Consider the following 72,089-nt stretch of genomic DNA (forward strand, 5'->3'; position numbering starts at 1 on the left):
TTATTATAGCTAGAATCATTATTCGTACTGTTGCTAAAACATAACCATAAATCACTGAAACCAGCCTAGATAAGCAGAAATATCCATCGTAAAATGCCTTCACTGTTTAGATAGATGGCCACCAAGACGATCAGAACCATGAAAACTCTATCACTGAGCATGAGTTTATTCACTGAACAACTTCTTTCAGTTAGTATCACAGAAAAATAAGTACAGGCATTCACAGATTTAATCGAAAATGTTTCTAAAAATCTCCAGACATGTTTAGAAACATTTCAGAATTATGAGCGATTTTAAATACTGCCCAGAAGTAAATTCTTGTAAATTTGAAACTGCGATTCTTCTTTCTGTGATTACGGATAAAGCGAAAAAAAATATCTGGCGCTGAAATGTTTCAATATAAAATAACGTTAAACAATAAAGAGGATTCTCTTGTAATTTTAGGATCATAGATTTCGAATTATCTTTTTAAATTAATAATGTACAAATAAGGTATTTATAATTTTATAAGACGAGGTAGCTATAATGAAAACTTAAATACTTACATATTTAAAGATATTACATTATATGTTAACTTTAATAGAATTATTTTTAATTCATCATTGTCTATTTGGACAGAAAGTACATTTATTATATTCGAAAATATGAATAAGTTTCTTTCAACAAGTTCTTCGAAATTTTTATCAGACGATGGGAGAATATGTTGAAACAAGAATTTTTAAAGTTTAAAATTATGGAAAACTAGCTCTAAAGGCACCAAAGAACTCTATGCCTAATTGAAGAAAGCTGAAGAATATTGCGTTAAAGTAGAAACAAATCGTTAGTAGATCTCATTATGTATATTACAAAAGCATTTTAACCAACAGCAACCATGCTCAAAACATGTTTGATTATTTGGTGTAAACACTCATCAAATGTCTTTATAATTGTGAACTTTTTCTGAAAAAATTATCATATTTATAAAATTGTTTACAACTCTATTTGTTTGGATGTATTTAGTTATTATTTTATAGGTTCAACTATATTATTATGCATGATTTTAATTTTCTATTTAGATGCTACAATTATTTGCATTGTAAAAAAGAAGTTTGTTATATTTTCTTTATTTATAAAGAAAACCGTTTTTTGGTAATCATAAATATAAGAGCTATTTATAAAAAATTAATATTCTTTTAGTTTAAACTTTAAAAAATTGGAGTTATTTGAACATAATTCTCCTTCTATACAGCTTTAGTAATAACCAAAACAAACGCTTTATTTTATTGAATTGGCTACTTGAGTTATTTTGACATTAAAATTTGAAATTTTAATGGTTATTTTAAGTAGGTAAGAAGTTCAAGATTTTATTTTGACCCTAGTAGTTCTCAGACTCATTATTATATTATTTTTCTTTTTAACGTAATATTGGTTTACACTGTATATTTTAAATTACTTGTATGTTTCTCATAAGTATTATTTTTTTCTCTGTTGTTGTTTCAAGACTTAGAACTACCAGTAATACCAGAACAGTACCTGAAAGGTTCAAAAGTGTACGATGTAGAAAACGTAATTATATTTTTAATAAAGTAACGCTTCATGTAGAATACGTATTCAAGGCATTTTGTACATTTATTCGATGCGTACTAGATTTTTTATATTCCCCACCAAAGAAATTAACAATCATTTTAAATATTATAGAATTATATATTTTTTTAAATTTAAACTACTAAAAGGATAAAGTTTGACAAGAAAAATAATTTCCTAATTGAAACGAATGTTAATAAGAGAAAAACAGAACATCTGTTTCAGAGATGTTGTCATTTTGGGAACAAAATGTTTGTAACCAAATATTTGGGTACAAACTTTTGTTTGCTTGTTTTTTGTTTTATTTTCCGCAAAGCTACACGAGGGCTATCTACACTAGCCGTCCCTAATTTAACAGTGTAAGACAAGAAGGAAGGCAGCTAGTCATCACTACCCACCGCCAACTCTTGGGCTACTCTTTTACCAACGTCTAATGGGATGTACCGTCACATTATAACGCCATGAACATTTTTGAAGCCAAATTTGAAACTGTTACTATCTTTCATTAGAAGAGTAGTTGAAATAATATGAGTTTCTTAAATATCGCTTAACATTCTGCACTTGGAATGTTTTAGGTAACTTGTTTGTTTTTTCACAGCAAAATGTAACATTCGTATTTTAATCTACTACTTTATAATACGTAAATCTTCTAACTCGTTTTAAATACTTAGGTAAAGACACCAAGCTGTTAAATATCAAGCAATATAATTTTCAGCTCTCAAAAAGCAGCAAAATCACAGCGGAATTTCACTGGTCATATAAAAGCAACATTATTCAGCATTATGAAATCAGAGGTATTTAAAACATTATTTTTTATTTTACTACAAAATAATTCAAATAGCTTTGAAAGTGATAACTGCTGTGATTTTTAAATCCTGGAACATCACAGACAAGATGATAAATCAGTCAACTGTGCAAATTATCAAAGAATGTAGAAGGGTATAAAATTATCCTTTAATAACTTCTACGCTCCCTAACGTTATTTGATATATGTTCTGTTACGCGTGCAAAATAATTAATTTTTACTATAGATAAGCCACACACTTTACACCAACAGGTGTTAGAATATAAAAATTAGTGCTTCTGTACTAAACAATGATTGTAGTCTAACGCTTTTACCAGCATTTATCCTGATCACATAAGAAGGGGAATCCCCAGTGTCACAATACTCTTCAGTTTAAAATTATCACTTTGTTTATAGTCAAGATGTTGTGTATTAAACAGTGAGTTAATTTTAAGAATTAGTGCTAATACAACTTTCCATTAAACTGGTTTTTTGGTCAAGGTAGATAGTGTGGCAGTATAGAGTTGCTTAAACCTGTATCTAGTTGTTTTTTAAATTACTTAATGAGTGCTTTTACTTGTGAATGTAACAATGTAGCATATTTTTTGTTTGGACATATGAAAACTGAAAAGTGTGGAGCAAAATTAAATAATTTTAAGCTTTTTGAAATGTAGAGTAAACTGTTTTGGATCCTGAAACACAAGTTAGTTAATAATTGATGAACATAATTTTAAATCACAAATTTCTTTTAAAGCATGCATTTTCTTTTCTCCTAATGACGTTTCTGAGATATATACTTGAAGTCTGGTTAGTGTGAAAAGAAGGGCGTCTACCGGAAACGTCGCTAAGCAAACTTTTTAAATTTAGGCTTATCTTTATATGATCTTACAAAAGCAGGATGTCTTATGTGCTTTTATTGTGTTCAATATATTTTCTTCATAATCGTAAGTGTTTCCACTACATGAGATATTTTTACTGAAACAAAATTTCAAGAATTATTATCATTTCGATTCAAATAGAAATTTAAAACGCCTCATTTACAGTGCCTATTGCTATTGGTACTAACAGTAGAATAATTTTGTTAGGTTAAGATTATTTCACATTTGTCGAAAGTAAACACGTGGAATGAAATTCAAATTCATTTGACGTTTGATCTTATTACTCTGGCTTATGAAGATTTACCCATGTCAGATTTGAAATCATCATTTACTGTTGAAAGAATATCGAATTCATAAACGTTTCACAATACTCTTTATTTCGAGTGTTTGAGGCAGCCCACTATTTTAGCAAATCGTATGGTATAATTTTTTCATTATTTCTTTATAATATACAATGTTCACTTCTACTATAAAGCACAATAATTGGTACATAGAGATTTTAAGACTAGCTGATTTCAAAGTTGTCGTCGCAAGAGTGACTGTAAAAATTAGTGCTAATATTTAATTCATATAGGTTCAGATGAACGAAATAAACTACAGGGAGTTTAATGATTTACTTGTAATCCGAGGGTCCCGGGTTCGAATCCCCGTCCCACCAAATATGCTCGTTCTTTCAGCCGTGAATGCGTTATAATGTTACGGTCAATCCCACTATTCATTGACAGAATGTAGCCTAAGAGTTGGTGGTGGTTGGTGATGACTTGCTACTTTCCCTCTAGTCTTACACTGCTAAATTAGGGACAACTAATGTTGATAGTCCTCGTGCAGCTTCGTCCAAAATTCAAGAAAACAAACGAGTTGGCTTTTTATGTGCAGTAGCTGAGTGGGTAAACTTGAGAGCTTCCAACTCCAAAAGTGACACCAGATTTTTTGTTTTGTTGGGATGTTTTTCTCATACTACACGCTCCTAATTAATACATTCTATAAAAATAATATTTTAATATTAGGTTTCTTCGACTCTTTCTTAGTTATGATCGATGTAGTCAGCTTGTTTTCATCAGCATTTATTGATATCTAAAAGCACAGACGTTCGGGGGATTTTTGATGGGGGTAGAATAGGCTGTACAGTATTTTACTGAATGAAGTAATGATTGAGAAACCTCTGCTACTAGTTTTCCTGAATGAATATTAAAAGTGCCCAATAACCATATTTTATTTTTTCTGATTTTGCCCAAAAGAAAACTGAAGGTTTGCCCGGGTACCTATGTGTATTGCAAGCTTGGGGAAGGAGGTTGGGCTGCTATAACATTATTGAAGATCAACATGATAAATATTGTTTAATTGAGATTCATAACCACTTTACTGTGGATTGTGTGATTCTGTTATCAGACATAATGAAAACCATTAAAGTATTTCCATTCTTCTGAGCAGAGAAAAACAAACAAAATAAAAATAACGTAAGAAACATTGTTGCGGTTTGAGCTTCATCTAATTACATTCGTATGCTTTCTCATTTATGTATTTAATAACATGAGCTTTTAAAATCCTATTTCAATAAAAATGATAGCTCTCTTAAGTAGTAATTTATGAAAATAATATTGCAATAAACATTTGCGAGAAAAACGGAGCCTTATCTTACTACAACATGTTCATTAAATTTAACAAAGTAGTGGCTCCACCTATCGGTTTGAAGTACATAATGCGGATACTGCCACACCTATCTTTAAGTAAGTTTATGGTTTTGTCCTTGTGAGTCTTTGAGAATATGGTTAGAGCAGAAACTGCAATCAGTGTTATTCTATTAGCATCACTAGTTAGCGCAAACTACCATGACCCCAAAACAGCAGATGGTCGGTCAAGTATCGTCCATTTATTTGAATGGAGGTGGGCAGACATAGCTGAAGAATGCGAAGTGTTTTTAGGCCCATACGGGTACGGAGGGGTTCAGGTATGATATAAAATGCAGAAGAAGACTGTGCTTAAACACAATACTACTGGTGATGTAGAAATATATGAGTTAAGTTAATCACGTGTTCAATTATTTAAACGTTTAATTTAAATGGACATATTTGATTTATGAGCGAAATTCATTTTATGTAAAAAAAATGTTTTTTTTTAGTAAAACAACTTTTAGAACAACCACAACTCTGTTATTATGTTACAAACATGCCTGAAATGTAAAAACAACAACAAGAAACAATAGTGCTTATGATACGATTCTTATCGAATTAAATAATAAAAGAGATACTCTTAAATAGCTTTCTTAAAGGTAAATTTTTAAGATTTTTCTTTTTTAAGTTGGTAATAAACCAAATCTCGTGATTAAGCTAAAAATATCCAGTTAATATGCGTAGAGAAAATTGTTTATTAATATAAACATTGGGCAAGTTTAACACATTCTACGTTTATTCAAATACTTATGTCGCATGTATTAAATTTTGTGTTGTCGGTTAGTCGGGGCCGGCAATGACCAGATAGTTAAGGCACTGGACTCCTCATCTGAGTGGTGGTGACTAGCTGCCTTCACATTGCTAAATTAGGGACGGCTAGCGCAGATAGCTCTCGTGTAGCTTTATGTGAAATAAAAAAAAAACAAACAAACAGTCAAACAAGTTAGTTAGTAAATATCCAGTGATTTGTTGCTGGTTAAATCGAGAGTGTAATTTCATTGGAAGAAATAGTTATTACTTTACTTCTAAAATAACGGTTTCTGGATCAAGTGTAATATTTAGTCAAAATCTGACTCGGGCAATTTCATGCGTATTTCTAATCACACATTTGAAACATTACAATAAAAATGCATCAAAATAGGATTACCATAGTTAACAATTTATTATACATACGTATATATTTTTTATGTAAACTCAAATTTTATAATAAAACACAATTCGGAAGACTTTTCGTTATATAAAGTAAATCATGACTTTTGTAGTGAAAACAGTCTTGTGTCAAAAACTAACCAAAAGAAAGGTGCGTATAAATAAACCATAGTCAAAAAGCATGTGTGTGTCTGTGTATATAATACACACAGTTATTATTTGTAATATTTCCGCAGTCTGGGACTTATAGAAAAATAACAAATAACGAATTCCATTACAAGTCACAAAATTCGAGTTATGTTTCTCACAAAGATATTTTTGAGAACGTTTTGAAACTGTTAACAAGAAACGAAAATCACTGTAAATTCCATTTGAAAATAACAAAGGCTTGAAATATGTAATACTGTTATGTTAGAGAAATCACTAACACTAATAGGAAACCAGATACTAATTAAATTTAACTGCGTTTATGTATCAGTTCCTTGCTTTACAAAAATGATCTGTTTTGACTTTATGTATAATTGTGACAGGCAAAACTTTTATTACATCTAATAACGTCGGATATCCGGTTCTAAAACTAACTCGTAGGTGTAAATATATTCAATGAAAAAAGTTTCAATTATAAGCTCATGAAGAATAATAGAAAGTTGGGAAACTTAAGAACAGTAGAGCACAACATGAGACAAAAATTGTCACTAGAAAAGTGCTATAACAAAGTTGTGTTATGTTCCAAAAAGCGGGTCAAAGGAAGACATAAAAGGGGCCAAACTAAGCCAACTATTAGTCAACATAAATTTGGTTAGTTGTATAATAACTCATACTGATTGTGAACCATTGACTGATTGTTTTGACGAGTAAGCTTTAAGAGAAAAACTAAGACATCAAATTGGTCTGTATGATGTCCAGTTTTAGTAACCAACGTAGTAGCAAGCACAGCAATTAAGAGAGCAAGAAGATGATATAAAAACGTTTTATCTGAACAGGATGTAAACATGAAGCTTTACCGATAAGAACAGATGTTCTTCGACATGATATAATTATCTGAAAATGAAGTCAGCCACCTGTACCATAAACAACCTTCACCACTTATAACTTGGTCACATAATAAAGATAAATAGTTCAGTCAGTTAACGTGTCAGGGAAGATTGAAGCCTATCAAAAAAACAAAGAACAACAAAGTACACATTAAAATTTAAATTATTATTTATGGGTGCATATCTGTCACGAACACTTCCTTATATATGGGCCCGGCATGGCCAGGCGTTCGACTCATAATCCGAGGGTCGCGGGTTCGAATCCCCTTCACACCAAACATGTTCACCTTTTCAGCCGTGGGAGCATTATAATGTGACGGTGAATCCCACTATTCTTTGGTAAAAGAGTAGCCCAAGAGTTGGCGGTGGGTGGTGATGAGTAGCTGCCTTCCTTCTAGTCTTACACTGCTAACTTAGGGACGGCAAGCACAGATTGTCCTCGTGTAGCTTTGCGCGAAATTCAAAACAAACCAAACCCTCATACATGTAATATAAGGGAAAAATACAATATTCCTTCCATTAAACGTCTTTGTGTGTAATTTTGAAACATGCTAAACTTCATACAAGTGTTATATTTTAGCTTTTTTTTCTTGACAATTGATTTTGATTCATAAAAAAATCTTAAGTTTTGTTTCCTTGCGGGCTTGGTGGGCCCCAATGATTAGATAGCGCGACTTTCAATATGGAGGTCTGTGGATTGAAATTCATTCCCAAAAATGTTCAACCTTTCAACAATGCAAATATTACAATCTAAGATCTCACTATTAATTGTTCAAATGTACATCAGGATTTGCGGCTGGTTCTGTTAACTAGCTACTTTATTTCTAGTTCACTACTTAAAAACAAAAGACGACTAGATAGCCTTCAAGTATCTTTGTTCGAAATTAAACTAACAAAAAACTTATTCAACACATGTACACTCTGATATATTGCTTTAAGCTTAAGCAAGGTTAAGATAATTTAAACTTGGGTCTATAAAACATTCTCTGGTGAATCTGTTGTTACTCTTTGTCTACTGTTTATTGGAAATAAAATTAGTAAACTTGTGAATCTGAGAGTTCCATATGATTATTAATTAGAAAAATTTGTGTGTGTGTTTTCTTATAGTAATGCCACGTCATCTGCTGAGCCCACCGAGGGAAATCAAATTTTAGTGTTGCAAATTTATAGACTTACCGCTGTACTACCAGGGGCCGTGACAATAATACGAAAACCTCTAACCCAAATGTTTTCGATAGCCGGACGTTTCTTCATTGAGGTAAACAGTTTCTTCCTAATGAAGAAAGACCTGTCTTCCAAAGTATCTGGGTTATAGAGTTTCGTACTTTTGTTTAACTGATTTTTTTGATATAATCTTCATGTTTTCTCGTCATCATGACAAAACTATAAATTTTATTTTCATAGCACTGATAAAGGCTCAACTACTTACCAATGACCACAGTTAAAAATACAACTTATTTCAGCTAGTTTTTTTTTTTTTAATTTCGTGCAAAGCTACACGAGAGCAGTCTGCGCTAGCCTTCTCTAATTTAGCAGTGTAAGACTAAAGGGAAGGAAGTTAGTCTTCTCCACTCACCGCCAACTCTTAGGCTACTCTTTAACCAACAAATAGTGGTATTTACCGTCACATTATAACGCCCACATGGCTGAAAAGGGCAAGCATGTTTGGGGCGACGGGGATTTCAACCTGTCACCCACAGATTACGATACTAGTACCTTAATGACTTGGCTATACCAGGCCTTTTAGCTGTTTAAATGTTCTTTATGTTGCTGAACCATAAACACTCTGTATGGGGAAAAGGTGCCCCCCGCTAGTACAGCGGTATGTCTCCGGATTTACCACGCTAAAATCAGGGGTTCGATTCCCCTCGGTGGGCTGAGCAGATAGCTCGATGTGGTTTTGCTATAAGAAAAACACACACACACACACTGGGAAAAAGTGCCTTGTAGTTTATGCTTCGAACATCCTATTGTGGGTAAGTGTCTTTTACTTGTAAGTTAAAATGTCTTCTCTTGTGATTTATCAGTTACGAGCTGGTTTTCTAATCCTTTGAGTTTTAAAAGCTATTTATTAAGATCAAAATGTAATAATAATACTTAAATTCTTTAACATTAAAATACTTTTATATATACATTAGAAAACGTTTCTATATAACCAATTATATTACTATACTTAAATAGAATAAGGATTTACCTAATCTATTATATTAGTATACTTAAAAGCGTAAGAGTATAGTTCCACACGACCTAAATTTATGTTTGAAATACCTTTACTATTTCTTTAGGCTATTCTTATATTAACAAATTTATTTATTTTTTATAATTCTTCAAACTGTCTTACACTTTAAACCGAAAATTATAGTTAGAATTAAAAGGAAATAAACAACAACAGTTAATTTGCATAAATTTTGCAATATTTCGAACGCATATAAATGACTTAATATCAATACATTTAGTACGCTCAGTTTTATAAATTTTTTTACGCATGTATGTAAGTATGAAGTAAAATTACTAGCTCTCTTAAAGTAATGTGTAAAACGTATTTCTAGTAACATCATTGTAGACAATTAATCAACTACTAGTTACAAATATTGAATTCCCAGTGGATCCCTTATTTGACTATATATATAGTTATAGCATTTATGAATGTGTAAACATTGATTTCATAGATTCTACTCATAGGCATTATTACTCCCAATCTGGAAATTGTATAAGACTCGCACATAGAAAAATATTCTTAGATCACTTAAATACAGAGTAAGAAAACTTAACAGAAATTACCTCAAAATTCATTTGGTCTTTTTATCCAACACTGGACATCATGAAGTAAACGGCGCACACATAAGGTTTTCAAATAATATACTCAATATGCGATTCATTTAATATATAAATAAAATCGACAATGAGCCAATAATGACCATATGTACGAAGCGCTGTGAGGGTTATTTGGTATATTAACATAAATGTTACTACTATGAAGTACTAATTAAATATTGTAATTATACTAATTAACAAAGATACTGTGGTTTCAATTTTAGGATCAAATATTTATTATTTTCAGGTGTCTCCGCCAAATGAAAACGGAATTGTATGGGCTCCAGACTGGAAGCTTGAGGTCAAACGCCCGTGGTTCGAGCGTTACCAACCAGTAAGCTATAAACTGAATTTCACTCGAAGTGGTGGAGAAAATGAGTTTCGAGATATGGTGCGACGATGTAACGATGTTGGTGTCAGGTAGGATTATTAAATCTTACGCATTACACAAACACAACTCAAAGTACTTTCTTACTTGTTGCATTAGCACTTCCTGTGATGTTTTATGATCACTAGTCTAATTGGTTCACCGATAACCAATCGTTTTTGTACCTTCAGTACAAAAATTTACGCTTCACTTGTGTTAAAGAGAACTTGGAAATTCGAAGGCTAATGCATTCTTTTAAAACAGAAAAAAAACATTTTATTTTAAAGTAATCGTTTCTTGAATGGCTGGGCATTGTTAGGTGGTTAAGGCACTCGATTCGTTATCCGAGGGTCGTGGCTTCAATTCCCTCTCACACCAAACATGCTCACCCTTTCAGCCATGGGGACGTTATAATGTGACAGTCAATCCAACTATTCGTTGGTAAAAGAGTAACCCAAGAATTGGCGATGGGTGGTGATGACCAGCTGCCTTCCCTCTTGGCTTACACTACTAAATTAGGGATGGCTAAAGCAGATAACTCTCAAGTAGCTTTGCGCGAAATTCAAAACAAACCAATCGTTTCTTGAAATTATATTTAAAAAATATTCAAGGATATTACAATAAAGATGGCGCATTATGTCTGTAATTTAGAAATAACTACTTCGATTACCACACATTTGTACGGTAATTATAAACTGGATGACAATATACACGGGTTATATTCTTTTAGTATTTTTGACCGAAAATGTAAATAAAAAAATCTAATATGAGGGCACATTTTTTTAATTCCGTTTGTTTTAGCTGCCCTAATAGTGTACGACTTTTTATCAGCTTTGTGACTTTACTTGTTTTTATAGACAACTATATTTGTTCTTGGTTTTTGATTTTCCAATTTGAAAGTCGCTACTTTTGTTTCCCGTAAATTTTCCACAAAATAAATCAAAGTGGGAACACCGTATGTGAATCATTACGACTGAAGGAAATTCTCTATAATGAATATATTACAGAAGGAATATGACATGTAGGTTTTCTGAAGTACAATACTAAAATAAGCTGTCATATATGGTACAAAGTAATATCATCAGAATAATTAACAAATAGATATGACATTAATAAAACGTGTTATGAACTTTATAGATTATGTTTTAGAAGTTAAAAATAAATGTGAGATGGATAGCAAACACTTTCTTACATACACGTTGGATCAATAGCAAATACTTTATTGGGAAGAGGTATTAATGTATTTTTAATGTGGAATCATTTTAACGTTGAATAAAATGGGTATACACATTGAATTATGACTATCGTTCTGTAGTTGGTATTGCTTGTTGTTACATTACTCACTGTGCAAGGAAATAAGGGATGGCGAAATCTTCAGCTAGATTTCTTTCTGGCAACATCAATTTGTTTGTGTGAACATACTAGCAGCAATTTTTAATAATAATTTATTCGAGACTTGTGTCGCTTAATTTATGTTTTCAGTTATGGTTATCACTAATTATGAAATCCAATTATTTCAATTGGAATTATTAAAATTATTTCAATCCAATAACGAGATTCACTAACAGCTTTATAGTGCACCCGTTGTTGAAATAACAGATGGTGTTAAACGATAAACATTGTACCTTATGAACTCTAGCTCGGTAAATTGCTTCAAGACAAAGCTACAGAATGGGTTGTTCCCACTCTCTCAACAGCTGGGAAAATCAAACAAAAGGGATTTTGGCGTTGCAAGACAAGACACTTACCGCTGGCCCATCATAGGGCGCAACCCCACATATTTACCACTGAACTGGAAATGAACGATTTTTGATTGTATAGTAAAATACTTTTAAGATATTTGGTATTCAGTTATATATTAAAGGGTGGTATTTGTTGTATTGTTCGTTTTGGCGCAAAGCTGCATAATGTGCAATATGCGCTCACAAGCCGCGGGGAATCAAACCACGGATATTAATTTTGTGAATTCGATAACACAACTCTGACTCAACATGGATCTTTAAAAAGGATACAATCAACATTTCACTTCTAAGAAACAGGAGAGTGTGATAACATTGCATTTCATGCACAAAAACAGCTTAATCAAAAAGAAAAAAAATTCAAAATCACCAAAGGTAATTTTTTGTTAATCATCTATTTTCCAATGTTGTTATTCAACTGCCTGTATATATTATGTAAAAAATTTCACTATAATTATAAGGTAATTTTGTGGAAATGTTCAAGTATACTTTTTATTTTGTAAATTATATTACTGTTGTAAAAGAAGTTATGATAAATTCAAAAATATTATGTACTTATTAAGAAGACATATGATTAAAAGATCAACCATAAGTAAACTGTCAGTTTTCCACTTAGCACGTCTTTTTTTTATCTGTGAGTATAATGAGTCAAATATGTATTTTTTCGATTAATTTGAAGTTATATAATATATATTTTGCTTATTTGTTCTTCACTGCAAACTTTATGCTGCACTACGTTAGTTGGAAAGCTAGATCAAATAAAATAGCAAATATAACAGTAATATACTATAATGTACATCAGAGAACTTGTATGTAGATACGTATATAATTGTTTCCTGTTTTTTCTCAGGATTTACGTTGATGCAGTGATCAATCATATGACTGGAAATATTGGCGCTGGTCATGGAACTGGAGGAAGCTACTTCGACCCTGTTGCTCTTAAGTATGATGGCGTTCCTTATAGTCATTGGGACTTCAATACTAATGAGAAGTGTGGGACGCCTAGTGGAAATATCGAGAACTACAATGATGCCTATCAGGTAAGGAATATAAAGATTTTCATTTGCTAAGCATATTAACTTCTGTATGTTTGAGCACATCAGTTTATTCTGCTCTTTAAAGTCAATTCAGTAAAATGTTTTTGTTTCATTTTTTAATGTCAGTGCAACTAAACAAAATCTGAAGTCTATACTTAATACATATTTACATTTGTGTAGTATAATATTTTAGTTTGTTTATTTTTGAATTTCACACAAAGCTACTCGAGGGCTATCTGAGCTAGCCGTCCCTAATTTAGCAGTGTAAGACTAGAGGGAAGGCAGCTAGTCATCACCACCCACTGCCCACTCTTTGGCTACTCTTTTACTAACGAATAGTGGGATTGATTGTAACTTATAACGCCTCCACGGCTGAAAGGGCGAGCATGTTTGGTGCGATAGGAATTCGAACCCGCGACCCTCGGATTACGAATCGAATTCTTAGCGGTAAGAATACGGATTTACAACGCTAAAATCATGGGTTCGATTTACCTCGGTGAAGTCAGCAGATAGCCGGAAGTGGCTTTGCTAAATAAACACACACACACACATAATACTTCTGTGCAGTGGTATGCATTTTTATTCCTAACTATTAGTTACCTGCCCTACCTATTCGGCTCCCCAATAAGTCTAATGACTTAGAACCCTAAATTTCAGGTTTGATACCCGCAATAAGTACATAACAGATGGCTCATTCTGTAGCTTTGCGCTTGACAACAAATTGAAATTATTTTAAATGCTTTTAATATCATGAAATATTTTTTGAGTGACTGACATAAACTAAGTAATAATTTCCTGTATGATCTTAGAAAGTTCTTCCTTTGGATGTTTCATTCCTAGGAATTCATTTTCCATTGAGTCAATATCGGAATTAGTTTTTGACACCTGTATTTTCCAAATCCTTTAAGTTTTTTGTTTACTGCTACGGCTTAATAAATGTTCAAATAAAGATTATTTATTTATAGGTACGAAACTGTAGGTTAAGTGGTCTTAATGACTTGGATCTCGGTAAAGATTACGTTCGAGAAAAAATCATCCAGTATTTAAACTACTTAATTGATATTGGTGTCGCTGGATTCAGAGTCGACGCTGCTAAACACATGTGGCCTGAGGATTTAAAAGCATTATTTGAAAACCTTCACGATCTTTCAGCGAAATGGTTCGAACCTGGAACTAGGCCGTTTATTTTCATGGAGGTAATTGATCTTGGAGGCCAAGCAATCGGTGTGCGAGAATATATTCACTTAGGTCGAGTGACAGAGTTTAGATACGGCTACAAGCTTGGTAAGGATATAATTACAAGGTTTTTATTGTTATGATAACGAATAAGGAATTTTTCCACAACGGTGTATTTTAAAAAATCATTGCTAAGGTAACATCCTTTAATCGAAAAATCGATAAAAGAAATCCTTCAGAAAAGTGTTTGTAGATGTTGGTAATAACAAAAGCTATCCAAAATTACTTATTTAGGTTGTTCACGGTTGAGCTGATAATTTTATTTTATTACATAGCTAGTAAAGCATTTCATTAAGTAGCTTTACACATAGCTTATAAAATGTTTTGTTCTAATTTCATTTCTGCTTTACAATAAACTTAACTCAAATACAGAGTGGTAAAAAATTTCCCTGTTATAAAATTTAATAAGTAGATAAATACAGTTTTTCAATATATTGTAGCCCAACCCAAACAACGTTTACTGACATGCCATTATTCTTCTATGTGTGTATCGTTACTGGCTCCCAGTACTTATAAACGCTATTCGATTTCAATCCATGTTTATTGTAGCATGTCTAAGACCAGCTACAGTGGCGATGACATTCGGTATCTTCGTCCTTAGCTGCTAAGTGAGTGCGATACACGATGTTCCTAACATACTTCCAAAAAACAAATTCTAGTAAAGTGATGTCTTGCGAACATGGAGGCCATATAACACTGCACAGCAATTTTTTAAAAAGTTTTTGCTGATTGTGACAGGTACCTGGTGGGTATGCACAAATATAGTTTTGGTTTTGCTTCATCACGTAGGAACTCTGAGAAATAAACAGCTAACTGTTTAGCGGCAAAAACGTATATAATTGCGTTTATGTTTCTAATACGCTATTAAGTTCAACATAATTAAAAGTGTTTTGCTCCTGATTTTCGTTTGTATTTAATGTCCGGTGCATCAGGTTGCAGTGTCCAACAATAGTCAGTAGGCATTGACGGATTCCAGTTGCAATGATATCGTTTCTCCATTGTAGCAATGTCCTGGTGAACATGACAAAACTGTAGATTTCGATGAAATGGTACGAGATGGGCAAATTTGGATGTGATTTTTCGTGATCAGCAGCCAAAAATCTATAAGGAACACCCAACAGTGTTCAAGAAGTGTTGTGAAGTGATAATTAGTCTATCATACAAGCTATACCACATAATAAATTTTTTCTTTGTAATTTGTCATTTTACGTACAAATGTTACTCACTGGAATAAAAAGGAACAAAAACATGAGAGCAAAAACCGTGAGTTGGGCTTTTTGAAGCATGTAATGCTAAACTAGAGGTATAATTAGATATTTTATTTTGGTGAATACATATTCTTTTGGCCTAGTGTTTGTAAAAACGTTCATATTTTTCTATGAACCTAAGCCTGATAATAAGCAGAATTCACTTTTATACCCCTTGTTCAGTATCATTGATCTCCTTAAATTTTTCGCGATGTGCAGTTTACAACTTGCTCCCTGCTAGTACAGCGGTAAGTCTACAGATTTACACCGCTACAATCAGGGGTTCAATTCCCCTCGGTGGGCTTTGCTGTAAGAAAAACATACACACACACAGTTTACAACTTCTCAATTTTTTTCACTTATTGAATGGTAGAAAAAGACACGAGACATGTTACATATACCAAGGTACACATGTTTGTCTAACCTCATCGTGTACTGCCACTTTTACCAGATAGCTTTCTTTCATAAAGTTTCCGATACTTGGTATTTCTTTTCAGAATATGTCGTAGAAGCAAACTGTTAGTTTTTCACACACACACACACACACGTAGACTGCGTACTGTTTTTTGGAACACCTGGACACTTTTCCACTGGTGTTCGTGTCCGTTAATTCTCATCTATTAAGACTTCACACTTTTACTATAGTTAGGATACAACTAGCTTTAGGTATATTTACTGGTGGTCCTGGACCCTCGAGCTGTCGCATATTCCTTTGTTTTCATTGTTATTAAGTATAAGAGATATAACTATCTTTTCAAAAGCGATGAATTTTCGGTGGCACCACACTTATCACGAAAGCCAGAGTATGCCAAAATGACACTGTTCATCAGGTGTCGTTGGCAAAGCTCTTGTTGATTTGTATCAGGTCGTCCCATAAGTAATGTCCAATTTTAGGTTCAGAAGAAAAGAAAGGATTTCAAACACTTTTAATGTTATTTAAACAATAATGTATGTTCCATTATTATTAATTACTTCTTGCCAACGATTCACAAGCTTCTGAATGTCACTTCTATAAAATTCTTGGGGTTTGGAGGAAGATAATGTAAAGAGGGTAGTTTTGACATCTTCATGTGTTCCAAGCTCTTTTTAATCAAGATAGTTCTGCAAACCTCGGAGTAGATTACATTCGGATGGGGAAAGGTCTAGAGAATAAGGATGATACAGAAGTTTTTTCCAGTCTAGCTCTTCAATCTTTACAGATGTGATCCTTGCTGTATGGGGCCGTGCATTATCCATAACACCTTTATATTTGTTAAAAGCAGACCTCTTTTCTTTCAATGCAACATTCAAGCGCTCTAACTGTTGACAATAGAAGTCTGATGTAATCGTTAAATTGAGTGACAGCAACTCAAAGTGGATCACACCAACAATATCCCACCAAACGCTCAACAAGATTTTCCTAGTGTGGAGTTCCATTTTGGTCTGTGCTTTAGCCAGTTTACCTGCACTAAACTATTGTCTGCGACGCTTAACATTTTTGTAAATATCCATTTTTCATCTCCAGTTACTAACCTGTCCAAAAAAAAAAAAGAGCTACATTCATTATAGTGCAGAAAAGTGCAAAAGCCCACTCTTGCTCTAAGGTTGGCTTCTGTCAAATCATGGTGGACACATTTTTCAAGTTTTGACACTCTTCCAGGCTATTGCTGGTGACGGTTAAGTATTCAATGGGTTTAATTAAGCTTCTGTGCTAGTTATTTAACTGTTACATACAATCTTCATCAAATGCAACCAATAACAAGTCATCATTAAACTCAATAGAACGACCTTAACGTGGCGTATCACTTAAGCTGGAGTGACCTGATCTGAACTTCCGAAACCACCTTCGATATTTTCTTTCATTGAGAGACTCCGCACCATCAACACCTTGAATGTTTTGTGTTGTTTCCGCTACACTATTGTCTTTTTAAAACTTATTAAGCATTATATGCCTAATGTGCTCCTCAAACACATCCGTCTTCATTAAGGTTTATTTGATTAATGATCAGAAAAAGTGCAGTTGGGTTAGTCTCTTTTATTTATCTAGACATTTTATACGCGTTTCTCTACATATTTTAGTAATTAAGGCCTTCTAGAAAGACATTAATGATGATGCACTTTCTGTATTAAATTTTCAGACATTGCTTATGAGATGACCTGATATATTCAAAGGTGTTTTAATATAACGTACGCATTCCTCTGTAGCTTTTACTTCTGTCATACAAAAATAACTTTGTGGAAATGTGTAGTAGAGCTTTCATAACTATTCAATTGAACAGTTTACTATTGGATTCATCTTCAAATAATTTTTCACATACATAAAAAGTTTTTGAAAAGTCGGTTCATTTTCTAGTTTTGAAAGATAATATTAAAGATATTTTAACTTAACTGTTAAAGAGTAATAAATATGTTTTACCTTTTAAAAATGTAAACTAGCATACAATTTTAATCTGATTTTCGTGAATTTTAATCATTGATCTTAATCACTTGTGTTAAATTTCCATAACAAAATCATTTTATTAATACATTTGTTGTATTTGTAATTAAATTATATTTTAGAGCTGGTTTGCGACTTTATATTAAATATCAATGGGGATTGAGACTTTTTTATTGACGTTTTATTCGGTGGATTTAAATGATTAACATGAAATAATTTAAATAACTATTCTCTCGTTCCACTTGAATCTCATCGTACCTTAATTTTACACAAGAACATGTAACCGATTTTATAAAGTGCATTGGGATTTTGTTTCTGTTAGTTATTAATTAATTATTTAGTCAACTGGTGAGAATAGTTAATGTTTCCTGAATTAAATAATTATGGTAATTTTAATTCTTAACTAAATTTAACAGTGCCACCTTTACTATAATGAACATTTTAGGTTAAAATAGTTCATAAATTAGTTAATATAAAAACATTTTTAAATATGAAGATCAATATAATGGAATTACCTTTTTCTTCGTATAGACAATGTGTATTTTTTAGAAACTTATTTCGCTGAGATCTAAGTCAAACCATTTAAGAAACTTAGTTGTTGAGCTCCTACTGGTGCGAGGGCTGTTCAAAAAATACGCGGACTGACGTCATAAAACAAAATGTACTTTATTTAGAAGTTACAGGTCTGGGATCCCTTCAAAGTACTCTCCTCCCCAACGCACACACTTATCCCAACGGTGTTTCCACTTGTTGAAACAGTCCTGGTACGCTTTTTTTGTAATGTCCTCCAGCTCCTTCGTCGCATTTGCCTTAATCTTGGGAATCGTCTCAAATCTTCTTCCTTTCAAGGGTCTTTTGAGTTTGGGAAACAAGAAAAAATCGCAAGGAGCAAGGTCAGGTGAGTAGGGGGGTGGGGAAGAACAGTGATCGAGTGTTTGGCCAAAAACTCACGAGTTCTGATGGCTGAATTTCGCAGCAACGCGGTGCATCTTCAATTTTTCGGTCAAAATCTCGTAACAAGATCCAACTGATATCCCACACTCTTCAGCAAGCTCCCTGACAGTCAGACGTCGATTTTTCCGCACCAAGGTGTTGATTTTGTCGACGTGTGGGTCGTCAGTTGACGTGGAAGGACGTCCAGGACGCTCATCATCTTCAATGGACTGTCGACCATCTTTAAAACGTTCATGCCACTTGAAACATGCCGTACGCTTTATAGCAACATCACCGTAAGCCGTGTTAAGCATTGCAAAAGTTTCAGTTGCAGATTTTCCAAGTTTAACACAAAGTTTCACAGCAAATCGTTGCTCTTTCAGGTCATTCATTCTGAAATCCGCTAAACGAAAAAATCGCACTTCACTTAAAACCGCGTAGCTAATACACAAATGAAGATATCTGCAATCGGGAAATGGCGTCGTAATCAGCTGATCTGTGCAAACCTAGCAACACCAAGCGGATTCCCCTGGAACCAACTGGAGCCGCGCAATTCAAACAGTCCGCGTAATTTTTTGAACAGCCCTCGTATAGTAGCGATATATGTAGATAAATAAATGATAAATTTTGTAGGAATTAATTACTTTTTTTGTTCATTTACCTAAATAAAAGTATGTTCAAATCTATAATTCATAAGTAATTAGATGTTTATTTACCTATTTAAAGCCTATCTGATTCATTAACAAATATTGATAAAAGCCATAAAGAATCATTTTATAGCATTGGCTGCCTTGGAGGAAAGTATTTAAATTAGGAAATATTATTTTATAATTTTTTTTAATATTGTTGTTCGAAAGTATTTTACTTCATTAATATTTTGAAAATAGATATAACGTGTTTCATTTTCACCATAATTGATGTAATTTTTTATTAATATTTTAAAGAATCTATGAAAGTACAAAGATTACGTGACATGAGCAGGATAATGAACAATGCTATAGTTTCACGCAAAAACAAAAACAATCTGTTTAGTAAAACCTATAGAACTTATAACCTATTAACACACATAATATTATTTGATACAGGGTGTTCGAAAAGTCACTGTGTACTTATATATTTATTAACAGACATATTTCAGTATAGAATACAGGAGATAAATATGAATGACAATTATAAACAATGTTGAAAGTGACCCCCGTTGGCATCAATATAGGGGTGTATCCTTTTTATTTTGTTTCTAAACACTGTTATCAGTTGGTGGCCTGAAATATACTGAATGAATGCTGTTATCGCTAATTACAAAACTGCACAATGACTTTCCGAACACCCTGTATTTTAATTATAACTGTTATTTCGGAATTAAATTCTATTTTCTAAAGAATCGTGACAATTTTAAAATTGATCTTACATATCTCCATTTTAACAAAAGTCTGTTTATTAAGTGAGCGTCTTGGAGGTTTGTAAAAAAAATGTGAGATTTTATAATGCTCGTACATTTACAGAATGTTCTGGGATTTGTATTCTTTAGATGAACTTCAATTATACCACATACTTGACAAATAATATTTTGAATTCAAGGCTAAAAGTTAGTTGCCTCATTTTACAATTTATATCGTTCTTAGTAATGTTGTAAAAGTTAGTTGCCTCATTTTACAATTTATATCGTTCTTAGTAATGATGATGAATAACTGTTAAGACTTATCTTCCCCTTAGTCGTTGGTAAATGTTTTTTGCTCTCGAAATTTTAATTGTAGAAATTGTAATGTTATAAGTAACTTTATATATGCAACACATTTTATAAGCCAACACATTTGGAGCAATAAGAAAATAATTGTGGTTTTTGCCATACCTGGAGCTTCTGCATTTGGTGAAACAGAAAAGTTTAAGTCGTTACAGTTTTCCTCAATATTAATAACTTTAATCAAATACTGGAATACCTATAAGTTAAGAAAAACATTTTACTCTTCATGTAATTGATTCTCTGAGAAACTATTTAAATGGTATAAACCTTAAGACATAACTCCTCCTTTATGTTATTGTGTCATATATCCCTTTTTCTGACCATAAGTGTTTTAAGATCTTTGAATTAACATGTGTAGCTAAATTTTTGGAGTTTATGTTCAATTAATTATGCCCTGTTATCATTTCTTATAGATGCTGTAATACACAATGGTGTCACTGTATCTTAGTGTCTAGCATTAATAAGTTGTTCAATAACGATTACTTTACGTAAGTTAAATGACGCTCGTTTCTTACTTGTACACAAACTACCTACTTTTCATCTTTCCAATACATCGTCTCTGTGGTTAGCAGATGGTAGAGATCTGTAAAGGGAATTTATTTCAATTGAGTTTTATTTTTACCGTGGTTTATTTCCAATGTCCATGTGTGAGTCTTGTTTGATTGAAAAAAAAAAGACATATAATCAATGGAATATACAGTTTCCTTCAGTTTCTCTGTTTGTATGAATTATAAAACTTAACTGGTTGATATTAGTTTGTTTCTGCTTAGCACAATATATTGTATAAGAAAACAAACAAACAAACATAACAAAGAGAAGGATTAATTATTAGGGACTTCTGATCAAAACAGATTTAACCGTGACTGTTCCAACTCACATTTAGGGCTTAAGGACGTTAGTTCATTGTAACAAAGATGCTACAATTACTTGATACCATAAAAAACATATTCAGAAAAACTAAAATCAGTAATAATGATAATAATTTAAACCGTCTGTTGTGTATTAGTTCGGCTAAAATCTAAATAACAACTTATGATGTTCGATCAGCTCAGAATGTTTAGTCGGACTTCAATAGACATAACAAAAATAAATAAATTTTACAAATGTGCGAAAATTATTATTTAAATATTCATAGTAAAACTCAATACCATATACAACTGTATTTAACTGTAATAAGTATTAACACAGCCAACAGCCTTTAGCAAAATCATATTACCAGGCTATCCCTCGAGTTGTTCTGCGATGGGCAATGATAGGTTTACTGATTTACAACGCTAAAACTCGGGGTTCGATTTCCTGCGATGGACGCAGCAAATAGATAGCCCAATGTGAGTTTGTTTCAAAAGAAATAAACAAACCGTAAAGTTATGCTAATGGTCTCTTACTGATATCTCAAATAATTCCAAAACCAACATAACGAAATCTAATAGAATTTTTCTAAATAACGGAAAATGGGCAATAAAATTTGTTAACTCGACCGTGTAGTTTCAGTTTTACAACAAAAAGAAGTAAAATATTTTTATATGACCCATTACATATGGAATAAATATATAACTTAACTATTTAAAATTTGATTAAATTGAATACTTGTTATTGTATGAAAAACGAACTAAATTTGTGACAGTTATGTCCTTCAACGTCCAAAGATATTTTTCCTTCTAGTATTATCTTTTCTTTTGTTTTTTTGTTTGTTTTAATTTCGCGCAAATTTATACGAGGGCTATCTGCGTTAGCCATCCCTAATTTAGCAGTGTAAGGCTAGAGGGAAGGCAGCTAGTCATCACCACCCACCGCCAACTCCTGGGCTATTCTTTTACCAACGAAAAGTGGAATTGACCATCACGTTATAACGCCCCCATGGCTGAAAGAGCGAGCATATATGGTGTAATGGGGATTCGAATACGCGACCCTCGAATTACGAGTCGAACGCCTTAACCACTTGGTCATGCCTGGCTTTATCTTTTTGTCGTCAGGATTAGAAATTAAGTATCAATATCTTCGGATCTTCCAAGAACTTGTCTTTGTGTTTATAAGAAAACTTCTCTTCTATTAATGAACGGACTGTTTTTCTCATTCTTTTTTCACATGAATACTATTACTACTTTTCTTTTAAATAGCATTAGATTGCTTCATAAGCAGAATGTAATACAAAGAAAATAAGTTTTTCGCATATTTGGAAAATATACTGGGCAAACAGAAAGTTTAACTTTGTTATAGTTATCTCAAGAGTTTTTTTTATTACCTATGGTAATAGATATACTATTTTGGCAAAAAAGCCATTCTCTTCTGATCAATATACTTATAGTGTGATATATAATATTACAAACTGATGAGTTAAGTTATCAAGATTTTCGTCAACTGATTCTGTTAACAATTGGTATTTATTGCTTAAAATTTCTATATAATTTACAACCTACTGTCACTTCTTTCGGTAACATATTTAATTTACATGATGCATAATAATCAGTTTTCCTGTTTCAGGGAATGTAATACGGAAAAATGGAGGTGAACAAATGCAGTATTTGAGAAGTTTTGGTCAAGGATGGGGGTTCGTTCACGAGTACGACGCCCTCGTGTTTGTTGACAACCACGACAACCAGAGAGGTCATGGAGCTGGTGGGCTTGACGTCATCTTGACCCACTTTGAGTCTCGGATGTACAAGATGGCAACTGCCTTCATGTTAGCATGGCCTTATGGATTTCCTCGAATTATGAGCAGTTACAGTTGGCCACGCCATATTGAATTTGGCAAAGATAAAAATGATTGGATTGGTCCACCCCACGACGACGATTACAATACGCTACATGTGATTAGAAATTCTGATCTTACATGTGGAAATGGATGGGTTTGTGAACATAGGTATTTAAAACTACCTGGAACAGGTCTTAAAAATAAACTTGCAGTGAAAATATATATAAATACCGATACTTCTACCGAGTGTATTAATGAGTTGATTTTTGTAATTTTATTTTTTATAATATCCAGAATGATAATGATGTAAGGTAAAATTTAAAGTTTTTTAGATATTTAATTCATTTTTGTTATTCAAATAAGTTACAAAGTATTTACTTGCAGATATCTTTGTGTTCGTGTATTTATTTCTCTTTTGATACACTCAAGATTATTAATGACAATCATCGACAATGAAAATTAAATCGGTAAAATTGAAAGCGAATAAAAATATGTAAATATCCTAAGATAATTTTTAAAACCCCTAAGCGATCAATAAATATCGACCTCGCTTTGAGACAAAACCAAGAATTTTTTCTATTAAAAGAAATAAGGTTTGTTCGTTTGCTATTTAATACAAAGCAACATAACAGGCTATCTTGCTCTGCCCACTTCTGGTATCAAATTTTCGTTTTAATATTATAAGCTTACAAACATGCCACTGAGCCATGGAGTCGTGAAAAACCGTTTTTTGTAGCCAGTATTACATTATACAAAATTAGAGACCTTTCTGGTAGCACAACGGAATGTCTACGGACTTACAATAATAAAATTTGGGTTTTGATAAAGGTGAGTGTGCATCTCACGTGGCGAGTTCCCAGGTGAAGATTAGCAATGAAATATTAGGAAATGGCGTGTTTTTTATATAAGTTATATGTTTGTGTTAAATTTCTAATCCTTTGGGTTTTATGAATAGATGGCGTCAAATTTACAATATGGTAAAGTTCAGGAACGTGGCAGGAGCCACTCAAATAGGAAACTGGTGGGATAATGGTGGAAATCAAATCGCTTTCAGTCGAGGAAATCGGGGCTTTATCGCCATCAATAACGAGAATTTCTCACTTAATAAAAGTTTGCAAACTGGCCTAGAAGCTGGAAGATACTGTGACGTTATATCTGGAAAGAAGAAAGACGACACTTGTACTGGGCGTATTATTGAAGTTGGAGAATTAGGATACAGCCACATTTTTATAGACAATAAGTGGGAAGATCCAGTCCTAGCAATTCATCTGGAGGTAAAGAATGACTCCTTTAGATTTATAACAGTTGAATAATGTAAAGTAACATTTCTGTTTCACTGACACTTTGATAGCTATTGTATATTTTGTAAATATAGTAAGTAATTTTAACAAGTTAATAGTTAAAGGAAGCGAATAAAAGAGAAATTAAATTCACAATGATATGTCAGCCCAAGAATATTTCTATAAAATTCTCTACAAATTAGGATTGTTTACTGCGAAGAAGTACTTTAACAAAAGTGACTTGTTCTTCTTAAAGAGTCCGATATTTTTCTCCTAAAGCTATTTTAATATGCGGAAATATTTTATTTATCGGTCTTTACTGGTTAATTTACCATGTTTGTTAAACATTTTTTCCATCTTTTTGTTTTAGGCCAAACTCTGAAGCAACTGGTAACGAAAATTCAAATAACCAAACTGTTCTTTCTTTTGTTTCAATAAAAACGCTTTATGTAACTAACTACCCTTTGTCGAGACAGTATTTTTTCTTTCTTTACAATTTCATTTTTTATTTAAGTTGTTCACATTCAATGATATTATAACTCTTATATAATTTGAAATATACAAGTTTTTTTTTTATGTAGTTTAAACCCAAAACTACAAATGAGTTATCTTGGCCCACTTGCGTGGTATTTTCTCAGGCATAAAAATGTGTAATAAACATCTGCTTTGCCCTGATTCAGAGGAAGCATTTTACACTACAACACATTTGACTTTATGTAAATGAGGAAAACGTGACCAGTGATTTTGATTGTGTTTTTGTTTGTTTTTCGCACAAAGCTACTCGAGGGCTGTCTCTGCTAGCCGTCCCTAATTTAGCAGTGTAAGACTAGAGGAATGGCAGCTAGATTGATGAATAATTTTAGAAATCTGGAAGTCATTGAATATTTATGACTGGAATTAAATACCTAACATGAAGGTTTGAGCTGCCCTTTCTCTCTTAGTTTCAAAATGTAAAATTTTTTTTTGAAGTCCATTGGTGTCTTCATTAACTATTTTTAGTATACTTATATTAGAAGAGGTAAAAGAATAAATCCTGAAATGTTTTAATTCTATAGAATTCATTTAATTGTTTTTAACTTGAGACCTATGCAAATTTATACGAATATGCAATGAGGTTGAAGTTTGGCCCACATATTCCATATTACATTTAGTACACGTTAATAGATAAATTATAATTTTTATTTTGCAAAATGAATTTGTGTAAATAATAAGGTGAAAAGTATTTAGAACAAGAAAATTTCACTGAAATTAATAGTAATTATTTTTAGTTAAAAATAAGGTCATTTAAGAACTTGGCACTACTTTATGCGAATGTACACCTTGAAAATACAATTTGAAAAATCACAAGAGTACATAATCTAATCAATCTAAATTCCTCATTGAACATAAAATTACTTAGCACGTGAAAGTGCATCAGGACAAATGTTATCAACCCCTTTGACATTGATTATTTTGAAACCATACTCTTGTAATGTTTTAATTCCAATTTAACAGCTTTCTGTTTTGCCCTTCATTTGGTTCATTTGGACTGTGATTAATGTAAATGAGATTGTTGAGATGTAGACACATAAACATTCAAATGTTCTAAAGCTAAGACTAAAATCAATGTTTCTTTTTTGATAGTTGAATAGTTCTCTTGGTGTTGGTGACAGTTAAACTTTTAGAAAAATAACAAACGGGGTGTTCAGTACCTCTGTCGTCTGAATGTAATAGAATGTCACCAGCACCACAATCGTTGGCATCAACAGCTAATGCGAAAACTTTATCAAAGTCAGGTGCCATCAATACAGGGTAAGTGCACAAAAAATATTTTACCTTTTCAAAAGCAGATTGGCATGTTTCAGTCCACTTGAACTTTTGATTTTTCTTAAATAAGTTTGTTAATGACACAATGATGTTAGCAAAAGTTTTACAAAACTTCCTGTAATAACTAGAACTTCCCAATTATCTTGTCAAACGTTTCTTACTTTGGCTTGAAATGAAGAAACTTGAATGAGCCTACTACATGACTTAAGTAAACAACTTTGGCTTTGCAAAAGTCATTTTTTGTCAAATTTAAAATGAGGTTGGCTTTCTTAAGCCTTTCAAAAACACCACAAAATCCGTATAAGTGTATTTCCCAGGTGCTACTGTTAATTCCAACATTTGACAGATTGTTGAGACATTGATTTATTCATTGAAAAGTTGCCTGAGAATTTTTCACCCCAAACGGTATTACATTGTACTGATGTAATCCATCAGTAGAAACAAAAACTGAAATTTCTTTTCCTCTGCGACTTAGAGGAACACCCAAGTATCCCTTCAGCATGTCATATTTTGTGATGTATCTGGCTTTTCCAATTTCATCGATACATTCCTCCATTCTGAGAATGAAATAGTAATTTCTCAATGTCAAAGCATTTACTTTGCGAAAGTTTGTACAGAATCTAATTGAACCATCAGATTTAGGAATCAATACACAAGTTAAAAACCAATCATTTTTGCTGGATTCTACAAGGCCATTTCCCAGCATATAAGATTTTTTATTTACGCATTTTATCAGCCTTGGTTGGATTCACACAATAGGGATGCTGTTTCACAGTAGAAATAACATCTACATCTGAATCGTGAATACTAATGATAGTTTAATTAGGAACGTCCAGAAATATACACTTGTACTTCAATAAACTAGCAAGTTTACTTTCTCTTCAGAAGGTGAGTGATTGATTTTGGAATCAAGATTGGACAGATATCAGAATTACTCAGTATGATGCTGCATTCATTTCTAATGTTCTCAAACTTACGTATATCTGAGTCAAAGACATTGACATCAGTATCCAAAGAACACTGCTTCTCATATGTGATAAGGCTTCAACATATTGATAAAACACAGATGGACAGCCTTGCGATGATTAGGTATTTTTGCAAAATAATGTGTCATTGACTTTTCGAACAACCTCATAGAGACCATGGTACTTAGCTTTGAGTGAATGTCCCATAGTGGGTAACAATACTAAGGCTACGTCATCAGGATGAAATTTACTCTCTTCTGCCTTTTAGTCACAAACGTTTTCATTCTCGCTTGGGATGGCTTCATATTGTCTCGAGCCGATGCAAAAGCACCTAACAGTCTGGTCCGCAACTTGAAAACGTAGTAATTGCATATCTTTTGGGTCATTTTCCAAACATTGTTCCTTCAGAAACTTCAAAAGACTACGCAATGAAAGGCCAAATAACAACTTGGACGGGTATGCTCTAACGACTCCTGAATTGACTCACAAACAACAACAAATAATAAAATAACTTCTTCATATCAATACTTCTCATTATGAAAAAAATAAATCTGCAATACTTTTTCCAAGGTAGGATGAAATCTTTCCAGAGCACCTTGCGAATAGGGATGGTATGCACAATTTATTCTGTTTAGCACCGAGCTGATAAACAACCTAGACATAAAATTCTATCCCTGATCAGACTGAATTTCTTTGGGTAAGCCAAGAAAAGGAAAGAAATTAATCAAAGCCTTAGATAATGTTTCGGCTAGCTGAAATGTTACGAGTAAATGTGCACATGATAGTCAACACATAATGGTTTTCCGATCGAGTTTTTGGTAAAGGCCAAAAGCAGTGAATAATCACATAACTGAAGGGTTCTTCGAGAGCTGGAATAGGTAACAACGGAACAACGAGGATTCTTCTGACTAGGTTCTCCGACCAGTTGACAAGTATGACAAGTTTTACAAAACTGAGAAACATCTTGCCAAATATTTGGCCCAAAGAAATGTCTCATAATTTTGTCACGTGTTGTTGACGTCTAAATAATTTCGTACGGAAAGTTTATACGCAACTTTCAATATTTCAGAATTATATACTTTTGTAACAACGATGTGATAAACTACAGCCCATTTCTTAGAAGCTGGCACATTTGGTGATCTCCATTTTCTCATGAACACATCATTTTTGAAAAGTAACTATTGGAATTTTTCCATTTCATCTTCTTGGAGTACATATTTAACTAATGAAGAAATCTGCGATCATTTTTTTCCTCATCGATCAGTTTTCTTCTAGCAAAAGAAACTTCCCCACCTGGATCAGATCCCACACGTTTACCATTGTCAGTCACTCATGAATAGTTAGTAGGACAATTATTTACAATATTTCTGTCGGATCCTAAAAATGTCTGAGACAAATATATAATGTCATGCTCTAAGCACGTACCTATCATTTCTTTTTGGCTTAATTTCTTTCTCTGAATTCGAGTCACAGCGCACGAGGGAAACACGTCTGGATTTTCCTCAACAAAACATTATTCTTTGTTTGTTTGATGCCTCATTTTGTTTTTCTAAGCTCCAACAATGAAACATAACATTATCAGGCTTTCATGGCTTCAATAAAGTTTAATCCTAACTGTCTGAAGCTGTCGAACTAGAGAAGCTGGAGTTTTAGAAGGATATTCAACTTCAGTTGATGAACAGCTATAAGACTTTGTTGAGTTAGCGATAATTTCCTTTTATGAAAAGTGGTTTTATATTTTAAAGTGTAATCATCGGAGAGAGCAACTGCTTCATATAATGTTTCAACTTTCTTTTCATCCAAAGAAGTTTTGAGGGTGTCACTTATAGAGTGTTTAAATTTCTCAGTTACACCTAATTGTCTTAATTTTTCGAAACTGTTGCCAAAATGCCTAGAGTTACCCCATTGATCAGAATAAACTTTTGTTCGTGGGCGAATTACTTAAGTATGATTATCTTTCTTGCGATAACCTCGAAACCTTTGACGATAAGCCTTCGGTATAAAGTTGTACGCTTTGATAATAATTACTTTAATCTCATCATGATCCGTACAATCTTAAAAAGAGAGAGTTACATAAGTTTCTTGTCCTTTATCAGTTAAAACGCTTTCTAATAATAATGACCACTTTTCGATGGGCCATTCCATGATTTGAGCAACTTTTAAAAATTGGAACTATTTATCAAAGTCATTTTCATCAAATTGTGGTGTTTTAATATATCGATTAAGTTCAAAGTTCTCATTTTGACTTGGTCGACTGGAGATGAATCTATTTTTCATTTCTTTCAGCCTAATTTATTTTTAACTTCGATTTGAGCTTGCTCTTTCTCTTTTTCGGCTTTGATACAATCTTTTTTAAGCTAGATGTTTTTCAATTTTAACTGAACTTCTAACTTATCTTAATCACTCATCTCAGACTGGCTAGTGAAGATATTAGAATATCCCTCCAATGCTTCCTCAGACAACAAATTATCATTGACTAACATTTCAACAACAGTTTTATGGATCATATTTTCTCACTGATTTTTAATCTCTAATTCTAAAATGTTGACAGTTTCAAATAATTCAGTTTTGTTATACTTTTCTAGTTATTCAAGGAAGGGTGATTTAAGAAAATTTTGATCATCAGATATGATAAAATCTTGTTGGCCCAAATAAATATAAATTGAATTATGATTTGAATTTCAATTTAATTTTCTTTCTGATTCAGCTTTTGGACACGATCCCCTAATTTATCATGTTACGTATTTTAATTTACCTCGGGCGAGTCTCCGATTTATTAATTTACGTACGTTACATCTTAAGATTTCAAATAGCCGAAAATTTTAATTTTAATTTAGAAGTTAATTGAATGATATGTATCAAATTTAGAATATTTGTCAACAAGATTTATTCACCCTTTTCTGCCCCTTGCTAGTACGGCAGTAACTCTACGGATTAATAACGCTAAACTCAGGGGTTCGATTCCACTCAGTTGGCTCAGCAGATAAGCCGATGTGGTTTTGCTATAAGATAACACACACTTTTCTTTCTTAACACAAATATATTTTAATATACAAACAACAAAGTACAATTTAAAGTAACACTTATTATAAATAATGATTTATAAACAAACTTATAAATAATACTGAGTCTTCTATCTGGTCTGGAATTGAATATCTCATCGACGGTTCACGAGGCGCAAATTACTTTAATGATGATACACATACACACTTCACTTGATGGAAATGTTAGGTAGTTCTATTATTCATATGTGAGTCTTTTTATTCCCGACCAAAATATTTAATATCCTGTAGAAATACTAACGCCTGAAGTTAATTCACTAATGTCTGTAATGTTCAAAATCTATAAATGTTACTGGTAAAATATCTTCAGTTTCCAATTAATAATTATAGCTTCCGATGCTTATAGCATACTGATTGTAGATGACTAACAATATTCTTAAACATTCACTTCGAGTATCGATTCATAATCATTAGGCGAAGTTTTAGAAAGTTAAGTTGGTACAACAATATTCGAAGATACGACAGTGCTTTCAAAAAGTGTACGGCATGGCCAGGAGATGAGGGCGCTCTACTCGTTTCCAGTCACACCAAACATGGTCGCCCTTTCAGCCGTGGATGTGTTATAATATGATAGACAATTCCACTATTCGTTGGTAAAAGAGTAGCCCAAGAGCTGACGGTGGGTGGTGATGGCAAACTGTCTTCTCTCTAATCTTACAATGCTAGATTATGGATGGCTAGCGCGGATAACCCCCGTGTAGCTTTGCGCAAAATTCAAAAACAAACAAATAAAATAGGTTTCGTAAAACATACATTGTTGACTTTTACTTTCAAGAATTTTCTACATACTTAGAGAACAGGCAGGACTTACACAATACACATACAACAATATAAGTACATATATTTCTAAATATATATTAAACTAAAACATTCATGATGTTAATAAAACACGTAATTTCAAGAAGTCGTGATAGAAATAAAATAAAAACCCAATATTCCAAGCGCTTTCGAAAAATAGATTTTTCTTCGTCAGTGGGAAACTGAACAAACATAGATATTAAAATAGTATTAAATCTGTTGCTACATGTTTATATATTAGAAACCAGTAGTTTAACTGAACAATCTAGCTTGTATATTTTGGAGAAGATATAAGAAAACAAGGACAGTTATCTAAAGGTCTTATCTTTGAATATTCTTTTTCTGAAACTATATTTGTTTGCATTTAAAAATGCATCTGGAGTTATGTTACTTTATATTCTGTAAGAACCTTTTTAACTTAATAAACTTGGAACTTATGATATAATTAACACTTCAATTTCTGTTTAAATACGAATTCGCTTACTGGTTTTATGCGAAGAGTAAAACTACTTTCTCATTTTGCAGAACCCCATTACAGCTAATCTTTCTTCTTCTTGAGATAGTATGGTATATACCTAAAATTAAAATTATTAAATGGTGAAGAATTTCACCTATTTAAAATGAAAACTCTTAAACGTTAAGTTTTTATTTTTATTGTTTTGAAACACTGAGTAATAATTTTTAAACGACAAGAAACACATAACCTTCAAATTTGTTTTCGAAAACACATTAAGTTTTCTCAACCTCATGCTAATGTTTATCCTTAATTTTATTAATATGAAAATAGAAAAAAAATCATAATCTTCCCTAACGTTTGCTAACGAATTAAACTATACTAAAATTTTCAATAATGTAAAAATTGTAGTTATAATTTCGTGATTTTACTGAGTTAATTAAATATATTTAACCAGTTACAATAATACACTATTTTTCTCTATTTTGAAAATTCGCGCGCACCTAGCTATTTAAATGCTGATGCCATTGCATTTCATTTCAAGAGAAGTAAAAAATCGATTGTAAGTATATCTTAGTAGACATTTTGGAAAACAACATAGTAGAAGCCTTTCAAAGTTTTAAAAGGTCTAGCTTTAGGTGTTACACTTGCATTATCAATTTTAATGGCAGTATAAAGTACGTAAAATTTAGCTCGAATTCAACCAAAGCAAAAAACGTTTTAAAGCTTTTCGAATATAAGTCATGCTAATTATAGTGTAAGAATCACAATGCACAACAATTTTTTTGAAAAGTTTTGCTTCCTGTATAGTTTTTGCTGATTGTGACAGGTACCTGGTGGGTATGCACAAATATAGTTTTAGTTTTACTTTATCACGCAGGAAATCTGAGAAATAGAGAGTTAACAGTTTACCGGCAAAAACGTATTTAATTGCGTTTATGTTTCTAATACGCTATTAAGTTCAACGAAATTAAAAGTGTTTTGCTCCTGAATTTCGTTTGTATTCAATGTTCGATGCATCATGTTCCAGTGTCCAACAGTAGTCAGCAGCATTGACGGATTCCAGTTGCCTTGATATCTTTTTTAATTGTAGCAAAACTGAAGATTTCGATGCAACGGTACGTGATTGGCAAATTTGGATGTGATTTTCGTGATCAGCAGCCAAAATCTATAAGTAAAACCCAACATTGTTGAAGAAGCAAAAACTTTGTTGTGCAGTGTAATTATATATATATATATATACAGTCATGTGAAAAAATTAGGACACCCTATGAAAGCCTGTGTATTTTTGTAACATTCTTGGATATATAGATATTTAATTTCAATTTTAACAATACTGAGAGAATATAGGAATATAGCTACACAATTAAAACTGAAGAAAAGACATTTCAAGATCTTCTGTAAATGTAATTGTACAAAAATACATATTCTAACTGAGGAAACAGTTAGGACACCCTACCCCTAATAGCTAGTTTTACCCTCTTTGGCTAAAATAACTGCAGTGAGACACTTCTTGTAGCTATCTACTAGTCTCTGACATCGGTTTAAAGAAAGTTTGCCCCACTCCTCAATGCAGAATTCTTTCAGCTGTGAGATGTTTTAGGGATTTCTTGCATGCACAGCCCGTTTTAAGTCACCCTACAGTATCTCAATGGTATTGAGATCTGGGCTTTGACTCGGCCATTCCAGGACTCGCCATTTCTTAGTTTTCAGCCAGTCCTTGATGGATTTACTGGTATGTTTCGGGTAATTGTCGTGTTGTAGGGTCCAGCACCGCTTCAGCTTTAATTTTCTTACAGATGGTCTCATATGTTCCTCAAGCACCCTCTGATACAGAGTAAAATTCATGGTGGATTCTATGATTGTGAGCTGTCCAGGTCCTGCTGGAACAAAGCAGCCCCAAACCATAACACTTCCACTTCCATGCTTCACAGTTGGTATGAAGTTATTTTTCTCGAATGCTATTTGGTTTACGCCAAACATGTCCTCTGTTCTGGTGTCCAAATAACTCAATTTTGGACTCATCTGTCCAAAGAACATTATTCCAAAAGCCATGGTTTTTTTCTACATTCTCTCTGGCAAACTTCAGTCCGGTCTTGATGTTTCTTACAGAGAGCAAAGGTTTCCTCCTTGCACACCTCCCATGCAATGTCTTTTCTTCAGTTTTAATTGTGTAGTTATATTCCTATAATCTCTCAGTATTGTTATAATTGAGTTTAAATATCTATATATCCAAAAATTTTACAAAAATACACAGGCTTTCATAGGTGTCCTAATTTTTTCACATGACTGTATTATTTTTACACTCGGCCTGGCATGGCCGAGAGCGTTAAGGCGTGCGCTTCGTAATCTGAGGGTCGTGGGTTCGCACCCGAGTCGCGCCAAACATGCTCGCCCTCCCAACCGTGGGGGCGTTATAACGTGACGGTCAATCCCACTTTTCGTTGGTAAAAGAGTAGTCCAAGAGTTGGCGGTGGGTGGTGATGACTAGCTGCCTTCTTTCTAATCTTACACTGCTAAATTAGGGACGGCTAGCACAAATAGCCCTCGAGTAGCTTTGTGCGAAATTCCAAAACAAACAAACAAATTTTTACACTCGATGAAGAAATGATGAATATATATCTAGTATTTCAAGTTAGATTGTTCAGTTTTTTCTAATCACATACAATTGCATTTATTAATAACTATATCAGTAAGGAGGAAATTAAAATATAATAATAAACCTTTTGATACCGAAAATAGCACTTTCCTTTAAGTTACGGTAATGTGTAGTGTTGAAAATTTAAAGTTTTTAATATAACATTATCATTCAGGTGATCTTCGAGGCACTGAACTTGATTTTGTTTTAAAATAGCATACGAGACAGAGATAAGTTCCACCTGAATGGAGAAGAGTACCAAAACAAGGAAGCTAAATGCATATTATGGGGAAATAGTAGCTTTTTAGCAAAGTAGATATTTCGAGAAATTCTACTACAGCGACGGTTGTATAGTGGTTAGTATAGATGCCTTCCAAGCAGGTGACGTGAGTGTGATTCCTGGCCATCGCAACTGTGGTAAACAGTTCCTTTTACATTTCCTAACATTATTTATTTTACACAATTGTGACGCCACTCCATCTTTAATTCCATTTCATTTTTTCCCTTTTCACACGTGATAAACAAAGGTCAACCTATCAAAAGTAGTTGAGTTATATGGTTTTGAATTTTAGTCACTAATTCCTTGTTTGGAACTTGCGTTCCACTAACATCAAACAGGAAAAACAAAATACTGAATGGCAGAATTAGAATTAACCTCCTGCCACTAAAATGAACATTAGTCTCCGTTATGTTTATTGACGGAACTTATCAGGTAATATTAATATGATAACCTCAGTATTGAAGGTGAATTTAAGATGTAATAGTTAATACGAAATATCTACAAATGTGAACTGCCATAACCACTCGAAAATGATAATACAACGTATTTAATCAACTGGTATTTATCAATAATACATCTCATAAGAAAAGGAGAGAGCTTCGAATGTTCACAATGTGAATAAATCTTAAGAACAGGCGTATTGTTCTAAACATATTTCTCTGTTAGTTAGTATTACTTATAAAGAAATTCAACTACCATTTTAAAGTACGGAGTATATTTTCGTTGTTCATGGTACCATGTGTTTTGACTTTTTTCGTGAAGTATAGTTTTCTTAGCTCCTATTGTTTAATAGTAAATTAAGCAGAACAGCAAATACGGATTTTTATTGGAAATAAATAAACGTGAACATTTATATAAATAAGTATAATATTTTTTAAACATTAGTTCTCTATATAAGGTAGTGAATCTGTTGAAGATCATTTGTTAGCCAACATAAAAAAATGATGAACATCTTATCCTCTAAGTATAGATATTATAATTGCATTATTTTTTCCTTAAACTCAGATTCAGGATTAGGATGGTTATTTAGTTCCATGGGTAATATTGGAAAACTAAAATGTAAAGTGCTACGCTAATGTACAATACTACAGCCAGTAATAAGAATGCTCTTATTTGATTCATGTAGAAAATGGCCAGTAGTTTGGTTTCTATCATTAAAAATTCATAATTATGGACTCATTGGCTACTATGTGGATAAAGAAACATTTAGGATGACAGATGTCTCAAGTAATATCAGTTATCATGGATGGCATATTATTCTTAGTAAAATTGTGTTTTAAATTAATATATAGAGATGTGTTATTTAAATATATTTATAGTACGTTAACACTTATACATTTGTTTTTCATATGTTTAAGTAACTGTTACCATGCTTTACATTCGCCTTACATGAGTACTGAATTCAGTAGAAAAATCTACTTTTCCTGACGTTCTTCATTTTCAGTATCATCTCTTTTACCTGAATCAATGCAAAAAATATATTATTAAAATTTTAAACAACGAACATTATAGTAAAGAAAGAAATAACAGTCTGTATTATGTAAAATTTTAACACGTGTTTGGAAGATGAGTGAAATGGAGAAGACAAGTTATCCTCTAACACAATAGCTGGAAAGATCATATCTTCTGTTAGTTATTCGAGAGATAGTTGCAAAGTTCACCATTGCTTTGAGTCAAATGATTTTACTAACTCTGAAAGCATTAAATTTGCTGTTGTTCTTATACTTTCGGTTTAGAAAGGAATAGATCATCTAATGTGAAAATTATTATATATATTTCAATTTTTTCTTTCTGTCAACTGCAAACTTATCATGAATTATGCACGTTTGAATTTGAAGAAGCACACTGACTTGGTTATAAGTCCAGTTTTTTAATACACCTAAGGATTTCTTACTATCTAGGTTAATTATTTTTATCGCACCAAACATGCTCGCCCTTTCAGCCGTAAGAGCGTTACAAAGCGACCATCAATCCCACTAGTCCAAGAGTTTACGATGGGTGGTGATGACTAGCTGCCTTCCCTTTAGTTTTACATTGCTAAATTAGGGACGACTAGCGCAGATAGTCCTAGAGCAGTTTGCGCGAAATTCAAAAACAAAAACAAAAAAAATTATTTTTCTTCAAATACTTTTTAAGTTGGTTCGTGCGTGAAAACTTCTAGAGTGAAATTTCATGTTAGAAAGAACATTACATTACATTACACATTCTTTTCAATCCATGAACTGTATTTATTCATCAATCCCTTAATGGTAAAGCGGTATATCTGGAGACTTACAATGCTAGAAACCAGGTTTCGACAACCATGGTGGGCAGAACACAAAGAGCCCATAGTGTAACTTTGTGTTTAACTACAAACAAACAAATAATTTGTTAATGATATTAGGCCTGTAGGTTTCATCGCTTCACCAACGTTTTGATTTGAGGTCGTAACGTCATAGTTAACATTGTTAGATAAAAAGTTATATTTGATTTTCTTACACCTGTTTACGTAAATTTAACTAGATGAGAAAAAATTAAAATTCACTCTTAGCTACTTGTTTTAGAAGCTGGAGAATGCTGTATAATTAATTTTATCTTAAAGTTGCCTTTAAAGGAAAAATAAATGACATATATTCTATGCTTATAGGAAATTTGTTTTGTTAGTTCTTCTGAAGGTAAAACCCAATTATTAAAAGCCACAAAATTGATGAACAAAAAATAAAAAAAATCAGGTTCATAATTTTCAATATTTCGCTTATTGGATCGTTGCCATTGGAAGTATTTATGTAAAATGTATTATCAAGAAAAGACAGGTGTTGTTTCCAGTCTTTCTTGTTGTATATTACATAAAATTTAGATTGATTTCATTTGACGTTTATTTCTTGTATTACAAATATTATTTTCGGTTTAAATTAATGGTTAATTGGGGCGATAGGTCAAAAACAGCGTTCCTCCTCTTGAGGAATGAAGACATTCGCGTTTGTGGTCTTCTGATTGGATCAAGCTATGATCTTCATTGCTACTACAAGGTAGTTCGCAAAATTGAGTTCCATCTCCTTAAAAATTGCAGTTTATTAAAAAATTTGGATATTATGCAGTTATATGGTTAATTATTATGTTATGCTAGACTCAAAAATATGTAAGCAAAGTTTAATCAAGTCTATTATTTTAAAAAATACGAATTGCAACGATGCTGAATGGACTTGGGTCAGAAACGACTAGCTAATAAGCTTTATGCTGTCATGTTATGACGACATAGATTATGCCTGGTGAACTCTACCAAGGAAGACATGGTTGATTTATGTTAATCTTACACGTTATGCTGTGATAACTGATTACTTTTTACATCTTTATCTAATCAAACAATCAATTCATTATAATTTTTGAAAAAAAAAGTGTGTGTATTTTCAGAACCATGAAAGATTTTTCAGAAATGGATCTTAGAATATTCTAATAATCTGAATTACACCTATCGATTCTTTTGTTTAATAATTTAGGAAATATGTTATTTCGTTACATTTTGCTTTAGATTTGATATACAACTAGACTTATTACTATGTATATTAAGCTAATAAGAAAGTTAAATAGTTCTACGGCAAATTATCTGCGTGTTTACTCTGAGCAAATTATATTCAGTTCGTTAAATCATTACCAGAAATTAAACTGCATTTCGACATGCATAAACAAGAACCATGAAGGTAAACTGTCATTGACTGTAAGCATTTCAAGCAGAAACTACAGTATAGTCAATGTTTTTCATAAAAATTTCAGAAAAACATAAAAAAAATACGTTCTAAAAATACAAAATCCTTGAATCCAGTTCTTACCTATAAAAGAAAAACTATAAACTATGCTTAACCATTTAATCATACAAAATGAATCTCTTATTGCTGAGCACATTGTAATAATAATGAGAAAAAAGGCTGATGTATATTGAAATACTTGCTTCTTTTTTATATTGAAAAATACAGCAAAATTGAGTTTTATTTTGATATTTTACACATATCTGCATTTGAATTCATCTACATATGAAATCTGTACGAATTCTTAGAATTTTCAAAGTAAATATCCAATAATATATAACGTTAAGAAAAACAATTCTTTAAAGTTTCCATCTAACGACAATATCTGAAAGATTATGAAGTTCATTAGGCCTCTGATTTCCATATCTTATGGTGGTTGAACTTCATTTACATGAATTTATTATATATGTACAAAAATTTCTGATTTTTTAATACTTGTTTGAGTATATAATAATTTTTAATTGTTCATGAATGCAATATCGTTATATAAAATTTATCTACTACAACACTATGTAACGAATTATAATTTATTTCATACAATTTCGATTCTCCTGCGGCGAGGAAATCTTTCTCGGAGTACCGCGGTTCGGGAAGCGAGTTGGAATACGACAAAAATATATCGTTTGTCAAATTAAATTATAATATTATATTTAATCTCTTTCCCCAGTTTGTTAGCATTACCTCGTTTTTACTAACATTCCTTATTTATTTCTACAAATTCGACACATCGCAAATGGTCTAAGTAAAACAAAAATACCCTTGAATCTACACGTTTTTGTAGACAGTATAAATTCAAAAATCGTTCAGAGATTTTCCCTTTATAAAGACAGATCCAAATCCATCATTTCTATTACTCGCTGGGGAAGAGTGTGGTTTCATAAACTATTTCATGTGTTGTGTAACAGGTAAAACACACCAGCAACTGTCGTTTTATAATGATAACTCACTATCGAACACAGATACAATACCTTACAGAATACGTATATGTGAGTGGAGGAAATAAAACTAAGAAATCTTACTTTTTTAGTTCACCCAACGAAAAGGATAATTCTCAATTAAAATGTTCCTTTGACCGATGTAATAAGTAAGAAATATATATGCGAGACAGAGATAGAAATGAAAAGTTTGCCAACACGTGAGCGAAACATAAAAGAACTACTTTACTTTTGTTTTTTTGTGCATTTTTTCTGGTCCTTCTGCTGTGCATAATATCAAACGTTTGCGTGAATGAAAATATGTAGCGACAGTAAATTCGTTATTTATTTAAGATTCTCACGAAATCCACCACTTAGACTACGTGCACAGTTTCTTCAGGGAAATTATTCACTAAGAAAACGTCAACGGTTCTCTGTTGTTTTAAAGCGAAAATATTCTTTAAACCACTTCATGAGATACGATGCAGATCTTCCATATTAAGTTCCACAACGTTCTCAAGCGTCTCAGTAAAATGTGTCTTACTTACTGAGATGCAATTTCAGGTGTATCAAGGTTACACAATCTTTACACTTTCTCTCTTTTACCTGATTAAATAGTACGAAAGAAATCGCAAAACGTTTTCCACAAAATTACTGAATGGGTTTTCGTAAATATACGAGTTAGGTACTACTACACTGTTCACAATATTATTGTTGTTGTTGGATGTAAACTACATGGTGAGAAACGCGTCCTCTTCTACTCATGGGTATGAAGAGCCGATTTTCATTGTTATATTTCCTCAGACATTCCGATGAGCCACGCGTGGCCCACTCTAACTCGAAATTAACGTTTCATTCATTTGAATTTAACGCTCATTACAATGAATTCGAGAAATTTTGAGAGCTCATTAAATTATGATAAATGGATGTTGAAGAGAGGTTACAGAAAGAAATTCAGATTTTTAAACTTTGTGCTAACGTTTTTCGTTAATTTCGTGGGAAATGAGAGAATGAATAATGTTTACATCTCGTCATACTATGATTGAAAGAAATCGTTTTTTACCCTTGCGTTTCGAAAAGAGCGAAACTTGTAAAATATTACGATAATGTTAAATAACGATTTAGTGTTTTCATGGAATTAATTGGAGAAGATTAATTGAATGCACTTTTTTTCAAAGCAAAGGAAAAATACTGCATTACTACATCAATTCGCATGCGCGTGAACTTCATTTCAAAGGACGAACACATAACACGGCTGAAAATGTGTTTTAGCATACACTTGCACAAAAACATATGTACACTTATACGAGATTTTAGAATGGTCTAGCCTCATGTCTCAAAAGAACATTATGAGTTGATTTATTCATAGGATTAATTACGGTAGTGTTTATTTCTAACTCAACAGCAGCAAGAAGTTAGTGTTAATTTTTCTTTTTCTTTTTATAGGCCATTCTTAGTGATGCTTAACAAATCTTAGGCCTAAGGCAAGTTGACTGACATATTTTGATTGCTGAGATTAGAAGTTTTTCGTATTGTTTATAGATATTCTGTGTCTAAAGAAATTTTCTTCCAATTAGTATACTAATTTCAGAAAAAAAAAACTATTTTGCTGGTCTATGTCATTTTAAATAATTTATTTGTATTTTTAGCAGTAAAGGGACCTGACTTCTTTGTATATTTTCCTCAAAATTTACCTGATATTTCTTTTTAAGTTCGAAGCCAATTATCGTTCCAATGACCGTCAAAATGTAAAATTTGTATATTAATTTTATGGAAGGTAATTTATATCTACTTTATTATTTAAAAACATAGGAGAAATAGCATTATATTTTCAATCGATTAACAATTATGTGTTCAATACTTCAAATTGGATTATTCAATTTCAGACCCGGCATGTCTAGGTTATTAGGTCGCTCGTCTCGTAATCTGAGGGTCGCAGGTTCGAATTCCCTTCACACCAAACAAACTCTCCCTCTGAGTCGTGAAAGCGTTATATGTGATGTTCAATCTCACTATTCTTTGGTGAGAGAATAGCTCAAAGTTCGCGGTTGGTAGTAGCGAGTATCCGCCTTCTTTCCACTGTGAAATTAGAGACTACTAGCGCTAATAGCACTCGTGTAGCTTTGCCGAAATTGAAAACAAATAAATATCGTTCCCGTTTTTCTCTGTAATGACATACAACTCTATTGGAATAGTGCTTGTTAATAAGTACATTTGTGAGCTATGATGCAAGAAATGAGAATGTCAGAATAAACCTTATGATATAAGAAATGACAACAATCAGGTAAATCTAGTTTGGTAATGTTAATTTTGTGTAATAACGTTATCGTTCAGATTAAACTACAGACACAAAACGTGCCTTGGTTTCTTAAAGTATACGAGACAAAGACCCGTTCCACGTGAAGCGAGCTCAGTGTCGAAAGAAGGCAGTTACCTTTATTTACAGGTAAAGAAGTTGTTATTTTTAAAACTTTAATGTTTTAAAATTATCGCGTAAATCGTCGGTGGTATAGTGGTTAGCATAGCTGCCTTCCAAGCAGTTGACCTGGGTTCGATTCCCGGCCGTCGCATCGTTTACTTTTGGTTGTGTGAAGGTACTTATTTTATCTCGATATAATCTTCGTATACCCTGACTTCACTCCATCACGTTACTCGATCATTCACTTCTTTGCGCGGGTTATCAAACTTTTAACTTCCAAATGGTTTTTAATTTAATATTGTCTACTTGGCATCGAACAAGAAGGTCGAAATTATTGATTGGAAAAACTACAATAAACACATTCTTCAATTAACACAGATTACTTTCTTGACGAAACTTATCTAATAATATGGGTAGGTGCATTTCCATTTCCAAGTGTGTTGAAAGGTGTAGTAATTACTATCGGAAATGTGGCTCACACGTATAATTATAAATGTGAGCTGTCTTAATCATCGAAAATCGCATCTCATTTTACTCACTAATCAATCTCGTAGAAGTTGGTGACAGCTTCGAATGTTCGTGATTTAAATAAATGTAAAGAATTAACGTATGGTTCTGAGAAATTATGCGAGAATTCAAAAACAATTACATTACCATCGGTAAACTACAGTTCCTCTGCCATTTCCTGGGGCGAGGAGATATTTCTCGGAATACCGCGGTTCGATAAGCGAGCTGTAATAGCACAAAAATAAGTGGAATTTGGATCATCAATTCGTCACGAACGACGAATGTCAAGTTGTTAAATACGATAATTAAGTGACATTTTAATTAAACCAAATATGTGATATATCGTTTGTCAAATTAAATTATAATATTATATTTAATCTCTTTCCCCAGTTTGTTAGCGTTACCTCGTTTTTACTAACATTCCTTATTTATTTCTACAAATTCGACACATCGCAAATGGTCTAAGTAAAACAAAAATAACCTTGAATCTACACGTTTTTGTAGACAGTATAAATTCAAAATCGTTCAGAGATTTTCCCTTTATAAAGACAGATCCAAATCCATCATTTCTATTACTCGCTGGGGAAGAGTGTGGTTTCATAAACTATTTCATGTGTTGTGCAACAGGTAAAACACACCAGCAACTGTCGTTTTATAATGATAACTCACTATCGAACACAGATACAATTCCTTACAGAATACGTATATGTGAGTGGAGGAAATAAAACTAAGAAATCTTACTTTTTTAGTTCACCCAACGAAAAGGATAATTCTCAATTAAAATGTTCCTTTGACCAATGTAATAAGTAAGAAATATATATGCGAGACAGAGATAGAAATGAAAAGTTTGCCAACACGTGAGCGAAACATAAAAGAACTACTTTACTTTTGTTTTTTTGTGCATTTTTTCTGGTCCTTCTGCTGTGCATAATATCAAACGTTTGCGTGAATGAAAATATGTAGCGACAGTAAATTCGTTATTTATTTAAGATTCTCACGAAATCCACCACTTAGACTACGTGCACAGTTTCTTCAGGGAAATTATTCACTAAGAAAACGTCAACGGTTCTCTGTTGTTTTAAAGCGAAAATATTCTTTAAACCACTTCATGAGATACGATGCAGATCTTCCATCTTAAGTTCCACAACGTTCTCAAGCGTCTCAGTAAAATGTGTCTTACTTACTGAGATGCAATTTCAGGTGTATCAAGGTTACACAATCTTTACACTTTCTCTCTTTTACCTGATTAAATAGTACGAAAGAAATCGCAAAGCGTTTTCCACAAAATTACTGAATGGGTTTTCGTAAATATACGAGTTAGGTACTGCTACACTGTTCACAATATTATTGTTGTTGTTGGATGTAAACTACATGGTGAGAAACGCGTCCTCTTCTACTCATGGGTATGAAGAGCCGATTTTCATTGTTATATTTCCTCAGACATTCCGATGAGCCACGCGTGGCCCACTCTAACTCGAAATTAACGTTTCATTCATTTGAATTTAACGCTCATTACAATGAATTCGAGAAATTTTGAGAGCTCATTAAATTATGATAAATGGATGTTGAAGAGAGGTTACAGAAAGAAATTCAGATTTTTAAACTTTGTGCTAACGTTTTTCGTTAATTTCGTGGGAAATGAGAGAATGAATAATGTTTACATCTCGTCATACTATGATTGAAAGAAATCGTTTTTTACCCTTGCGTTTCGAAAAGAGCGAAACTTGTAAAATATTACGATAATGTTAAATAACGATTTAGTGTTTTCATGGAATTAATTGGAGAAGATTAATTGAATGCATTTTTTTTTCAAAGCAAAGGAAAAATACTGCATTACTACATCAATTCGCATGCGCGTGAACTTCATTTCAAAGGACGAACACATAACACGGCTGAAAATGTGTTTTAGCATACACTTGCACAAAAACATATGTACACTTATACGAGATTTTAGAATGGTCTAGCCTCATGTCTCAAAAGAACATTATGAGTTGATTTATTCATAGGATTAATTACGGTAGTGTTTATTTCTAACTCAACAGCAGCAAGAAGTTAGTGTTAATTTTTTTTTTTTTTTTTTATAGGCCATTCTTAGTGATGCTTAACAAATCTTAGGCCTAAGGCAAGTTGACTGACATATTTTGATTGCTGAGATTAGAAGTTTTTCGTATTGTTTATAGATATTCTGTGTCTAAAGAAATTTTCTTCTAAATAGTATACTAATTTCAGAAAAAAAACTATTTTCGGGTCTTTGTCATTTTAAATAATTTATTTGTATTTTTTTAGCAGTAAAGGGACCTGACTTCTTTGTATATTTTCCTCAAAATTTACCTGATATTTCTTTTAAGTTCGAAGCCAATTATCGTTCCAATGACCGTCAAAATGTAAAATTTGTATATTAATTTTATGAAAGGTAATTTATATCTACTTTATTATTTAAAAAACATAGGAGAAATAGCATTATATTTTCAATCGATTAACAATTATGTGTTCAATACTTCAAATTGGATTAGTCAATTTCAGACCCGGCATGTCTAGGTTATTAGGTCGCTCGTCTCGTAATCTGAGGGTCGCAGGTTCGAATTCCCTTCACACCAAACAAACTCTCCCTCTGAGTCGTGAAAGCGTTATACGTGATGTTCAATCTCACTATTCTTTGGTGAGAGAATAGCTCAAAGTTCGCGGTTGGTAGTAGCGAGTATCCGCCTTCTTTCCACTGTGAAATTAGAGACTACTAGCGCTAATAGCATTCGTGTAGCTTTGCCGAAATTGAAAACAAATAAATATCGTTCCCGTTTTTCTCTGTAATGACATACAACTCTATTGGAATAGTGCTTGTTAATAAGTACATTTGTGAGCTATGATGCAAGAAATGAGAATGTCAGAATAAACCTTATGATATAAGAAATGACAACAATCAGGTAAATCTAGTTTGGTAATGTTAATTTTTGTGTAATAACGTTATCGTTCAGATTAAACTACAGACACAAAACGTGCCTTGGTTTCTTAAAGTATACGAGACAAAGACCCGTTCCACGTGAAGCGAGCTCAGTGTCGAAAGAAGGCAGTTACCTTTATTTACAGGTAAAGAAGTTGTTATTTTTTAAAACTTTAATGTTTTAAAATTATCGCGTAAATCGTCGGTGGTATAGTGGTTAGCATAGCTGCCTTCCAAGCAGTTGACCTGGGTTCGATTCCCGGCCGTCGCATCGTTTACTTTTGGTTGTGTGAAGGTACTTATTTTATCTCGATATAATCTTCGTATACCCTGACTTCACTCCATCACGTTACTCGATCATTCACTTCTTTGCGCGGGTTATCAAACTTTTAACTTCCAAATGGTTTTTAATTTAATATTGTTTACTTGGCATCGAACAAGAAGGTCGAAATTATTGATTGGAAAAACTACAATAAACACATTCTTCAATTAACACAGATTACTTTCTTGACGAAACTTATCTAATAATATGGGTAGGTGCATTTCCATTTCCAAGTGTGTTGAAAGGTGTAGTAATTACTATCGGAAATGTTGCTCACACGTATAATTATAAATGTGAGCTGTCTTAATCATCGAAAATCGCATCTCATTTTACTCACTAATCAATCTCGTAGAAGTTGGTGACAGCTTCGAATGTTCGTGATTGAAATAAATGTAAAGAATAAACGTATGGTTCTGAGAAATTATGCGAGAATTCAAAAACAATTACATTACCATCGGTAAACTACAGTTCCTCTGCCATTTCCTGGGGCGAGGAGATATTTCTCGGAATACCGCGGTTCGATAAGCGAGCTGTAATAGGACAAAAATAAGTGGAATTTGGATCATCAATTCGTCACGAACGACGAATGTCAAGTTGTTAAATACGATAATTAAGTGACATTTTAATTAAACCAAATATGTGATATATCGTTTGTCAAATTAAATTATAATATTATATTTAATCTCTTTCCCCAGTTTGTTAGCGTTACCTCGTTTTTACTAACATTCCTTATTTATTTCTACAAATTCGACACATCGCAAATGGTCTAAGTAAAACAAAAATACCCTTGAATCTACACGTTTTTGTAGACAGTATAAATTCAAAAATCGTTCAGAGATTTTCCCTTTATAAAGACAGATCCAAATCCATCATTTCTATTACTCGCTGGGGAAGAGTGTGGTTTCATAAACTATTTCATGTGTTGTGCAACAGGTAAAACACACCAGCAACTGTCGTTTTATAATGATAACTCACTATCGAACACAGATACAATTCCTTACAGAATACGTATATGTGAGTGGAGGAAATAAAACTAAGAAATCTTACTTTTTTAGTTCACCCAACGAAAAGGATAATTCTCAATTAAAATGTTCCTTTGACCAATGTAATAAGTAAGAAATATATATGCGAGACAGAGATAGAAATGAAAAGTTTGCCAACACGTGAGCGAAACATAAAAGAACTACTTTACTTTTGTTTTTTTGTGCATTTTTTCTGGTCCTTCTGCTGTGCATAATATCAAACGTTTGCGTGAATGAAAATATGTAGCGACAGTAAATTCGTTATTTATTTAAGATTCTCACGAAATCCACCACTTAGACTACGTGCACAGTTTCTTCAGGGAAATTATTCACTAAGAAAACGTCAACGGTTCTCTGTTGTTTTAAAGCGAAAATATTCTTTAAACCACTTCATGAGATACGATGCAGATCTTCCATCTTAAGTTCCACAACGTTCTCAAGCGTCTCAGTAAAATGTGTCTTACTTACTGAGATGCAATTTCAGGTGTATCAAGGTTACACAATCTTTACACTTTCTCTCTTTTACCTGATTAAATAGTACGAAAGAAATCGCAAAGCGTTTTCCACAAAATTACTGAATGGGTTTTCGTAAATATACGAGTTAGGTACTACTACACTGTTCACAATATTATTGTTGTTGTTGGATGTAAACTACATGGTGAGAAACGCGTCCTCTTCTACTCATGGGTATGAAGAGCCGATTTTCATTGTTATATTTCCTCAGACATTCCGATGAGCCACGCGTGGCCCACTCTAACTCGAAATTAACGTTTCATTCATTTGAATTTAACGCTCATTACAATGAATTCGAGAAATTTTGAGAGCTCATTAAATTATGATAAATGGATGTTGAAGAGAGGTTACAGAAAGAAATTCAGATTTTTAAACTTTGTGCTAACGTTTTTCGTTAATTTCGTGGGAAATGAGAGAATGAATAATGTTTACATCTCGTCATACTATGATTGAAAGAAATCGTTTTTTACCCTTGCGTTTCGAAAAGAGCGAAACTTGTAAAATATTACGATAATGTTAAATAACGATTTAGTGTTTTCATGGAATTAATTGGAGAAGATTAATTGAATGCATTTTTTTTTCAAAGCAAAGGAAAAATACTGCATTACTACATCAATTCGCATGCGCGTGAACTTCATTTCAAAGGACGAACACATAACACGGCTGAAAATGTGTTTTAGCATACACTTGCACAAAAACATATGTACACTTATACGAGATTTTAGAATGGTCTAGCCTCATGTCTCAAAAGAACATTATGAGTTGATTTATTCATAGGATTAATTACGGTAGTGTTTATTTCTAACTCAACAGCAGCAAGAAGTTAGTGTTAATTTTTTTTTTTTTTTTTATAGGCCATTCTTAGTGATGCTTAACAAATCTTAGGCCTAAGGCAAGTTGACTGACATATTTTGATTGCTGAGATTAGAAGTTTTTCGTATTGTTTATAGATATTCTGTGTCTAAAGAAATTTTCTTCTAAATAGTATACTAATTTCAGAAAAAAAAAACTATTTTCGGGTCTTTGTCATTTTAAATAATTTATTTGTATTTTTGCAGTAAAGGGACCTGACTTCTTTGTATATTTTCCTCAAAATTTACCTGATATTTCTTTTAAGTTCGAAGCCAATTATCGTTCCAATGACCGTCAAAATGTAAAATTTGTATATTAATTTTATGAAAGGTAATTTATATCTACTTTATTATTTAAAAAACATAGGAGAAATAGCATTATATTTTCAATCGATTAACAATTATGTGTTCAATACTTCAAATTGGATTATTCAATTTCAGACCCGGCATGTCTAGGTTATTAGGTCGCTCGTCTCGTAATCTGAGGGTCGCAGGTTCGAATTCCCTTCACACCAAACAAACTCTCCCTCTGGGTCGTGAAAGCGTTATACGTGATGTTCAATCTCACTATTCTTTAGCGAGAGAATAGCTCAAAGTTCGCGGTTGGTAGTAGCGAGTATCCGCCTTCTTTCCACTGTGAAATTAGAGACTACTAGCGCTAATAGCACTCGTGTAGCTTTGCCGAAATTGAAAACAAATAAATATCGTTCCCGTTTTTCTCTGTAATGACATACAACTCTATTGGAATAGTGCTTGTTAATAAGTACATTTGTGAGCTATGATGCAAGAAATGAGAATGTCAGAATAAACCTTATGATATAAGAAATGACAACAATCAGGTAAATCTAGTTTGGTAATGTTAATTTTTGTGTAATAACGTTATCGTTCAGATTAAACTACAGACACAAAACGTGCCTTGGTTTCTTAAAGTATACGAGACAAAGACCCGTTCCACGTGAAGCGAGCTCAGTGTCGAAAGAAGGCAGTTACCTTTATTTACAGGTAAAGAAGTTGTTATTTTTTAAAACTTTAATGTTTTAAAATTATCGCGTAAAGCGACGGTGGTATAGTGGTTAGCATAGCTGCCTTCCAAGCAGTTGACCTGGGTTCGATTCCCGGCCGTCGCATCGTTTACTTTTGGTTGTGTGAAGGTACTTATTTTATCTCGATATAATCTTCGTATACCCTGACTTCACTCCATCACGTTACTCGATCATTCACTTCTTTGCGCGGGTTATCAAACTTTTAACTTCCAAATGGTTTTTAATTTAATATTGTTTACCTGGCATCGAACAAGAAGGTCGAAATTATTGATTGGAAAAACTACAATAAACACATTCTTCAATTAACACAGATTACTTTCTTGACGAAACTTATCTAATAATATGGGTAGGTGCATTTCCATTTCCAAGTGTGTTGAAAGGTGTAGTAATTACTATCGGAAATGTTGCTCACACGTATAATTATAAATGTGAGCTGTCTTAATCATCGAAAATCGCATCTCATTTTACTCACTAATCAATCTCGTAGAAGTTGGTGACAGCTTCGAATGTTCGTGATTGAAATAAATGTAAAGAATAAACGTATGGTTCTGAGAAATTATGCGAGAATTCAAAACAATTACATTACCATCGGTAAACTACAGTTCCTCTGCCATTTCCTGGGGCGAGGAGATATTTCTCGGAATACCGCGGTTCGATAAGCGAGCTGGAATAGGACAAAAATAAGTGGAATTTGGATCATCAATTCGTCACGAACGACGAATGTCAAGTTGTTAAATACGATAATTAAGTGACATTTTAATTAAACCAAATATGTGATATATCGTTTGTCAAATTAAATTATAATATTATATTTAATCTCTTTCCCCAGTTTGTTAGCGTTACCTCGTTTTCACTAACATTCCTTATTTATTTCTACAAATTCGACACATCGCAAATGGTCTAAGTAAAACAAAATACCCTTGAATCTACACGTTTTTTGTAGACAGTATAAATTCAAAAATCGTTCAGAGATTTTCCCTTTATAAAGACAGATCCAAATCCATCATTTCTATTACTCGCTGGGGAAGAGTTTGGTTTCATAAACTATTTCATGTGTTGTGCAACAGGTAAAACACACCAGCAACTGTCGTTTTATAATGATAACTCAATATCGAACACAGATACCTTACCTTACAGAATACGTATATGTGAGTGGAGGAAATAAAACTAAGAAATCTTCCTTTTTTAGTTCACCCAACGAAAAGGATAATTCTCAATTAAAATGTTTCTTTGACCAACGTAATAAGTAAGAAATATATATGCGAGACAGAGATAGAAATGAAAAGTTTGACAACACGTGAGCGAAAAATAAAGAACTACTTTACTTTTGTTTTTTTCGTGCATTTTTCTGGTCCTTCTGCTGTGCATGATATCAAACGTTTGCGTGAATGAAAATATGTAGCGACAGGAAATTCGTTATTGATTTAAGATTCTCACGAAATCCACCACTTAGACTACGTGTACAGTTTCTTCAGGGAAATTATTCACTAAGGAAACGTCAACGGTTCTCTGTTGTTTTAAAGCGAAAATATTCTTTGAACCACTTCATGAGATACGATGCAGATCTTCCATCTTAAGTTCCACAACGTTCTCAAGCGTCTCAGTAAAATGTGTCTTACTTACTGAGATGCAATTTCAGGTGTATCAAGGTTACACAATCTTTACACTTTCTCTCTTTTACCTGATTCAATAGTACGAAAGAAATCGCAAAGCGTTTTCCACAAAATTACTTAATGGGTTTTCGTAAATATACGAGTTAGGTACTACTACACTGTTCACAATATTATTGTTGTTGTTGGATGTAAACTACATGGTGAAAAACGCGTCCTCTTCTACTCATGAGTATGAAGAACCGATTTTCATTGTTATATTTCCTCAGACATTCCTATGAGCCACGCGTGGCCCACCATAACTCGAAATTAACGTTTCATTCATTTGAATTTAACGCTCATTACAATGACTAACTGAATTCGAGGAATTTTGAGAGCTCATTAAATTATGATAAATGGATGTTGAAGAGAGGTTACAGAAAGAAATTCAGATTTTTAAACTTTGTGCTAACGTTTTTCGTTAATTTCGTGGGAAATGAGAGAATGAATTATGTTTACATCTCGTCATACTATGATTGAAAGAAATCGTTATTTACCCTTGCGATTCTAAAAGAGCGAAACTTGTAAAATATTACGATAATGTTAAATAACGATTTAGTGTTTTCATGGAATTAATTGAGAAGATTGATTGAATGCACTTATTTTCAAAGCAAAAGAAAAATACTGCATTACTACATCAATTCGCATGCGCGTGAACTTCATTTCAAAGGACGAACACATAACACGGCTGAAAATGTGTTTTAGCATACACTTGGCACAAAAACATATGTACACTTATACGAGATTTTAGAATGGTCTAGCCTCATGTCTCAAAAGAACATTATGAGTTGATTTATTCATAGGATTAATTACGGTAGTGTTTATTTCTAACTCAACAGCAGCAAGAAGTTAGTGTTAATTTTTTTTTTCTTTTTTTAGGCCATTCTTAGTGATGATTAACAAATCTTAGGCCTAAGGCAAGTTGACTGACATATTTTGATTGCTGAGATTAGAAGTTTTTCGTATTGTTTATAGATATTCTGTGTCTAAAGAAATTTTCTTCCAATTAGTATACTAATTTCAGAAAAAAAAAACTATTTTGCGGGTTTTTGTCATTTTAAATAATTTATTTGTATTTTTAACAGTAAAGGGACCTGACTTCTTTGTATATTTTCCTCAAAATTTACCTGATATTTCTTTTTAAGTTCGAAGCCAATTATCGTTCCAATGACCGTCAAAATGTAAAATTTGTATATTAATTTAATGAAAGGTAATTTATATCTACTTTATTATTTAAAAACATAGGAGAAATAGCATTATATTTTCAATCGATTAACAATTATGTGTTCAACACTTCAAATTGGATTATTCAATTTCAGACCCGGCATGGCTAGGTTATTAGGGCGCTCGTCTCGTAATCTGAGGGTCGCAGGTTCGAATTCCCTTCACACCAAACACACTCGCTCTCTGAGTCGTGAAAGCGTTATACGTGATGTTCAATCTCACTATTCTTTGGTGAGAGAATAGCTCAAAGTTCGCGGTTGGTAGTAGCGTGTATCCGCCTTCTTTCCACTGTGAAATTAGAGACTACTAACGCTAATAGCACTCGTGTAGCTTTGCCGAAATTGAAAACAAATAAATATCGTTCCCGTTTTCTCTCTAATCACATACAACTCTATTGGAATATTGCTTGTTAATAAGTACGATTGTGAGCTATGATGCAAGAAATGAGAATGTCAGAATAAACCTTATGATATAAGAAATGACAACAATCTGGTAAATCTAGTTTGGTAATGTTAATTTTTGTGTAATAACGTTATCGTTCAGATTAAAGTACAGACACAAAACGTGCCTTGGTTTCTTAAAGTATACGAGACAAAGACCCGTTCCACGTGAAGTGAGCTCAGTGTCGAAAGAAGGCAGTTACCTTTATTTACAGGTAAAGAAGTTGTTATTTTTAAAATTTTGATGTTTTAAAATTATCGCGTAAAGCGACGGTGGTATAGTGGTTAGCATAGCTGCCTTCCAAGCAGTTGACCTGGGTTCGATTCCCGGCCGTCGCATCGTTTACTTTTGGATGTGTGAAGGTACTTATTTTATCTCGATATAATCTTCGTATACCCTGACTTCACTCCATCACGTTACTCGGTCATTCACTTCTTTGCGCGGTTTATCAAACTTTTAACTTCAAATGGTTTTAATTTAATATTGTTTACCTGGCATCGAACAAGAAGGTCGAAATTATTGATTGGAAAAACTACAATAAACACATTCTTCAATTAACACAGATTACTTTCTTGACGAAACTTATCTAATAATATGGGTAGGTGCATTTCCATTTCCAAGTGTCTTGAAAGGTGTAGTAATTACTATCGGAAATGTTGCTGACACGTATAATTATAAATGTGAGCTGCCTTAATCATCGAAAATCGCATCTCATTTTACTCACTAATCAATCTCGTAGAAGTTGGTGACAGCTTCGAATGTTCGTGATTGAAATAAATGTAAAGAATAAACGTATGGTTCTGAGAAATTATGCGAGAATTCAAAACAATTACATTACCATCGGTAAACTACAGTTCCTCTGCCATTTCCTGGGGCGAGGAGATATTTCTCGGAATACCGCGGTTCGGTAAGCGAGCTGGAATAGGACAAAAATAAGTGGAATTTGGATCATCAGTTCGTCACGAACGACGAATGTCAAGTTGTTAAATACGATAATTAAGTGACATTTTAATTAAACCAAATATGTGATATATCGTTTGTCAAATTAAATTATAATATTATATTTAATCTCTTTCCCCAGTTTGTTAGCGTTACCTCGTTTTCACTAACATTCCTTATTTATTTCTACAAATTCGACACATCGCAAATGGTCTAAGTAAAACAAAAATACCCTTGAATCTACACGTTTTTGTAGACAGTATAAATTCAAAATCGTTCAGAGATTTTCCCTTTATAAAGACAGATCCAAATCCATCATTTCTATTACTCGCTGGGGAAGAGTTTGGTTTCATAAACTATTTCACGTGTTGTGCAACAGGTAAAACACACCAGCAACTGTCGTTTTATAATGATAACTCAATATCGAACACAGATACCTTACCTTACAGAATACGTATATGTGAGTGGAGGAAATAAAACTAAGAAATCTTCCTTTTTTAGTTCACCCAACGAAAAGGATAATTCTCAATTAAAATGTTTCTTTGACCAACGTAATTAGTAAGAAATATATATGCGAGACAGAGATAGAAATGAAAAGTTTGACAACACGTGAGCGAAAAATAAAAGAACTACTTTACTTTTGTTTTTTCGTGCATTTTTTCTGGTCCTTCTGCTGTGCATGATATCAAACGTTTGCGTGAATGAAAATGTGTAGCGACAGGAAATTCGTTATTGATTTAAGATTCTCACGAAATCCACCACTTAGACTACGTGTACAGTTTCTTCAGGGAAATTATTCACTAAGGAAACGTCAACGGTCCTCTGTTGTTTTAAAGCGAAAATATTCTTTGAACCACTTCATGAGATACGATGCAGATCTTCCATCTTAAGTTCCACAACGTTCTCAAGCGTCTCAGTAAAATGTGTCTTACTTACTGAGATGCAATTTCAGGTGTATCAAGGTTACACAATCTTTACACTTTCTCTCTTTTACCTGATTCAATAGTACGAAAGAAATCGCAAAGCGTTTTCCACAAAATTACTTAATGGGTTTTCGTAAATATACGAGTTAGGTACTACTACACTGTTCACAATATTATTGTTGTTGTTGGATGTAAACTACATGGTGAAAAACGCGTCCTCTTCTACTCATGAGTATGAAGAACCGATTTTCATTGTTATATTTCCTCAGACATTCCTATGAGCCACGCGTGGCCCACCATAACTCGAAATTAACGTTTCATTCATTTGAATTTAACGCTCATTACAATGACTAACTGAATTCGAGGAATTTTGAGAGCTCATTAAATTATGATAAATGGATGTTGAAGAGGTTACAGAAAGAAATTCAGATTTTTAAACTTTGTGCTAACGTTTTTCGTTAATTTCGTGGGAAATGAGAGAATGAATTATGTTTACATCTCGTCATACTATGATTGAAAGAAATCGTTATTTACCCTTGCGATTCTAAAAGAGCGAAACTTGTAAAATATTACGATAATGTTAAATAACGATTTAGTGTTTTCATGGAATTAATTGGAGAAGATTGATTGAATGCACTTATTTTCAAAGCAAAAGAAAAATACTGCATTACTACATCAATTCGCATGCGCGTGAACTTCATTTCAAAGGACGAACACATAACACGGCTGAAAATGTGTTTTAGCATACACTTGGCACAAAAACATATGTACACTTATACGAGATTTTAGAATGGTCTAGCCTCATGTCTCAAAAGAACATTATGAGTTGATTTATTCATAGGATTAATTACGGTAGTGTTTATTTCTAACTCAACAGCAGCAAGAAGTTAGTGTTAATTTTTTTTTCTTTTTTTAGGCCATTCTTAGTGATGATTAACAAATCTTAGGCAAGTTGACTGACATATTTTGATTGCTGAGATTAGAAGTTTTTCGTATTGTTTATAGATATTCTGTGTCTAAAGAAATTTTCTTCCAATTAGTATACTAATTTCAGAAAAAAAAAACTATTTTGCGGGTTTTTGTCATTTTAAATAATTTATTTGTATTTTTAACAGTAAAGGGACCTGACTTCTTTGTATATTTTCCTCAAAATTTACCTGATATTTCTTTTTAAGTTCGAAGCCAATTATCGTTCCAATGACCGTCAAAATGTAAAATTTGTATATTAATTTAATGAAAGGTAATTTATATCTACTTTATTATTTAAAAACATAGGAGAAATAGCATTATATTTTCAATCGATTAACAATTATGTGTTGAACACTTCAAATTGGATTATTCAATTTCAGACCCGGCATGGCTAGGTTATTAGGGCGCTCGTCTCGTAATCTGAGGGTCGCAGGTTCGAATTCCCTTCACACCAAACACACTCGCTCTCTGAGTCGTGAAAGCGTTATACGTGATGTTCAATCTCACTATTCTTTGGTGAGAGAATAGCTCAAAGTTCGCGGTTGGTAGTAGCGTGTATCCGCCTTCTTTCCACTGTGAAATTAGAGACTACTAACGCTAATAGCACTCGTGTAGCTTTGCCGAAATTGAAAACAAATAAATATCGTTCCCGTTTTCTCTCTAATCACATACAACTCTATTGGAATATTGCTTGTTAATAAGTACGATTGTGAGCTATGATGCAAGAAATGAGAATGTCAGAATAAACCTTATGATATAAGAAATGACAACAATCTGGTAAATCTAGTTTGGTAATGTTAATTTTTGTGTAATAACGTTATCGTTCAGATTAAAGTACAGACACAAAACGTGCCTTGGTTTCTTAAAGTATACGAGACAAAGACCCGTTCCACGTGAAGTGAGCTCAGTGTCGAAAGAAGGCAGTTACCTTTATTTACAGGTAAAGAAGTTGTTATTTTTTAAAATTTTGATGTTTTAAAATTATCGCGTAAAGCGACGGTGGTATAGTGGTTAGCATAGCTGCCTTCCAAGCAGTTGACCTGGGTTCGATTCCCGGCCGTCGCATCGTTTACTTTTGGATGTGTGAAGGTACTTATTTTATCTCGATATAATCTTCGTATACCCTGACTTCACTCCATCACGTTACTCGGTCATTCACTTCTTTGCGCGGTTTATCAAACTTTTAACTTCCAAATGGTTTTTAATTTAATATTGTTTACCTGGCATCGAACAAGAAGGTCGAAATTATTGATTGGAAAAACTACAATAAACACATTCTTCAATTAACACAGATTTCTTTCTTGACGAAACTTATCTAATAATATGGGTAGGTGCATTTCCATTTCCAAGTGAGTTGAAAGGTGTAGTAATTACTATCGGAAATGTTGCTGACACGTATAATTATAAATGTGAGCTGTCTTAATCATCGAAAATCGCATCTCATTTTACTCACTAATCAATCTCGTAGAAGTTGGTGACAGCTTCGAATGTTCGTGATTGAAATAAATGTAAAGAATAAACGTATGGTTCTGAGAAATTATGCGAGAATTCAAAAACAATTACATTACCATCGGTAAACTACAGTTCCTCTGCCATTTCCTGGGGCGAGGAGATATTTCTCGGATTACCGCGGTTCGGTAAGCGAGCTGGAATAGGACAAAAATAAGTGGAATTTGGATCATCAGTTCGTCACGAACGACGAATGTCAAGTTGTTAAATACGATAATTAAGTGACATTTTAATTAAACCAAATATGTGATATATCGTTTGTCAAATTAAATTATAATATTATATTTAATCTCTTTCCCCAGTTTGTTAGCGTTACCTCGTTTTCACTAACATTCCTTATTTATTTCTACAAATTCGACACATCGCAAATGGTCTAAGTAAAACAAAATACCCTTGAATCTACACGTTTTTGTAGACAGTATAAATTCAAAAATCGTTCAGAGATTTTCCCTTTATAAAGACAGATCCAAATCCATCATTTCTATTACTCGCTGGGGAAGAGTTTGGTTTCATAAACTATTTCACGTGTTGTGCAACAGGTAAAACACACCAGCAACTGTCGTTTTATAATGATAACTCAATATCGAACACAGATACCTTACCTTACAGAATACGTATATGTGAGTGGAGGAAATAAAACTAAGAAATCTTCCTTTTTTAGTTCACCCAACGAAAAGGATAATTCTCAATTAAAATGTTTCTTTGACCAACGTAATTAGTAAGAAATATATATGCGAGACAGAGATAGAAATGAAAAGTTTGACAACACGTGAGCGAAAAATAAAAGAACTACTTTACTTTTGTTTTTTCGTGCATTTTTTCTGGTCCTTCTGCTGTGCATGATATCAAACGTTTGCGTGAATGAAAATGTGTAGCGACAGGAAATTCGTTATTGATTTAAGATTCTCACGAAATCCACCACTTAGACTACGTGTACAGTTTCTTCAGGGAAATTATTCACTAAGGAAACGTCAACGGTCCTCTGTTGTTTTAAAGCGAAAATATTCTTTGAACCACTTCATGAGATACGATGCAGATCTTCCATCTTAAGTTCCACAACGTTCTCAAGCGTCTCAGTAAAATGTGTCTTACTTACTGAGATGCAATTTCAGGTGTATCAAGGTTACACAATCTTTACACTTTCTCTCTTTTACCTGATTCAATAGTACGAAAGAAATCGCAAAGCGTTTTCCACAAAATTACTTAATGGGTTTTCGTAAATATACGAGTTAGGTACTACTACACTGTTCACAATATTATTGTTGTTGTTGGATGTAAACTACATGGTGAAAAACGCGTCCTCTTCTACTCATGAGTATGAAGAACCGATTTTCATTGTTATATTTCCTCAGACATTCCTATGAGCCACGCGTGGCCCACCATAACTCGAAATTAACGTTTCATTCATTTGAATTTAACGCTCATTACAATGACTAACTGAATTCGAGGAATTTTGAGAGCTCATTAAATTATGATAAATGGATGTTGAAGAGAGGTTACAGAAAGAAATTCAGATTTTTAAACTTTGTGCTAACGTTTTTCGTTAATTTCGTGGGAAATGAGAGAATGAATTATGTTTACATCTCGTCATACTATGATTGAAAGAAATCGTTATTTACCCTTGCGATTCTAAAAGAGCGAAACTTGTAAAATATTACGATAATGTTAAATAACGATTTAGTGTTTTCATGGAATTAATTGGAGAAGATTGATTGAATGCACTTATTTTCAAAGCAAAAGAAAAATACTGCATTACTACATCAATTCGCATGCGCGTGAACTTCATTTCAAAGGACGAACACATAACACGGCTGAAAATGTGTTTTAGCATACACTTGGCACAAAAACATATGTACACTTATACGAGATTTTAGAATGGTCTAGCCTCATGTCTCAAAAGAACATTATGAGTTGATTTATTCATAGGATTAATTACGGTAGTGTTTATTTCTAACTCAACAGCAGCAAGAAGTTAGTGTTAATTTTTTTTTTTTTTTTAGGCCATTCTTAGTGATGATTAACAAATCTTAGGCCTAAGGCAAGTTGACTGACATATTTTGATTGCTGAGATTAGAAGTTTTTCGTATTGTTTATAGATATTCTGTGTCTAAAGAAATTTTCTTCCAATTAGTATACTAATTTCAGAAAAAAAAAACTATTTTGCGGGTTTTTTGTCATTTTAAATAATTTATATGTATTTTTAACAGTAAAGGGACCTGACTTCTTTGTATATTTTCCTCAAAATTTACCTGATATTTCTTTTTAAGTTCGAAGCCAATTATCGTTCCAATGACCGTCAAAATGTAAAATTTGTATATTAATTTAATGAAAGGTAATTTATATCTACTTTATTATTTAAAAACATAGGAGAAATAGCATTATATTTTCAATCGATTAACAATTATGTGTTCAACACTTCAAATTGGATTATTCAATTTCAGACCCGGCATGGCTAGGTTATTAGGGCGCTCGTCTCGTAATCTGAGGGTCGCAGGTTCGAATTCCCTTCACACCAAACACACTCGCTCTCTGAGTCGTGAAAGCGTTATACGTGATGTTCAATCTCACTATTCTTTGGTGAGAGAATAGCTCAAAGTTCGCGGTTGGTAGTAGCGTGTATCCGCCTTCTTTCCACTGTGAAATTAGAGACTACTAACGCTAATAGCACTCGTGTAGCTTTGCCGAAATTGAAAACAAATAAATATCGTTCCCGTTTTTCTCTCTAATCACATACAACTCTATTGGAATATTGCTTGTTAATAAGTACGATTGTGAGCTATGATGCAAGAAATGAGAATGTCAGAATAAACCTTATGATATAAGAAATGACAACAATCTGGTAAATCTAGTTTGGTAATGTTAATTTTTGTGTAATAACGTTATCGTTCAGATTAAAGTACAGACACAAAACGTGCCTTGGTTTCTTAAAGTATACGAGACAAAGACCCGTTCCACGTGAAGTGAGCTCAGTGTCGAAAGAAGGCAGTTACCTTTATTTACAGGTAAAGAAGTTGTTATTTTTTAAAATTTTGATGTTTTAAAATTATCGCATAAAGCGACGGTGGTATAGTGGTTAGCATAGCTGCCTTCCAAGCAGTTGACCTGGGTTCGATTCCCGGCCGTCGCATCGTTTACTTTTGGATGTGTGAAGGTACTTATTTTATCTCGATATAATCTTCGTATACCCTGACTTCACTCCATCACGTTACTCGGTCATTCACTTCTTTGCGCGGTTTATCAAACTTTTAACTTCCAAATGGTTTTTAATTTAATATTGTTTACCTGGCATCGAACAAGAAGGTCGAAATTATTGATTGGAAAAACTACAATAAACACATTCTTCAATTAACACAGATTTCTTTCTTGACGAAACTTATCTAATAATATGGGTAGGTGCATTTCCATTTCCAAGTGCGTTGAAAGGTGTAGTAATTACTATCGGAAATGTTGCTGACACGTATAATTATAAATGTGAGCTGTCTTAATCATCGAAAATCGCATCTCATTTTACTCACTAATCAATCTCGTAGAAGTTGGTGACAGCTTCGAATGTTCGTGATTGAAATAAATGTAAAGAATAAACGTATGGTTCTGAGAAATTATGCGAGAATTCAAAAAACAATTACATTACCATCGGTAAACTACAGTTCCTCTGCCATTTCCTGGGGCGAGGAGATATTTCTCGGAATACCGCGGTTCGGTAAGCGAGCTGGAATAGGACAAAAATAAGTGGAATTTGGATCATCACGAACGACGAATGTCAAGTTGTTAAATACGATAATTAAGTGACATTTTAATTAAACCAAATATGTGATATATCGTTTGTCAAATTAAATTATAATATTATATTTAATCTCTTTCCCCAGTTTGTTAGCGTTACCTCGTTTTCACTAACATTCCTTATTTATTTCTACAAATTCGACACATCGCAAATGGTCTAAGTAAAACAAAAATACCCTTGAATCTACACGTTTTTGTAGACAGTATAAATTCAAAAATCGTTCAGAGATTTTCCCTTTATAAAGACAGATCCAAATCCATCATTTCTATTACTCGCTGGGGAAGAGTTTGGTTTCATAAACTATTTCACGTGTTGTGCAACAGGTAAAACACACCAGCAACTGTCGTTTTATAATGATAACTCAATATCGAACACAGATACCTTACCTTACAGAATACGTATATGTGAGTGGAGGAAATAAAACTAAGAAATCTTCCTTTTTTAGTTCACCCAACGAAAAGGATAATTCTCAATTAAAATGTTTCTTTGACCAACGTAATTAGTAAGAAATATATATGCGAGACAGAGATAGAAATGAAAAGTTTGACAACACGTGAGCGAAAAATAAAAGAACTACTTTACTTTTGTTTTTTCGTGCATTTTTTCTGGTCCTTCTGCTGTGCATGATATCAAACGTTTGCGTGAATGAAAATGTGTAGCGACAGGAAATTCGTTATTGATTTAAGATTCTCACGAAATCCACCACTTAGACTACGTGTACAGTTTCTTCAGGGAAATTATTCACTAAGGAAACGTCAACGGTCCTCTGTTGTTTTAAAGCGAAAATATTCTTTGAACCACTTCATGAGATACGATGCAGATCTTCCATCTTAAGTTCCACAACGTTCTCAAGCGTCTCAGTAAAATGTGTCTTACTTACTGAGATGCAATTTCAGGTGTATCAAGGTTACACAATCTTTACACTTTCTCTCTTTTACCTGATTCAATAGTACGAAAGAAATCGCAAAGCGTTTTCCACAAAATTACTTAATGGGTTTTCGTAAATATACGAGTTAGGTACTACTACACTGTTCACAATATTATTGTTGTTGTTGGATGTAAACTACATGGTGAAAACGCGTCCTCTTCTACTCATGAGTATGAAGAACCGATTTTCATTGTTATATTTCCTCAGACATTCCTATGAGCCACGCGTGGCCCACCATAACTCGAAATTAACGTTTCATTCATTTGAATTTAACGCTCATTACAATGACTAACTGAATTCGAGGAATTTTGAGAGCTCATTAAATTATGATAAATGGATGTTGAAGAGAGGTTACAGAAAGAAATTCAGATTTTTAAACTTTGTGCTAACGTTTTTCGTTAATTTCGTGGGAAATGAGAGAATGAATTATGTTTACATCTCGTCATACTATGATTGAAAGAAATCGTTATTTACCCTTGCGATTCTAAAAGAGCGAAACTTGTAAAATATTACGATAATGTTAAATAACGATTTAGTGTTTTCATGGAATTAATTGGAGAAGATTGATTGAATGCACTTATTTTCAAAGCAAAAGAAAAATACTGCATTACTACATCAATTCGCATGCGCGTGAACTTCATTTCAAAGGACGAACACATAACACGGCTGAAAATGTGTTTTAGCATACACTTGGCACAAAACATATGTACACTTATACGAGATTTTAGAATGGTCTAGCCTCATGTCTCAAAAGAACATTATGAGTTGATTTATTCATAGGATTAATTACGGTAGTGTTTATTTCTAACTCAACAGCAGCAAGAAGTTAGTGTTAATTTTTTTTTCTTTTTTTAGGCCATTCTTAGTGATGATTAACAAATCTTAGGCCTAAGGCAAGTTGACTGACATATTTTGATTGCTGAGATTAGAAGTTTTCGTATTGTTTATAGATATTCTGTGTCTAAAGAAATTTTCTTCCAATTAGTATACTAATTTCAGAAAAAAAAAAACTATTTTGCGGGTTTTTGTCATTTTAAATAATTTATTTGTATTTTTAACAGTAAAGGGACCTGACTTCTTTGTATATTTTCCTCAAAATTTACCTGATATTTCTTTTTAAGTTCGAAGCCAATTATCGTTCCAATGACCGTCAAAATGTAAAATTTGTATATTAATTTAATGAAAGGTAATTTATATCTACTTTATTATTTAAAAACATAGGAGAAATAGCATTATATTTTCAATCGATTAACAATTATGTGTTCAACACTTCAAATTGGATTATTCAATTTCAGACCCGGCATGGCTAGGTTATTAGGGCGCTCGTCTCGTAATCTGAGGGTCGCAGGTTCGAATTCCCTTCACACCAAACACACTCGCTCTCTGAGTCGTGAAAGCGTTATACGTGATGTTCAATCTCACTATTCTTTGGTGAGAGAATAGCTCAAAGTTCGCGGTTGGTAGTAGCGTGTATCCGCCTTCTTTCCACTGTGAAATTAGAGACTACTAACGCTAATAGCACTCGTGTAGCTTTGCCGAAATTGAAAACAAATAAATATCGTTCCCGTTTTCTCTCTAATCACATACAACTCTATTGGAATATTGCTTGTTAATAAGTACGATTGTGAGCTATGATGCAAGAAATGAGAATGTCAGAATAAACCTTATGATATAAGAAATGACAACAATCTGGTAAATCTAGTTTGGTAATGTTAATTTTTGTGTAATAACGTTATCGTTCAGATTAAAGTACAGACACAAAACGTGCCTTGGTTTCTTAAAGTATACGAGACAAAGACCCGTTCCACGTGAAGTGAGCTCAGTGTCGAAAGAAGGCAGTTACCTTTATTTACAGGTAAAGAAGTTGTTATTTTTTAAAATTTTGATGTTTTAAAATTATCGCATAAAGCGACGGTGGTATAGTGGTTAGCATAGCTGCCTTCCAAGCAGTTGACCTGGGTTCGATTCCCGGCCGTCGCATCGTTTACTTTTGGATGTGTGAAGGTACTTATTTTATCTCGATATAATCTTCGTATACCCTGACTTCACTCCATCACGTTACTCGGTCATTCACTTCTTTGCGCGGTTTATCAAACTTTTAACTTCCAAATGGTTTTTAATTTAATATTGTTTACCTGGCATCGAACAAGAAGGTCGAAATTATTGATTGGAAAAACTACAATAAACACATTCTTCAATTAACACAGATTTCTTTCTTGACGAAACTTATCTAATAATATGGGTGGGTGCATTTCCATTTCCAAGTGCGTTGAAAGGTGTAGTAATTACTATCGGAAATGTTGCTGACACGTATAATTATAAATGTGAGCTGTCTTAATCATCGAAAATCGCATCTCATTTTACTCACTAATCAATCTCGTAGAAGTTGGTGACAGCTTCGAATGTTCGTGATTGAAATAAATGTAAAGAATAAACGTATGGTTCTGAGAAATTATGCGAGAATTCAAAAACAATTACATTACCATCGGTAAACTACAGTTCCTCTGCCATTTCCTGGGGCGAGGAGATATTTCTCGGAATACCCCGGTTCGGTAAGCGAGCTGGAATAGGACAAAAATAAGTGGAATTTGGATCATCACGAACGACGAATGTCAAGTTGTTAAATACGATAATTAAGTGACATTTTAATTAAACCAAATATGTTATATATCGTTTGTCAAATTAAATTATAATATTATATTTAATCTCTTTCCCCAGTTTGATAGCGTTACCTCGTTTTCACTAACATTCCTTATTTATTTCTACAAATTGAACACATCGCAAATGGTCTAAGTAAAACAAAAATACCCTTGAATCTACACGTTTTTGTAGACAGTATAAATTCAAAATCGTTCAGAGATTTTCCTTTATAAAGACAGATCCAAATCCATCATTTCTATTACTCGCTGGGGAAGAGTTTGGTTTCATAAACTATTTCACGTGTTGTGCAACAGGTAAAACACACCAGCAACTGTCGTTTTATAATGATAACTCAATATCGAACACAGATACCTTACCTTACAGAATACGTATATGTGAGTGGAGGAAATAAAACTAAGAAATCTTCCTTTTTTAGTTCACCCAACGAAAAGGATAATTCTCAATTAAAATGTTTCTTTGACCAACGTAATTAGTAAGAAATATATATGCGAGACAGAGATAGAAATGAAAAGTTTGACAACACGTGAGCGAAAAATAAAAGAACTACTTTACTTTTGTTTTTTCGTGCATTTTTTCTGGTCCTTCTGCTGTGCATGATATCAAACGTTTGCGTGAATGAAAATGTGTAGCGACAGGAAATTCGTTATTGATTTAAGATTCTCACGAAATCCACCACTTAGACTACGTGTACAGTTTCTTCAGGGAAATTATTCACTAAGGAAACGTCAACGGTCCTCTGTTGTTTTAAAGCGAAAATATTCTTTGAACCACTTCATGAGATACGATGCAGATCTTCCATCTTAAGTTCCACAACGTTCTCAAGCGTCTCAGTAAAATGTGTCTTACTTACTGAGATGCAATTTCAGGTGTATCAAGGTTACACAATCTTTACACTTTCTCTCTTTTACCTGATTCAATAGTACGAAAGAAATCGCAAAGCGTTTTCCACAAAATTACTTAATGGGTTTTCGTAAATATACGAGTTAGGTACTACTACACTGTTCACAATATTATTGTTGTTGTTGGATGTAAACTACATGGTGAAAAACGCGTCCTCTTCTACTCATGAGTATGAAGAACCGATTTTCATTGTTATATTTCCTCAGACATTCCTATGAGCCACGCGTGGCCCACCATAACTCGAAATTAACGTTTCATTCATTTGAATTTAACGCTCATTACAATGACTAACTGAATTCGAGGAATTTTGAGAGCTCATTAAATTATGATAAATGGATGTTGAAGAGAGGTTACAGAAAGAAATTCAGATTTTAAACTTTGTGCTAACGTTTTTCGTTAATTTCGTGGGAAATGAGAGAATGAATTATGTTTACATCTCGTCATACTATGATTGAAAGAAATCGTTATTTACCCTTGCGATTCTAAAAGAGCGAAACTTGTAAAATATTACGATAATGTTAAATAACGATTTAGTGTTTTCATGGAATTAATTGGGAGAAGATTGATTGAATGCACTTATTTTCAAAGCAAAAGAAAAATACTGCATTACTACATCAATTCGCATGCGCGTGAACTTCATTTCAAAGGACGAACACATAACACGGCTGAAAATGTGTTTTAGCATACACTTGGCACAAAAACATATGTACACTTATACGAGATTTTAGAATGGTCTAGCCTCATGTCTCAAAAGAACATTATGAGTTGATTTATTCATAGGATTAATTACGGTAGTGTTTATTTCTAACTCAACAGCAGCAAGAAGTTAGTGTTAATTTTTTTTTTCTTTTTTTAGGCCATTCTTAGTGATGATTAACAAATCTTAGGCCTAAGGCAAGTTGACTGACATATTTTGATTGCTGAGAGTAGAAGTTTTTCGTATTGTTTATAGATATTCTGTGTCTAAAGAAATTTTCTTCCAATTAGTATACTAATTTCAGAAAAAAAAAAAAACTATTTTGCGGGTTTTTGTCATTTTAAATAATTTATATGTATTTTTAACAGTAAAGGGACCTGACTTCTTTGTATATTTTCCTCAAAATTTACCTGATATTTCTTTTTAAGTACGAAGCCAATTATCGTTCCAATGACCGTCAAAATGTAAAATTTGTATATTAATTTAATGAAAGGTAATTTATCTCTACTTTATTGTTTAAAAACATAGGAGAAATAGCATTATATTTTCAATCGATTAACAATTATGTGTTGAACACTTCAAATTGGATTATTCAATTTCAGACCCGGCATGGCTAGGTTATTAGGGCGCTCGTCTCGTAATCTGAGGGTCGCAGGTTCGAATTCCCTTCACACCAAACACACTCGCTCTCTGAGTCGTGAAAGCGTTATACGTGATGTTCAATCTCACTATTCTTTGGTGAGAGAATAGCTCAAAGTTCGCGGTTGGTAGTAGCGTGTATCCGCCTTCTTTCCACTGTGAAATTAGAGACTACTAACGCTAATAGCACTCGTGTAGCTTTGCCGAAATTGAAAACAAATAAATATCGTTCCCGTTTTTTCTCTCTAATCACACACAACTCTATTGGAATATTGCTTGTTAATAAGTACGATTGTGAGCTATGATGCAAGAAATGAGAATGTCAGAATAAACCTTATGATATAAGAAATGACAACAATCTGGTAAATCTAGTTTGGTAATGTTAATTTTAGTGTAATAACGTTATCGTTCAGATTAAAGTACAGACACAAAACGTGCCTTGGTTTCTTAAAGTATACGAGACAAAGACCCGTTCCACGTGAAGTGAGCTCAGTGTCGAAAGAAGGCAGTTACCTTTATTTACAGGTAAAGAAGTTGTTATTTTTTGAAGTTGATGTGTGAAGGTACTTATTTTATCTCAATATAATCTTCGTATACCCTGACTTCTCTCCATCACGTTACTCGGTCATTCACTTCTTTGCGCGGGTTATCAAACTTTTAACTTCCAAATGGTTTTTAATTTAATATTGTTTACCTGGCATGAGTAATTGATTTCATCACTTGTCATCTGACCGATGAAGGTGTGAAGAATCTCCGAACAATCGCGCTCGCTGTTTATTGTGTTCATAAAGAAAATAGGGCCAACAATTCGACATCTGAAAATCTCATCCCACACACCAACATTGAAATCATGTAGGGGTGTTTCGTGGAAACTGTGAGGATTATCGGATGACCACAATTTTGAATTTTGTGAATTAACGTTACCCGAGAGATGGAATCATGTTTCGTCGGTGAAAAAAGTCACATCCAACACATTAGCTGTATTCTCTTCAATAAATCGGTTAAACCATCTGCAATAGCGTATTCGTTTTTCATTATCAATTGCTTCAAATTCTTATTCCGCCATTATTTTGTATGGAAGGAGTTTCAATTTCTTTCTAACGGCCTTATGAGCAGTTTCAAGACCAATATCATGCTGCTGAACTAACTTTCGTAATGATTTTGATGGACTCAGCATCACACTGTCAGAAATATTCAACAGTTTCTCCTCCGATAGCTTTGATGGCCTTCCACAGCGTTTGGCATCATCCACTGATCCTGTTTCTGGAAACGTATCAACAAGGTTACGAACTGCATTGCGATGTGGAACAGGTGTATCTGGGAATTTTTCAACAAATCGCTGTCGCACCACATCTGTGTATCTACCACCTTCTCGGAATACGTGTTCGACGAGCCACAGATGTTCTTCAGTTGTTAAAACCATATTGGGATCAAAATATGAAATATAATAACATACGATTACAAAACTGCACAGTGACTTTCCGAACACCCTGTAGTTTTCCATTGACAGTTAATGTTAATACATATATATATTTGTTAAGATACTGAAGACAAAATGTATAACTAGCAGTATTGTTAATCCCTGTTTTTAATTCTCCAAGAGACTTAAGAGTTTGATGAGAGTTACAACTATCACAAAGTATAGGGAACATTAATGAAAGAACTAATTAGATAAATCTTTCTTCACTTAGCAGCATATAGAACTAAGCACAATTAAATAAAGTGTTTTAGCAAAACACGAGCATCCAGCATCAAAAACTCTTTAAAATATTTCTTTGAAACCACATGATTTACGATGTGAGAAAAGTAAATCTTTCTGTGTACCTGATTTGGTTCCTGCTTTACAAAATCAGTTATGCACAGTAATATATACATATATCTTTCTTCTGTAAAAATCAGCCATAAGTTATCAAAAACTGCGATGTTTCCATTACCTAAAATAAATAATTGCATGACGAATTAAGCACAAAGCTACACAATGGGCTGACTATCTGTACTCTGCCTACCACGGGAATTGAAAACCGATTTTTAGCATTGTAAGTTTATAGACATACCGCTGTACCACTCGGGGTCAAATCTGGGTCACCACCATGACACATCTTACATGCCTTTATTGAACAATTCGCTATCGAAATGTATTAATATCGAAACGTTGATAGTTATATTCTATACATTCTTGACGTATCTTAAGTATAAACGATAACATTACTTATGACTGTGATTGTTTGATGGTACGGTGAAATCTTTCATGTAAAATATGTATTATTGAGAAAAATGTGAAACTGTGTGCAACTGTCAGTAAAATGACAACAGGCAATAATTAGAATATTTGATAAATTTGTTAACATCTGTACGAAAATTCAAATAAACATTTGGATTATTTCCATTATTTGGATGAAAGGTAAAACGTATTTTAATATGTCACAAATAATCCATTTCTTTCTCTATCATCACGGGTAGATTAGGCATACGAACTAATGACTGTTGAAATTACTTATATTCAAGATTACACTTAACCCTAATCGATCGAAATTATGCCATTTTGCGAAATTTTCCATTAATTTCTATAGTCACATCTTAAAAAACTTAATATAACTGATTTTCTGAGGAAAGTAGTTGAAAAAGAGGATAAAATTAAGGATGCTAATGTTTGTACTAATGTTTGTACTCTCAGAAAAATAAAATGTGTTTTGTAATTAAGCACAAAGTTACACAATCAGTTCTCATCCCACCCCGTTTCTAATATGGTGACCTGGCATGGCCAAGCGCGTAAGGCGTGCGACTCGTAATCCAAGGGTCGCGGGTTCGCGCCCGCGTCGCGCCAAACATGCTCGCCCTCCCAGCCGTGTGAGCGTTATAATGTGACGGGCAATCCCACTATTCGTTGGTAAAAGAGTAGCCCAAGAGTTGGCGGTGGGTGGTGATGACTAGCTGCCTTCCCTCTAGCCTTACACTGCTAAATTAGGGACGGCTAGCACAGATAGCCCTCGAGTAGCTTTGTGCGAAATTCCAAAACAAACAAACAAACAATCTAATATGGTAAGTCCGCAAATTTACCGCGGTGCCACAGTGAGTCTATATGAAAAATAATCTACTTATAGTTCTGATTGGTTTGTTTGCTTTGAATTTCGCGCAGAGCTACACGAGAGCTATCTGCGCTACCCATCCCTAATTTAGCAGTGTAAGGCTAGAGGGAAGGCAGTTCGTCATCACCACCCACCGCCAACTCTTGGGCTTCTCCTCTACCAATGAACGGTTGGATTAACCGTAACATTATAACGCTACCTCCCGACTGAAAGAGCGAGCATGTTTGGAGCAACGGGGGATTCAAACCCGTGATCCTCAGATTACGAGTTGAGTGCCTCAAACAACTGGCCATGTCAGTCCTTATAGTTATGAAAGTGGATGATTGACATTACAATGTAATACATGTTAATATGAAACTGTACAAAGCCAAACCATTACACTGTTATTTTAAAACTTTATTAACTCTTCTATAATTGTTTAAATGACTGCAACTTCATACTTTGCCGTAATTTCTTAATGGTTAACCATAACCAATATTTAAATATTAACGTTTCCACAATTATTAATAATTGAAAGTTTTATGTGCTGCCACCTGTAAGTTTAATATATAACTAAAGGGAAACAACCACCGCATAATTTCTTGCATGTATATATTTTTCAGAAAAGCCCTCAAATTTTATCTTATGCTGTATTTGAAAACGAATTATGAAAACTCCTTATGTGCAGACACTATATTTATAAAACAGAAATAATTCTTTTGATTAACTTTGAATTAAAACTGTAATAAGCTCGCCATTCCAATTTTCACAGTAAATTTCTTTATAGCTGTCCCAATTTATTCAAATGATTTGGAGGTCTTATGTTTGACTTACATAAAATATTGGTTAAAACTTTGTGCTAAATAATTTTTTATTCGTAGTTTTAGTAAAACGTTAAGTTTTGATAAAAAGTTTTCCAAGAAGTTTATTTTTCTCAAAATTAATCCGTAAGGAACATTGATCTCCAGTTCTCATTTTTTAAACACCCTAAGGAAATTAGGTAAAATATTGATATATAAAATGTGTTTAGACTAGAAACTGTTTCTATAGAGAAATTCTACACACAAATAAACATTTATTCAGTGAATACTCTCACGATTCTTATTTCTTCAATGGAAGTAGTTCCTAATTTCGGAAAATAGCAAAGGTATTCATACGTGACGTATATATATATATGAAGTACAAAAATCTAGATGCCTTTTATTTTATCCATTATCTAAGTAATCGAACGTCGCTGGGTCAACCAAACTTTGTAGAATGGTAGTCTGGAACATGTTAATTTGGGTTCATTCATTTTCCTTCCTTCCTTTTACTGTTTTCGTTATTGAGCGTTTATTGTCCTTGACGTTAGTTAACATTATCTGCATTCATAGATGACGCCACATCCTTGAACAAAAATTAAAGTTGTTAAATTACATATATTTGTTTTTTAATTTCGCGCAAAGCTACACGAGGGCTATCTGCACTAGCCGTCTCTAATTTTGCAGTGTAAGACTAGAGCGAAGGCAGCTAGACATCACCACCCACCGCCAACACTTGGGCTATTTTTTTATCAACTAAAAGTGGATTGACTATAACATTATAACACCCCCACAGCTGATAAAGCAAGCATGTTAAGTATGACGGGGATTCGAACCTGCGATCCTCAGATTACGACTCGAGTGCCTTAACCACCTGGTCATGTTATATTTAAAGAGAATATTAAAATAAAATAAAAATAAAGGACTGAGTTAAAACAAGAAATCCAAACCTCTGACTAGTTATATTAGTTTGTTATAACCAAAAACAAGCTGAAATAAAAATTCAAAGAAACGCTCTACTAATTGAAAGGCTCATAGGGTACAAGCTATACCTAGGACACATTTTTATATCTCTAGGTATAGCTTGTACCCTGGTATCCTTTCAATTAGTAGAGCGTTTTTTCTTATCCTTGTTTTGGCTTATTTTTGGTTATAACAAATTAATATGAATATATATAGAAAACACAAATATTCGTATGTCTGTCTGTTTGTCTTTTGTTTAACTACTAAGAGTAGCTTATGCCGGTGAATCAATCTCAAACAAGCTTTGTTGGATGATAGTTTGGAACACAGGCCATGTTAACAGGCGTTTAAAAATACTTTAAATTTATTGATATTATTGGACATTTATTACCTGTGACGTAAATTAACGTTACCTACATTCATATAAAGCGTCACGTTCTTACACCAAACAAAAAAAACTTTATTAAATTTTTCATTTCCCAATGGGACAAAGTTAGTCTGCTGATTTAACATGCTAACATCAGGAGTTCAGTTTACCCCGTGGACACAGTAGATAGCTCGCTGTGGCTTTGTTATAAGAAAATACACATTAAACTTTCTATAAATATACATCTAATGTGTGGGGATAGTACACAAACGTCTTATTTATCTCAAAGCGTGCGTTAGCACTTTATTCGAAGAAACGCAATGGAAAAAAAAGGCCATTAGTATCACAATAATACATAAACTTAAATGAATTTGGTGCGATAACAGCTACCATAACGTTAGTATGAAGAACCGTTTTAGTAATACCCACTTCCTACTTTGACACCTAAGCTTACAATTTCATCCCATAAGACATATCTGTAGCCAATGTCCGTCAATTTATTAATTACGTGAAACAGTGTGGAAGAGGGCGTTGAAAGCAGGTAACAGAAAGTGTTCTCACCGTCACTAATCTTTCTATAATATTCTACCCATTTCTTCAATATAAGTTTAAATAAGAAACAACAAAGTTGTATGAACACACACAGAGAAAACAACAAACAAACAGCTCTTGTATTATTAACAAAAATAAAAATGGCGAACAATGAGCTCAATTCTTTTACCAATTAACAGTAACCTCAA

The 72,089-nt window shown here is 33.1% G+C and overlaps 1 protein-coding gene and 5 non-coding genes across 6 annotated transcripts; all 6 read left to right on the top strand.

Moving 5' to 3' along the window:
• The first annotated feature begins 4,933 nt into the window (after window positions 1–4,933).
• Window positions 4,934–25,037, top strand: LOC143223082 (pancreatic alpha-amylase 2a5-like). Its single transcript, XM_076450509.1, has 7 exons — window positions 4,934–5,173; window positions 10,140–10,312; window positions 12,849–13,038; window positions 14,001–14,319; window positions 23,090–23,468; window positions 24,256–24,574; window positions 24,951–25,037. Exons 1-7 carry the CDS (start codon window positions 4,991–4,993, stop codon window positions 24,960–24,962), a joined length of 1,575 nt encoding a protein of 524 aa, XP_076306624.1. The 5' UTR covers window positions 4,934–4,990; the 3' UTR covers window positions 24,963–25,037.
• A 23,869-nt stretch (window positions 25,038–48,906) lies between these two features.
• TRNAG-UCC (transfer RNA glycine (anticodon UCC)) lies at window positions 48,907–48,978 on the top strand. Its single transcript has one exon. It is a non-coding gene; the product is annotated as a tRNA-Gly (tRNA).
• Window positions 48,979–52,474: 3,496 nt separating this feature from the next.
• TRNAG-UCC (transfer RNA glycine (anticodon UCC)) lies at window positions 52,475–52,546 on the top strand. Its single transcript has one exon. It is a non-coding gene; the product is annotated as a tRNA-Gly (tRNA).
• Window positions 52,547–56,032: 3,486 nt separating this feature from the next.
• Window positions 56,033–56,104, top strand: TRNAG-UCC (transfer RNA glycine (anticodon UCC)). Its single transcript has one exon. It is a non-coding gene; the product is annotated as a tRNA-Gly (tRNA).
• A 3,499-nt stretch (window positions 56,105–59,603) lies between these two features.
• TRNAG-UCC (transfer RNA glycine (anticodon UCC)) lies at window positions 59,604–59,675 on the top strand. Its single transcript has one exon. It is a non-coding gene; the product is annotated as a tRNA-Gly (tRNA).
• Window positions 59,676–63,165: 3,490 nt separating this feature from the next.
• Window positions 63,166–63,237, top strand: TRNAG-UCC (transfer RNA glycine (anticodon UCC)). The gene has a single exon. It is a non-coding gene; the product is annotated as a tRNA-Gly (tRNA).
• Window positions 63,238–72,089: the final 8,852 nt, after the last annotated feature.

Source organism: Tachypleus tridentatus, chromosome 8 (genome assembly GCF_004210375.1).
Source record: "Tachypleus tridentatus isolate NWPU-2018 chromosome 8, ASM421037v1, whole genome shotgun sequence".
In the NCBI taxonomy this organism is placed as follows: domain Eukaryota; kingdom Metazoa; phylum Arthropoda; class Merostomata; order Xiphosura; family Limulidae; genus Tachypleus; species Tachypleus tridentatus.

Bases quoted from the DNA above. Each gene is read 5' to 3' on its own strand.
- LOC143223082 (XM_076450509.1), top strand. From the start codon at position 4,991: ATGGTTAGAGCAGAAACTGCAATCAGTGTTATTCTATTAGCATCACTA. The intron at 5,174-10,139 runs GTATGATATAAA...TATTATTTTCAG, and splicing joins ACGGGTACGGAGGGGTTCAG to GTGTCTCCGCCAAATGAAAA. The intron at 14,320-23,089 runs GTAAGGATATAA...TTCCTGTTTCAG, and splicing joins TAGATACGGCTACAAGCTTG to GGAATGTAATACGGAAAAAT.